The 72,089-nt window shown below is 37.1% G+C and overlaps 3 long non-coding RNA genes across 3 annotated transcripts; 1 reads left to right on the top strand and 2 right to left on the bottom strand.

The window, feature by feature from the left end:
* Nucleotides 1-5,068: 5,068 nt before the first annotated feature.
* LOC135299980 (uncharacterized) lies at nucleotides 5,069-10,731 on the bottom strand. Its single transcript, XR_010361830.1, has 3 exons — nucleotides 10,640-10,731; nucleotides 9,341-9,455; nucleotides 5,069-6,654 (listed from the first exon to the last, which is right to left on the bottom strand). It is a non-coding gene; the product is annotated as an uncharacterized LOC135299980 (long non-coding RNA).
* A 21,793-nt stretch (nucleotides 10,732-32,524) lies between these two features.
* On the top strand, nucleotides 32,525-35,777 carry LOC135299981 (uncharacterized). Its single transcript, XR_010361831.1, has 4 exons — nucleotides 32,525-32,671; nucleotides 33,306-33,392; nucleotides 33,492-33,547; nucleotides 35,586-35,777. It is a non-coding gene; the product is annotated as an uncharacterized LOC135299981 (long non-coding RNA).
* A 16,699-nt stretch (nucleotides 35,778-52,476) lies between these two features.
* LOC135299982 (uncharacterized) lies at nucleotides 52,477-58,374 on the bottom strand. The gene is made up of 3 exons (XR_010361832.1): nucleotides 58,131-58,374; nucleotides 54,305-54,366; nucleotides 52,477-52,790 (listed from the first exon to the last, which is right to left on the bottom strand). It is a non-coding gene; the product is annotated as an uncharacterized LOC135299982 (long non-coding RNA).
* Between the last annotated feature and the right edge of the window lie 13,715 nt (nucleotides 58,375-72,089).

Here is a 72,089-nt window from a genome sequence, read left to right on the forward strand (position 1 = left end):
ATATCAAATATGATTTTAAAGAGAAGAAGAAAAATAAGAGAGGAGATGAAAATAATAGTAATAAGATCACAAAGCTGCATAAACTAGCTATACATGCTGCTAATGTGTTCTGTTCTATTATTTTTATCTGTTCAGATTCCCAGGATGCCCATCTGCTTTTGTTGACTGGTTTCTGTTGCATTTCCTGGAAACTGTTTGTTCTGAGAAGCCTGAGTGTGAATGACAGTCTTATATATTAATTCAAGGAAATTGGGATAAGTGAGTACAATACAGGGTCTCAAGTGTGTTGGCTAAACGATGCCAAAGAGCAGATTAAAAATGTAGGGCAGTTTACAGTTCTCATGATGCACAGTAGCAAAGCACTCATTAGAATTCTAGCAATTTTCTGCTTATTTTCAAGAAATATGTAAGCTGTAAAATGAATGACAGATAAGCTTTGCATCTTGGGAAATGTGTGATTAAATTACAGCAATTTAAGATAAAACACATGAAGAGTTATCATTTTGACATGCTATTTGTTAAAAACATCCTCTCATATTTACCCTACAATGCTCTAGATGTTTAGTCTGAAATATATGCCGATGTCCCTTATCCAAAAACATGTGATTCCTGTTGGGAAACATGGTACCATTATTCCCTGCTTCACTTGTTTTTCAACATCTCCTTTGCAAAACTGCATCAATTGCCTTTTATAGTGACATAAGACTTAATCAGAGGGTTTGTTGTTCAGAAGGGTAGAGCTTCTGAAAGCATGAACATAATGACAAAAGCATAATGCCAACATTTTTAAGGTGGTTCCAAGAACAGTGGGCCTTTCCAGTGAGGATTCTCTACTGTCCAAAACCGCCCCTGACCTCATGCAACTGCCTCCCATTACTATGGTACAGACCTTCTTAGATTTGCTATCTATTTTCTCAAAGCTTGTAGGAATTACAAAAACCTCTAACTGTACCTAGCAAATTTAAGGTAACAAAGCAGATAAAAATTAAAAATTTGCTAATGGGGGAATACCATTGCTGAAGCATTGTTTTCTCAGGAAATCAGCTTAAAAAAAAAAGGAAAAAAATAACAATGATGTGGAATCACAGCTTACTTACAAAGAACACAATCCATGTTGAAACTTTGTGGATCTGTTATTTCAGAAAGAATTTCAGTGAATACGTGTCTTTGTACAAACTCCATGCAATTAAAATGATAGCTATACTGGTTAACCCCAATTTCACAGACAGAAGCTTGTTGAGCTGGTCTGCAGCATTCATTAATAGACAGTTGACTCAGTTTTCTTTCCACATTCTTGTGTGTGTCCTTTTATCTCTCCCTCTTAATTTCTTTTTCCCCAGTTGTTTTTTAAATATAAAATCCAGAGACTAGTGCTGCATTTATTTCTGGTCTGACTTTTAGCTGCTGGCTCTTTTACACCTCCTGCTTCCTTCCTGTCTGCACCTAGGAACATGAAAAAGTGATGGACAGAGAAGACATTTATTGTTTATGCTGCAAATAAACTCTCAGTGATCAAGAGGAAAATTATTTCCTAATACTTTAAGACCTATGAGTCTGACAGGAAGGTGAAAAGGCTCACCTCGTTCAGAAACTACCCAAATCTAAATGCCAGGCTTGCAGATGACTGAAACACATAAAGCATGATGAATGGTCATCTTCTGGTTTTAGACAAAACACAAACTTCCACCACAGCAGAGGATTTTATATAGCTCTCTGATGTAATCAGATTTAACTTCTGTGAACTTCTATAAGTCGTTCCATTTAGTAATTTCTTGGAATGTCTGTGATTTAGTCTGTCTCTACTGCTGGAATTCTCTTACTCACTGCTGAAACAATGAACCCTTTCTAAGTAACTTTTGGTATCATAATTGCTTCGTAATAGATCTGTCCAAAATGTTGAAGTTCTAGAACAAAAGAAAAAAATACATTATCTCAATAAAAGAAGATCTCATCCCTGCTTAAATATTTCCATACATTGCAGAAATAGAAAAATCTCCTGCTGGCACTGCAACTGGTATCTTGACTCTTGCATAAAGCCTAAGAAATCAGCACAGGCAGAGTTTTCTTCTCAAAATTAGTTCAGTGACGAGAGAAGTACGTAGACAATATATTTCAAGAAGTTGGTCAATACTGTAATTTTACATTTTGCTGATAGAATCAGACTTAAGAGATTTAAGAAAGATCAAAATGGGCTCTTGAACAGGCATTTCTGAAATTGTGGTGAAGATTCCTTTACTCTATATCCCAGAATGACACATCTCATGCCCCCAGGCCCCATTTCTGTTTTCTCTCAGTGACAATTACACAGTCTTAGAATGTGAATATGACATACTTTTGCTTTTTTATGTTCGTTTTAAAAAAAATTAGAAGGCCCAATTTAACTTTTCTTCAATAGCTGTATCCAAAACCAAACCAGGTTAGGTGAAAAAGTAAAATATGTCTCTTTCCTCACCCACACCCACCGTTCCCCTCCCCTGTTTTTCCCTGAAAAGGTATTTTTACATATTCCACTAGCAAAAGAGGGAAAAAAGAGAAAACTTCTGGACCTTTAATGCTCATGTTGTAACATCTGTTCAACTAGAGTTATTTTTTATACTTTTTTTTGCACTAAATAACCAGTTAAGTAATGTGTATTTTCAGTCCAAAACTAAATTGAGGATACTTTATAATAGATTATCCTTCCAGTGTGTCTAAAATCTGTTAGTGACAAAAAGGTAAAATGTTTTAATTAAGAGATTACCTCAACAGTGCAAGTAGTGAATGCCTCATAAAACATTTATGGAAAACCAATTTGGAGCTTCTGTGCTATCATAATTACAAATTTTCAAAAGTCCCTAAATGCTTATTTATGTAATAGAGCATAATGGCTCTCAAGTGGTCATTTATATCTACCTCATAAACAGCATCCATGTTTAGAAGCCTTTTTAACATGCTTTTATCTGGATGTGACATCTTTTCTTTTATGATGTCATTTATTATGTCATCAATTAATTTGATTGTTTATTTTGATGTTTACTTAATTTTCTCATTTCTAAACAGAAATACAGCAGTTAGTTTACTTTCTAGGTTTACATTTTGCACAGGCACTCCAGTCACTTGGTAGGACCTGTAAAACTTAGAAGATTGTGTGGATTATGTGAGAATAATATACACCTGACCTTATGTGGTATATCAGAAGCAGCTTCAGATTTTTTGTGAGACAGTTGTGAACAATATAAACCAAAAATTGTTGTAACTCTACTGAGTTGATTAAAAGATGCAAAACAAAATTAGGAGGAAGTACTTTTTAAACAAATCCTACTTAGTAAAATATAATTTCAGAGAGATCAAGATAGTGCTGAGAATTTTTGTGCAGATTTTCTTCTGAAATAAGGCAGCAAGGAGACATTTGTTTAGGAGCCTAACAAGGGGATGAAATAGGCTGGAATTTTGACTTATTTGAAGATAGGGGTCAAATTCAGCCTGCACTTGAGTAAGAAGTTCCATAGAGAAGACAGGACCTGAGATACTTAGCCTACCCACATACAACTTATGCTAAATATTTAATCATACATATGAGGAAAAAAATCCAAGTTCCTCTCAAAAAAACCCTTGGAAATACTGAAGACCACAACATTATTTGCTGCCAATCAGGACAGTTTTGTATAGCAGATAGTATTCATTTTTCATAAATCACTAATATTCTTATACGAGTATAAATGAAATTACTGTGTCATCATTGTATACCTCCAATTAGGATTTTCTTTGTTATCTACTTCAGATTCCCTATATTGATTATAAGATTATTTAGTGTTATAATCCCCCAGAGCCATGAAATTTTATTAAAATATATCTAAAGAATGTAACTACACAGGGAAATGACTGCAAAAGTTTTAAGTTGTTGGTGCCATCTTGAAAAGAATGTCAGCACGTGCTCAGAACTGTGCTTTGAGTCAGAAGCTCCATTCAGCAAGAGATGAACTGTACTTCTTTGACTAATAACTGCTTAAATAGCTGGCATTAGTATACAAGGACCTCATGGGCTACAGCTAGACTGAGCATTTGCAAAACACAGCAGTGCACTGAAAAGCTTTTTAATCTTGCCATGGTGTGAGTGACATTCTAAGAAACATCAGAGAGAGAGAGAGAGAGATAAAAGCTAGAAGCTGAACACGTAACCTTTCTGCAGGGAAATCATGTCCATGATGTCAGATAAACACTTAAAACAAAAATATCTATTTAAAAAAATATAAATGTGAGGTAATTTCTCATTTATAGTCATGTTATATGACAAATAGAAGGAGCCTCATTAGAATGATTTGTTGTGAGCTTCTGGCTTCAGAACTCAATTAATTCAATCACAGTTTAAAGTGTCATCTACAACAGTCTACACTGAACAAATTGGTAGAAATAATACAGTAATTACTTTGAAGGACTGAACAGCAATACCATGATTTATGACATTTTCAATGAGACTAGTCATTAGTAAGCCTATGAGTTGGTATCTAAAACAAATGCAATAAGCTTTTTTTGCATCCCAAATTTATTACTGATTACACCTTCTAAAGCTGTGCTCCTGGCACCTCTATAATGCAGAGGTTCTGTGTACCAAAGTGAGAGAGATCTAATTGCACATGGAATAATATTCTCTTCTGAGCATCAAACGAAAAATTATCTTAGCAAGCCTGACTGAACCAGAAGGATTACCAAGTGCTACCATACCCTGACTCAGAGCATTAAAAAGTTAGACTCACTAAGCCATGGATATGGATTCTTCTGTACTTCGACTCAATTGACTTCACAAAAATCACATCAGGAAATTTAGTTTTCTATTAGGTTTTCTTTGTCTGGGTCAGTAAACTATTATTAGCCAGCTGGACTAAGATTAAAAGTATTGGGAAAATGGAAAATACTGAAAGAAAGCATGCAGTACCCTTCAAAATACTGTATAATATCTTCAATACAATAAGGAAGTTTAGACAGATTAATAGGGAATACTGAAAGGTAAACAGTACTGGCAAAAACAGAGATCTGAAATAAGCAGCAAATTCTAGTGAAACTTTCTCAAAAGCTCACTTGTTTTAACACACATTGTTTTAAAACAAAACACTAAGGAGACCTGTAGCTCCTCAACATGATTAACTACTGTAAAAGTGTTTATATATTTAAATTTAATCAGTGTATGAGAAAGTTCATATACATGAAAGAAATATCCTACCATCCCTTTCAGAGACATATAATAATTGTCTCAAAACTCACAAGCACTTTTCCTGTGCTAGAAATATAATGCATATGAAAATAATTAAATTATCAATGAAAAATTCAAGGTATTAACAATCAAAAAATTTCAAGTTGATATAATATTTATCTTTGTTTTAAAATCAAGTTACTTTTTTAAAAAAATTCTGTTCCTACCCACTACACCAGAAATATCATATCTATAGTGCCAGCAAAATGATGCAATTTGTATCACAGATCACTTTTTTCTGGTTGCAGAAATGGATTTCAAAATGCTGTAAACTAAATGCTGTCAACAAATTGCCAGATAAAATAAAGCAGTTGACAGACATTGTATCAATAAATGGTCACAGATTTTGAAGACTTAAAAATTAACTGCAGCTCATAGACATAATTTAGTGTAAGATTTTAATTGCCATATGTTTCCACCAGCAGACTTCACTTTGAAAATAGATTTCTTCATCACATTGATTTCACAGTTACAATCAACAGTGTTGAACATATTAATATATTCAACTACTCATATTGAAAATATCAACAATCAATAAAACCTAATTTCATCTTTGTGAGCAATAAAATTCATACTCTCTTTTCCCAGTTCAGGAACTGATTTTGATGTCAGAGATCACATTCTGCATTTCCTTAGTAGTTTTTAATGCAATTTGATCCCAAATATGATAATCCTTTTAAATTCCCTTACAGCAATCTGTTCCTCTTACTCTGCACAGAAAGAACAAGCCAGCTGTTTAAATGCTTAACACTAAAGCTCTGTGGAAGATAAATATTCAGTTTTGTGGCAAGTTTTGAGGTTTTCCCTTTGCTTTTGATCCACATCAATGCAAAGAAATAACTTGAAATATAGTATCAAATGTGTGCTAAAATGTCTTTAAAGAAGTGAACTATCAAATTTGCCCTTATTTTTCCCCCTTTTTTCTTTTCTCTTTACTCTTTTTCCATTTTTTCCAACACATAAAGCTACCGGAAAGCTCAGGAATTAAAAAAATTCCTTTGTGTAAATTTTACCGATGTCATATTGCTGTGCAATATCACATTCAATAAACCCACTTTTCAATACAATTTCACTTAAACAGAAGGTTTCCAGTTATCTCTTCTTATTACTGTGCATGTCATCACACAGAAAAGCATTATGGCTTATTGCAGGGAGCATTATGGCAAAAACGTGGGGTGCACAAAAATTCCAAAGTAAAGAGCCCTCCATTAGCCCGTTTGCTCCAATGCCTTTCACGATGCTGTACACAGGACCACGTGCAGCTCTGCAGTGACAAAAACGTCTGAGTCATCATTCAGCTGCTATCTAGAAACTTTTGCAAAACAGCATCTGTGTTTACACAAGCAGACGTTCCCAATTCATCTGTAGATCCGGCACGTGGCAGTGATCTCTCTGCAGTCGGGTCCTCCTCTGTGCGAGCACTGCATCTGCCAGACCAAGTGCATATAAAAATAAGTCATATTGGGCTACAGATACTTTCCCAACTTTCAAAACACTGCTAACTCTCTAACATGATCTTCAGATGGAAAATGTTAACAAAACTCTTTTTTCAGACATGAAATTCCCGGCTCCAAACCAAGGATATTCATAGCTTTTTCCTGAGCCAACACAAATTCCCAAGTCTTATGCACAAAATGGAACCCATATTTTCAAAATTCTACATTATCTAACAGCATAATACAATGTAGGTCTCCTTCTTGAACCACACAACACAGATGCTTACATGCTTTACATTGTCACTTGCTCTGTTAAACATGATATTGAACAAAAATAAACGTCTTGGGACTAAAATAATTTATTCAGCTGCTGTTAACCTCTCATCATTTTGAGAACCAGACTTAAGCTTTTCTGAATCCATAGCTTGTCTTCTACCCTTTAATTTTGAAAGTGACTCTTAATTTGCAGATCTTTGTTCCATGTTCCAGATGGTCTTTTCTTCTGTCATCTTTCTTTCTTTAGCCTATGATCTTACCTCTAGACATGGTAGGTACAGATAACACTAAACTACTGCCCCTTGCTCTAATTATTGGCTGCTATCTGGTCTTCCTTTTGACTGTCATATGTACTTGTCTCCATTGGTTTTGATATTTGCTCATTTATACTGCAAAAACAGCTTCTGTCCTGACATGGAACCTCGTGCACACCTCATTTCTGAGCCTGATCATGGACCTCTCTCATTCCTAGTTTGGTCATAACACAAGTAAAAGAACAGAAATTGTTACCTTGCACTAAGATATTATTCTAAGTAATCTCTCTCCCCAAATACTGAGATTTTTTGGTGGTAAACAATGTTTCCATTTTCCTCTTTTCTTTAAATAGTATAATCTATTCTTTGAAGCTCTCAAAAAAAGCTATGACTACAAATTAGCTCAGAGATTTCAGTGCTAGCTATTTGATTTTTCTTAATACTCAGACTGCATTATGTTATTTCAATGCTTAAAACAAGGGATGTATATTACATTCATCTCTCTCCTTCTGCACTAAAAATCATGCTCTGTCTCATGGCTACCAGTTGAAATGTTAGACTGCAAAATTCTTTTTATTTTCCAGCTAAACATATATTTAAATATTGCATGAACGTGGCCCCTTTCCAGGACACATATTATTAAAGCCAGCTGTAAAGTAATTATTGAACATGCTAAAAATGGCTTTTGAAAGTAGAACAATGTGAGTTTTGTCCAATTCTGATTCACACACTGAGCTTTGACTAAATACTTCATTCCAAGAACTCACTCTCTTATGAAATGTAGTCTAAACATCTTCAGAAACATAATTTCTGAGAAATATGAGAATCTAGGTCAAGGACTGATCGTAGCAGAATTTGCTAACATGAAGGAGTATGTTTTTCCTAAATAAAAAACATGCTTTCACACACCAATGGAGACAAAATAATGAAGAAAGCACAGGCAAAATAATTTAAGAATAAAAATGTTTCATGTAAAATTCAAACTATATTGCATATATTATTTCTTTCTACAGAAATAAAGAGCTTTGTTTCATTGGAATTTGTAATCTAGTGACATTCTGACAGACATGTTTCATATTTCTGATGAATTTCCCAGCATTTATTTTTTTGGGCTCCTTTTGATGTATATTTTTATACCTTATGAACTTCTCACATGCATTTGTATGAATATGAAGCTTTTTTTAAAGCATAAATGATAAATAATTCTCTTCAGGAGGAGCATGGCCTAATTTTGAGTTCTTTATGATTACTCATATATTTTCTAAAAAATAAAATTCATACCTCTAGCAATAAGATTCTAATTGGTTCTGCATTTGCATACCAATAGATAAAAGTATTTAAAATCCTACAGATATCTACTGCTGGCTACATGCAACCCAGACACTGCCTGTTAAAAAGTGATTAGAAATTAATATAACTATTCCATGTATTCACAGCTTGACATCTGTAATACGTAAAGAGTGATCAGTCTTAAAGGGGCCATGGTTGTGAATGCTGTGCTTAATTAATGCCCTAGGGAAAGAGAAAAAAAGGAGGGGGAAAAGTACTGTAGCTGATTTTTTTCTGAATTTGTAGTGATGTTAAACATTGCATGCCAGTTTTAATTGCATGTATTCATCTAGCTAACACAGTGTCTTACAGAGAGCAAATGGTGTTGTCTGTCTTCAGGAGATGAGTATTTTGAAGTGAATTTGGGAGTGCACAGTAGATATCTATTTTATTCTTGCTATTATTATGTGCTAGGCCTGCTACCACAAGCACCCAAGCTGCTCCTTGTATGCAGGACAACTTCTCACACAGGATACCCAGAATTCTTTTTTATCTGTAGTGATGTCTTTAGGTTTGTGAGGAGAAGGATCCCATGCAGCAGCAATCTGTACAAGCCATACCAATAATTTATATTGAGACTATCTCTTCCTTTTTTTTTCCTAAATACTACTGATATGTGTGAGGGTACAAAATTATTTTTGGTATGAAGACATTACATGCAACAGATGCATTTAGAAAGAGCAAATACCTGAGCAAATTAGAGTCAAAGACAGAAATACCCCAAACAGAAAATCTTGTATTGTAGGAGGAGATCTGAGCATCACTACAGCAGTTAAAAAATAATAAAAAATTTTAAAAAAAAGAAAATGCTACTATACCTTGAAAATGTGCATCAGTACAGCAGAAAACACCTTCTTACACATGCCACAAGTGTGTGCATGTGTAAGAATGCAGCAGTCCTGGGTCCGGCTCTGCTTAGACTGAAAGTTGTAGCTGAAGGAACACAAGATCAGGACAAGAACAGGCTTACATTCTACCTACCCAGCTGTGGCTGCTGTTTGGTAACCAACAGAGAAGAAGCTCCAGCTAAAATTGACTTAGCTGTAAGCCAGTCCTCAAGCAGTGAGCACTTTAGGAGAAACAGTCTAGATGAATGTCAATAAAATAAACCCAAGAGATCAGGAAACACAGTGTTTCAGCTGTTTCTCTCCTTAGCACAAACGAAATGGCTATGAAGGCTGGACTTCATTGCTTGTTATTTTTTCAGTGCTCAACTACCAATTAAGACTTGAAGAGAACATGAATAACAAAGACCTTTTTGCCTGACTGAGATCTTATTTCATTGAAACAGAAATCTGGGAAGACATAAAATAACTATTTGTGTGTGCATCAGTGAAAATTTCCATGCTGTCAGTACAGTGATATTATCTCAATCTGCACATACAAGAAGAGTAGCATACACTAAAACTCAGACTGAAGTGTTACGTTATTTAATCTTTGCCATCTAACTGTGAACAATGTGAACACACAGATACCTGCAGATGGGAAAGAACCAGGGGCAAAAAAATGCAAGGGGATGAGCACAACCCAAAGAGATCCCACCTGACTTACATCAGGGCACAAAGATGCTGAGGCTTGTCCAGCTCTGCCCAGCACCTTGGCCATGGTGCCAAGGGCAGGGCTCTGCCATTCCCACCTAAATTTTTACTACAATTTTCCCATCTGCAAACCCAGACAGCAGCAAGTCCCTGGCCCCACACAGCCCCAGGCAGGGCCCTGTGCTGCCAGCTCTGGTTCTGGCAGAGCAGCCACCCAGGACAGTCCTGTCCTTCCCAGCAGGACAGCCTGGGGCAGGCAGAGCTCCAGGGGAGCAGCCAGGGGCCATGGAGGGCTGGGCAGCTAGGACAGGAGTTGCCCAAGGCCAAAATCAAGGGGGAAGGAGCCAATGCAGTCTTGGGGATGCCTAGTGCCTCAGCCCATGGCCATCAGCACCAGGACGCCACAGGGCTCCGGGCCTAGAGAGGAGGGACACATGGCGCATTACAAATGGCAGCACTGTGGACACTGAGGCGTGAGGTGGGAAGGCCTTGAAGGAGATGTCCTTCCTCAGCTGACATCCTCCACATGGATGTCTGGGCCAAAACACCCACTTAGGCACTCAGCAGGGCAGTGGGCACCTGTGGAGGACACACTTCGTGACAACAAGTAGATCTTCTGGTCAATCTGTGGGCAAGTCTAGCAGCTCAGCAGGGAGCAAGGCCCGGTGTCGTGAATGAAGAGTGTGACTTTTATGCAGATGCAGTGGCTGATTGTATTTAAAGGTTGCCTTCCACATCCATGTTTTTAGGCAGCACTTCATGGCATCCCATGCCTTTTGATGGCTTTCACTTGTGCAATGTTTTTTGATTTTTTTTTTCCAGGGTCCATGCCATGTCTCTCATATCTTCCCCTCAAAGTTCTGTCTTCCTCCTTGATTTTTTCCCCTGCTTTTTCAGCATCTATCAGATGAGGTTTGGCATGTTTTGGTCCTTTGCACTGCAGCTCATTTCCTCCCAGACCATTTTCTTGTAGTCACAAAATGTCCCAACTTTTTGGGTTTTTTTGGGGTTTTTTTCAATTGCATTTCATTTCATCATATCTCTTTTCCAGAGTGTTTGTAAGTCTTTCTTTTCTGTTTTGCAAGATTTGGTTTCCCTTCCCGAAAGGAAATGAAATTTCCTTTTGGGAAGGGAAACCAAATCTTGCTATTTCAGTCAGGATCCATGTCAAGTAGATTTGTCTTTTACCTCTAGTTTTAAAATGGTTGCATCTGAGCACCATTTAGTTTTATGAAATGCTGCAGTGTTGGTCTTGGTCCTCCTCTCTGTTTACATTGTCACTCATTACAGCAATTGTACGTAAGTTTGTTTTCCATCTTGAGATTTTATTTACACATCTGAAGGAAGTTCAATCTTTCTGACTCTTTTAAACTAGTTTCAGATTTCTGTTGCAGGAGTAACACAAGGATAGCATGAGGTAACACTCAGTTTCAGGCAAAATATCTGAGTCAGAGCAGCAGACAAAATACCTGCGTCCGTCTTCACCAAGGCTCCCTCCCACATGCTGCAGCCTGCATTGAGCTCCCTGGTACTGCAGATTCGCTCATTGTCTCCGTAAGCTGCACTTGTATCTCCGCTGCAGTACAAAAATATCTCTCAAGTCCCCTTTCAGAAACCATCTGCTTCCTGCAGTGGAGAAGTAATACTTGGGACCAGCTATTTTCACTCTGTGATGACTACTTCAGTTATCAGGCGGCTGTAGCCATCTTATCAAAAAAGGTAGACTTTTTGTCCAATTTCTCATTCACTAAGGCCTACCCATAGACCCTGACATCTGCAGAGAGTCATGTGATTCATTCAAACTCTAAAGCTGATAGTCACTCAAAATAATCAAAGAATGCTTTTTGTGGCAGGAGGAAAAGGATTCCAGACCATGTCACTTCAAGATATTTGAAGCCTGATAATCTTAGGGCTTATCAACTGACAATTAACTCTGATATAATGAATTTATATTGGCCACCTAGATCTGGCAGTTTCCCTCATATATCAATAACAAAACAATGTCTCTGTAGCATTCGAAGAAAGGGAGACTTATCAATGTAGGCAGGAAAAAATGTTTTGACAGCCAATTAGAAAATAGAGCAGATATTTGCATTTAATTTCTGAAAGTCTCAGCTGATGTCACCCTTCAAACTATTCTAACAGTAGCAATAATATATGTAAGTATAAAGTACAATTAATCCTTTTCCATAATCATATTAAATTCTTTCTGAATTAAATATTGTTCTGTGTTAGAAATTAATAACTTTTCAGCATCTTTTTTTTTTAGGTAGATTTCCTCCTTTACTCACCAGGAGACGTGCTACCTTGCATAGAGATACTTCATCAGGAAATGGCAAAGCCTCACCAAAGTCCTGCTTTTTCTTTTTCAGTGAGGCTTAATAGAAAAACAGCAAAAAGAAAAAGAACATAATAGAAACAGTATATATTTTCTCTGTGGGGCCTGCAAAATGGAATGTAATGCCTGAAATTCCATAGATTTTTTTAAAACTCTCTACGAAAAAGCATTATGACACCTGTGATATTGTACTTAGTCTAAGAAAATTATGAATACTTTTCTTAAGAGGCCATTTTATTTCTAAGAGTTTTTCTACAATTCCTAATGCAGCACTGGCTGACCATTCATAAGAAGAAGGAAACCATTCCAAATCTGCAGAATCTGTCTTTTCCCCTATGCAACCATTGTGTTCTCCAGGCTAAAAAAAATAGGAAAAGCAACTATACCACTGAGATTCAGAGTCAGGCTCTTTGACTCAAAATCCTTATTAGAAAACATAGGCTAATAGCACTTCCTAGAGACCTTGGGAGATGAGCTAGGATTTGTACAGCAGCTGTGTATCAGTAATGGACCCTATTCACCCTCTGTCATACCAACCAGTATCTCAAAAGAGCAATATAGTGATTGTGGGCTATACGTGTAGCCTTTTAAATGCTACAGTTATTGCTTTCCTGCATTCTTCTGAGGCATAAACTTCTCTTTCTTGATGCTTCATTGACTTTCAGGTCCAAAAATACAAGAATCTGGGATGGCATAACATAACTAAGTATGGTACAACAGATATCTATGCTGCAAAACTCTGGTTTTTTAGATAAAAACAGTTAAATAATTGATTTTTTAAATTTAAAGTTCTAAAGGAAAACAATCTTATTTTCAGTGCATAAAAATTTTCTTTAAATAAAAATAATTTTAAAAATCAGAAAAAGAAGTAATTTTTAAAGGATGAAATAGCATTTAGCTTTGAGCATCTAATAATAAAGTTCATTAAAAGGGCAGACAATGATTTAATGGATTGATTTAAGTTCTACTGCCATTTTTAAAGTCTTCTTCTTTATAAACAGAGAGGTTATAAATATGTATTATTGTCACTGGGAGGTTTTATGAATGTGCAACTACATTCTTGCCTGCTAATATCTTACTAGCCTGTTAAGGGAAAGCATATCTTGAAGAGATGAGAGGAATTTCTGAGAATTCTAGGATAAAAGATAGGATCCAGTGTTTGCACTCTTGTTAGAAAGAAGCAGTTTAAGTGACTCTCCTGAAACAAAATCACTCAGAAAGGAAACACACAGGGCAGAAATTATTTTTTATTAACTTCTATGTTTTTCCTTTCTTCACTGTTTCTGCTGGAAGAATGTTGATGTAGTTGATTTCTGGAAAAGGGGCTATTTGACTGATTAAACCAGGATGCTGCACTTTAAATATTCAGCTGGTTACCATGGCAACAGTTTTACTTTGACACACAGCTTATCTTGTTTTAAGGAGTGCAGCCTGTTGTTATGGCAATTTGGAACACCACTATTTTTTTCCCACACACAGAAAATAAAACAGTCGTTAAAATGGGTTTGATAATTAAAAATCTAAGCCTGATTTAGTATCATATAGAATGCTGTAGCTTATCAAATTCAACAAATGAAACTTGACTCAACAGAGAAAGAAAAAAGCAAAGCTCATGAAGATATAAAGATGAAAGATTCTAATTCTTAATCCTAAAAGGAAAAGTAGATTTTAGAGGCATTTTTAGTGATGAAAATTCACTGATTTCTGCTTTCATGAATGCATTATTTTGTCTTACTGATTTCTTCAGAGGCAAAATCTAAATAAATGGACACAGAAAAACCAGTAAAAATTACTCCCCAAAGCTCTTAGCATTGCAAACAGAATGAATATTTTCTTAATGAAATTTCATAAACAGTAATACTAAATGGTCAGAGTTTTGACCTAAAATAAACATTTTTCCAAAAAAATTAACATATTTTAGGAACCTAAACTTACACACTACTCCATACTGATACACATACTTTACATTACATACTAAGCAATCATGCACATGCCTGCATATTTTAAATAATAATGAAATCTATAAGCCTTTTGCTACAGGCATATGGAATCCCTTCACTTTAATCTTCAGAAAAACTCAGTTGATATTTAAACAAGAATTGGGATGATCCTGTGAGTAGAGGAGAGAGCTAAAGGGACATGCAGCAACCTAGAAAAAAAATAAAATCAGGAAGAAAGTTTGATCCACTTGTCCAGTCTCTAAAGAGGTAATAGAAAAGATCTTTGGATCTACCTGATGCACCTAAAGTTTGAAAGTGCAGTGAGGTTTGCTTTAGTGGTTTTTAACTTATAATACATATGGATGTTTCAATATTTACAAGATTTGTACTGGGGTAGTTGCTGGAGGTTCTCAACATCCCTATTACTATTTGATTTTTTTACTATGAAAAAAAAAGTGACTTAGTATATAAGATCAATCAAATTAATTTTGAAATTTCCTCTATCTTGTCTATAAATAAGAAAACAAACTTTCATAGGTGTGATGTCTTCAATGATTTTTACAAACAATATTCCACACAAAAAAAAAATTACGTACATGATGAATTCACTTCCTGAACATCCATTTTGGGAAAGAAGCATGAAAAGAGGGATTTTAGATAAAATCTGAATGTTGTGCCTCAGGTCTCTCTCTTTGTCTGTGCAATGGTATCAATGTAGATTTGAGTTTTCAATTGGTTTCTTTAAAACACTCTTACTGTCTTGCTGTATTGTCTTCTCTTCTTTCTTCTATGTCTTTTTTTCCCCTCTGATAATTATCAAGTTTAACAACTATTAGTCCCAGCCTTGTCCCCCTTCCTGGTGTCTATGATTTAATTTCCTTCTGAGCTTGTGTCTTTGTCCCTCCAGCATTTTCCCTCCTTATTCCTGTTTCTCAGTTTTTTTCAATCTTGCTCATGATACATGAGGACAGATGTGATTTCAGACGTTCTCTTCCTTTAAGAAAATCCTACTGCTGCTTTTTTTATGGAGATCGTTAATTTGAAAAGTCTTTTCCTGTCCTTCATATATCCATAGAAAGGATGGGGGAAAAAAAGCAATCTGAAGCTGTACAACATAAAACTGGGTGCAGCTTACAACAAAAAATACTTATGGCTGGTAATGAAAAAGATAGCAGAGGTAGCTAAATGTCTTTTGACTCTTATTTTATGGGTGACTGCATGAGGGGCAGATGTTTTCCATTTTGCCCAACACAACACAAATCTGTGAGCTGGCAGTGAATTCGCACACAAAAGAATAAAAGAGAGATCAGCTCACACAAGATATTAGCTCTAAGTATTTGGTGGCTTTTAGCAGTGTCCAGTGTTAGCTACTAGTCCCTTCTACAGTCCTGTGAAGGAGAGGATTGCTGTTTGCCACTCTGTTGAGGTAGACAGAAGAAGCCCAGACTCAGAGGTGAGGCAGCTCCAGAGATTCCTTGGAGTGGCTGCTCTGTGACTTGCCCAGGACCTTACAGAGGCTGGGACTGTCTGCCAGGAGCTGCCTGAGCTCTACCCAACAGCAGGCACCCAGGTGACAAGCTCCTCCAGAGGTGGTTTTCCTGTCCTTCCTGTTAGTGGAAATTCTATGTTAAAGAGCTGGTTTGAATTATAGACATGCAGCACTTTCCAATAATTATGTGAACAGATGGGAATGCAGTTTATATTGAACATCTGAGAAAATCATCTTACTGTTAAATGCATTAAACAACAGCTTCTCAGTTTCAGATTATTTCTTTAAGCTACTTGGATATCAGCCTCGTGCATTCCTAATTGGGAGATTTCAGCAATATGATTACTCTCTGAAATTAGATTTGCTTATTGCTTATGTTTCTTGATTGCTATCAGTGCCTTTCCACTTTTGTTTCCCAGATATTTAATACTGTTCTTTTCTCTTTTCATGCCCTGTCTTTTCTGTATTTATTTAGTTTTCATTTTTTCTAAAAAAAAAAAAAAAGGAATTTAATAGTCCACAGATAAGATTATTAAAATCCTATTTAGTAAAATAGTAATAGGAGATTAATGTGCGATAACAGACAAGAAATAAATCTTTCCCATTGGTTCAATAAACAGTCAATTTCTGCTAAATTTGAGAATAATCTCTACCCGGCCTATATATGATTTCTCTGTACATTCATTAATTGTATGATGAAATCAGTAGATTTAATTTATATCTTCAAAGTTTTTCTCACTTAGCTTTTACAAGGACATACAGTCAAACAGTAGATATTTGCTCAAACTAAGCAAAAAGAAAAAAAAAAAACAAACAGAAGCTTTCCAATAGAAAAAACAATTCTTTAGCTCTGAATCTTTCTTATACCCACATCTTCAGATTGCTGCAACTGACTACAGCTTTCCATTTATAGATTATTGTTACCATTATCACATTCTCTAACACTGTCACAAATGCTTAACTTGCTATTACATCTGGATGCCCCCAGCAATTTCACTGAATAAAATCCAATTGCAGAAGGAATGCTGGTGAACATGATAGAGAGATACAGCAAAATAAAATGGCATTTCACAATTTTGCTAGATCCTTTCTACTCAGGCCAGTCCAATTACTCAGCTTGTTCTTATTACCTCCTTTGATATAAGTATTTGATGGCTTTCTGCTGTGCACATTTTCACATATGGAGCTAGCAGCAGTTTGCAGTTGGTTTATGAAGAATCATTTCCAGAAGGAGGGACAAAAGCAACCCTGTGCAGACTTAAGTTGGACACCATAGCAGTTTGGTCCTACGTCTCACTTTTGTAGTTTACGATGTGGGCATGGAAAAGCAAATTTGACAAAATCACGGAACTGTCAAATTCCTTTTTCAAGGACATGAGGCCATCATTGCAGTTACTGACTCTGAGTCAGCAATAATTGCAGTGAGACTTGGGATCAATCTAGAAAAGTATTTCCAATAGTAGTTTCACTTGTTTATTGAGTAGACTATTTTTTGAAAATAGCAGACATTAGAGATTGTTCAGCTTGCAAACAGTGTGTGGGCTAGATATAGTGAAGTAAGCAGGAACAGTTTTTAACTACATTAGAAACCTGCAACATCAGCTGAACACGGTGCGGAAATCTTTGGAACAACTGTGCAATGTGCCTGCAGCTTCATCTATACCTATACTGTACAGCAGAGTGATTCTCTGGGGCCACTTGACTTCTGTGTCTCTGGTGCTAACATAATGTTTCTTCTTATTGATTTCTACTCCCTTCCTTCCTAGAATGCCTAAAGTCCTCCAAAGGATGCTAATATCTTTAATCAGTCATTCTCAGTTTCCTTCATGCTTCATAATCATCTGCAGGATGTGGTAGGAAAGGTTGAAGAGCTGCTAGCCTATAAGATTCTGTGTGAATGTTGACCCAAAGGGATGCCAAAGCATCAAGAAAAACATTAAAATAAGAGTCCTCTTTCCCCTGAAGAAATCAAGGTTGGGAAATTTTGCAGCCTGGAAGGAGTTACACAAGACTAGCTTGGTAAAGTTTGTAGATGTGGTTCAGAAAGAAGAAAATAAAAGATGAAAATAATTTTGAAATTGCCATTTCTCTTTATTGAATTTGATAAATTAGCATTCAGAATTTTATCAAAAACCAAACACTTGTTTATTAACAAATCCATTATTAGAGGAACTGGCTTCACAAGAAAGCCCTCCTTGAAAAAAACTAGTCAGCTGCCAGTGGGAATCTTGATGGCCTCTGTTTATCTGAACATGTACACTGGTTTGGGGTTTGGGGGTTGCCTGTGTTTTGACACTTTTTTTCCTCCCCATTAGAGACAAAATGGAAGAGATCTGATGAAAGCAGCTGATCTTCTGCAAAGTATCATGGATGTGCTGCAGTTAGATGCAATTTATATATTTAAAGGTTTAACAGAGTTAGGAAATGAGAATGCATAACCATCAAATATTTTGCTTACATAACCTTGGGTTTACATTTTTCTTTGTCAGCAAAGTTTGAGGTAGGAAAGAGACTGATAAAATTCAACTCAATCCTATGAGCAGGTGGAGAGAATTTACTCTGATCAAGGACAAGAAAGTTTTTGAAGCCACACAGACAAGATACCAGTGCCTGGCCTGTTAAACTAAAGTTGTAGCCTTTGGCCTTAAAGTTTGTCTGCCTTTGCCATCTGCATGTGTTTCAATGCACGAAACTGCATTTAAACTCAGTATTGTCCACCTCTGAAAAGAATTCTGGTTTGCATGGCCTGGTTTCTGGTAGCAGGGGGGCCACAGAGGTGGCTTCAGTGAGAAACTCCCAGAAGCTTCCCCCATGTCTGACAGAGCCAATCCCTGGTGGCTCCAGGACAGACCTGCCACTGTCCAAGGCTGGGCCAGTTAGAAATGGTAGTTACAGGTCTGTGATAACATATTTAAGAAGGCAAAAACCAGATGTAACTGCAGCCAGAGAAGAGCAGGGATATGGGAGAGGTGTCTGCAGACATTAAAGTCAGTGAAGAAAGAGGGAGAGGCAGTGCTCCAGGTTCCGGAGTTGAGAAGGAGGGAGGGGTGGGGGGAAGGTGTTTTCAAGATTTTGTTTTACTTCTCATTATCATTCTCTGATTTTGTTAGTAATAAATTCAATTAATATCTGCAATTTTATTTTTGCCATTGATAGTATTTGGTAAGTGATCTGTCCCCTGCCCAGCGAGGAGGGGAGTGATAGGTTTGCTTTGTTGGTTGTCTGGCATCCAGCCAGAAGGAGAAATTCTCTTGATGTATTAATGTCTGAAGTGCAAACTCTGGATTAACATTTACAGTCACTGACATTTATTCCCTTAGTATCTTCAGTCTTTTAAAGATGTTACCACCCTCCTTTCCCATCCTTCTTCTACCCTTGTCTCTGCCAGAGCTTAACTCCATGGGAGTGATGCAGAATACCTTTTAGCTCCTCACCAACACCTCTCAAATTCAATTGCTTTGCTTTACATTGCAGAAAGGGCAAACTCCAAGAGAGTTGCAAGACTCCAGATTTCAGGAGCCAAGAAACATCCGAGTGCTTAATTTTGCAAAGCACAAAAGAGTAATTTTGTTGCAGCAAAGAGTAATTTTGTTACTTTTCTGTGGAAAGAGTAACATTGAATAAAAAGTAAAATTGGGGCGGGTGTGTTTGAGAGCTTACACTGTTTTAGATTTATTAGAATATGTCTTCCAGTGCCCTATTTTCTCATTTTCCAGCTACACATGACTAATAACAGATCTTGTTCTATCCAGTCAAGTCTTTAGCAAAATTTTCACAAAACGTAGCAGAAGCAAAATTATGCCATTACTTCATTTAAGGAAAAGTTTGTATAAAAAGAATACTTCCTTTCATATTTGAGCTACTCTTTACCGCCTACATCTTTTAGTGAATTTATCCTTTAAGTAATACAATACAATTTAGTCATGTGTTGTAAGATAATTCCTCTGAAGTGTTCTTGACATTAGATTTGTGCATAACCACAAAGGAAACATTAAATGTTACTCTCCTGCTGCTCCATCTCTGCCACTCTTATTATGGGATATTGCACAGCAGTCTGAGCTCTGAAGGCTTTGGTTATGTCTGTTTCCATATTGGTATTGTCAAATTGCGGCTTGACACCCCCTTTATTATTTGCAAAAGTAATTATATATTTTCAGGGTGGATGCTTGTCTTATATATTGCAGGCTAAATTTTCTCATGGCACCATTTTGAGCAAGTACATTCAAATAGGAGATTCACAGACATTATTTCCGTATCATGTTTTCTTTCTCCAGCATTTTAAAGTGTCTGAACCTATTTTGTCTAAAACATGAACAAAAGAGCCATTCTATACCAGAAATTACACTGTGCTGAAGCTTTTTTCCATGTTCAATTTTGATAATTCAACATGGAACTTTTAGGTTGATCTCCCTCCTTCATAACTGTGCTTTACACAGTGTGGTGCTGCCTCAAGGCACATAAATTAATGCAGAATGAGCTAGCACAGACAGGAGAACTAATATATGATAAATTACACTGGGTTTCATTTTGAGGTAACAGCAATTATGCTTTGGATACTTAAGCCACCATGGCATGACATGGCATTGTGATATATGGATACCTGTTTAATATCTTCAGATTAGATTCCCAGGCTTAGAGAAATAAATAAATGTTGTTAAAAGGATTAAAAAATACTGCAAATAGTCTTTGTTTTCTCAATGCTGTCTCAATCGTGTTTTGAAACAAATGAAAGAAATGTAATAAAGTAGAGTTGATACAAGTTTAAGTAGGATATACCTGGAAGTTCTTAAATGGTTATTGGTTCCAAGCAATGTAGGTATCTCTTTTAGCAAATATAAAACTGAACATCATAATGAGTTAGTCAAAAGCTGGGCTAAGAACACACAATGGGGCTATCTCTAGGTTGTGTAGGATTTGTGTTCTCTTGCAATATTTATAATTGTTCCAGTGGGAGTAGAGCAAGGAAAATGCTCTGCTCATGAGAGTTTCACGTGGGCATACCCTTAGTCAGAATGCATGATGGAAATCTCATTGTGTTCCACATTTCAGCATTAGGATGTATAAACACAAATTAATTGAAATTGAATCATATTACTTTCAGAAAGAATGGAAGCACAGCTACAACATATACAGGCTTCTGTCTATTACCTAACTCAATGAGATAATTTAAATATATCAGCTCTCTAAAATTGTCATGACTGGATTAGATCTTTTGGAAGAAAAAAACAGAGTTAGAATGAAAAATACAGTTCTCTGATAACCATAACATTAGCATTAAAATTCAGAAACTCTGGTCACTGGATCAAATATGTAATTTATCCTAGCCATAATATAAACGAAACACATTAGAACAAATATTGTAACTGAAGTTGCTGTGCTATACTTAGTTCACACACTTGCATGCCTTATAAGTTTGGAGTAATAAAGGGTTTCTGAAAGAATAACATGGTAGTGATAATAATTTAAAAATTGCTTTTAACTCAAGATAATATATTCATTACTTTCTATTTGTTTAAAAAAGTGAGAGACCTTTTTCTGCTCTGGTTTTCAAACATATTTCAGAATTTTTCCCAAAGATTTTTTTGGCATTTTTTCACCAAATTTCAAATACATGTGTACACTAATGACATTTGTTTGCCATGAGAATAGATTTATTAAATTTGCATATGTAAAGAAACTGGAAGGTGTAAATATCCCAATCTGATGTGTTAATCTTTTATTGAAACTGGATTTCTTGAAAATATTCTTCAGGAAGTCAGCTAACACTGAGGTTTTTCTTCTAAATCACTAGCAAAGCATTCCAGCAAAGGAGAATTCAGATGTTCAAATAAAGGTAAATAAGAAAGAGACATGGCTGTCAAAATCTTTGGGGATAGTCTCAAATGTCTCAAATGGTAGCCCACATAGTGCCCTTTTGGTTGGACTTCTTCCAGCCATAGAAAACAGTATTTAAAGTAACTTTTCATTTAAAACCTACTTCCAATGGGTGGGTTTTAAATGCAATTTATCTTTTCATTAATCTTTATGAATGCAATGTATTAGTCACGTATTTTTATGTTTTGCTTTTAAAGCTGGGTTTAATTAATTCTCATCACCTTGAATAAAAAAAAAAAACAAACTGTACAGTGTATACTGAGGTTGCTACTTTAAATATCCTGGAGGGTATAAGCACGCCATTTTCTTCAGAGTGCCTGTCTAGTGTTAATCATAGTTAATTCACTTAACAGTAACATGAACAGTCAAGTGTGTTTTCATCTTCAAAAATTCTACCACAGTCCCATTATTAATTAATGCAGTATTATCTTGTAATAACTGTCACCTCCTTGACCATATATGATATCACCTACCCTGGATTAAAACAATACAGTAATTTGTAATGAGAGTCATATCTGACAGAAAGAAAATGTGATAGGCTTTTTTTTCATATTCAGACTATTTTGAAGAATCCTTTGCAAAAATATGATGTTTGAAAGAATTCAGAAGGTTTTTGTTCAGAGAGTCAGAGAGTCTTTTGTTGCACAACAAAATTTATCTGCTCCTTCTAATTCCTCTGGATTTATGTGGTTTCAGCTTCTCTTCCTTTTTGAACCTCAGGCAACTAGCATCACTTGCAGCATCCCCTTCAATCATGGGCACTTATCACCAGCTGCACTGTCAGAAGTTTAATAACCAAGCCAGAGAAAGTCTTACAATAAAGAGCTTCTAGGTAACCCAGCAGAGAACAACCACAGCTGTAATTACAGCTAGGGAGAGATCACAAAAGGGTAAGGTGGCCTCCTGCAGCCATTGACACATGTTAAATTATAAACAGATGCTCTGCTATTCCTTCAAATTTTTTTATGGTCACACTAATGTTCCATCCATCTTGCAAGCAATATTTTTCCCCCAGTGCAGAGGGGAGTCTCCTACAGAATTCAGTTTCTTCCAAAGTTAAAGCCACTCAAATTCAGACTGGACAGAGCAGTCAAAAATATACAGAGGCAGAACAATTGCTGGCAATATTATAAAGATAGTGTTGAATAAACTAAAGATAAAACAAGATACAAGATAAAGCCCAAATATCCCCACAAATTCAAAGCCTATGCTTGACCTCTATTTCCCCATCATAAGTCAACTAGCATCTCTTTTGAGATAAAAGGAACACTGGGAATGGGATAACAGAAACATTGGCAGAAGCCTGGTGTTGATCTGCAGACAGCAGCTGGAGGAAGAAACCTGCCTGACATCTTTTTCTCCTTCTCTGAATCCCCAGACAAACCTTCTGGGAGCCAGACTGTGGCCTGAGGCTGTGAGGAGCAGGAACAAGCTGTCCTCTCCCTGAGAGTGGAAAAGGTGAACTGCTCAGCTCGTTGTGGGGGAAACAGCAAAATCTTGCTCTTAACATTCACTTTGATGAATTCTTTTGTATAACAGCATTTGAATTTTAAAAAGAAATTTTCTAATTTGTACCTAAGCTCTGCACTGTGAATTACATGCAATGCCAGTTAGAGTGTCATGGGGTTCTTGACACTTTATGCAGCTGAGATGTCCTGCTGACCCTTTGAAGGGAGCTACATGAACCAACAGATTCGGCAAAGATAGAGGGCAAAGAGGCTCAGCAGATGTCATAAGGGCAGAGATGTATATGCTTACAAAATTAATTTCCACATAAATATGATCTAACAGATGCAAGAGCAGACTCCAACACACAGCTCCGCTCTCAAAGTAACCATCTCTGCCAAAGCACTAAAACTAGTCCTGCTGTGCACTGTGAATTATGTCAGTTCACATTGGTGAAAAGTTTTATGCTCTACAGCCTTGGCAAAACCAACACAATTAAGCGTGAATGAGCTGCTGCACCATTCCCTATTCTATATCAGGGGAGGTGTTTAATCTACTTAAGCATGTCAGTGCCAAATACACTAAGGTAATTGCATTGTGGCCCTAACAAAAGGGCATCATTTCACTTGCAGCACTTTTGTGACAAGTGATAATGTGCAACATGGAAAGAAGCCAAGAGGTTCTAATACCCAGGACTGAGTTTGCTGAGCTGAATTTAGTGGGGGGGGAATCTGCAGTTGTAAACATTATTATCTTGTGTGACAAAAGAAATGCATACTTTTAAATGTAGTTGGCTTTACTGAGATTTTCATTGTGTTGACAACAGGAGTAGGAAGTAAAGCTAGCAGAGGCAATAAGAGCCTCCTAAGGAGCACAATTTAAAAGTCAAGTACAATCTTCAGTTTGCCTCAAACGGGTTTGAACCAAGTCCCTCTGAGGGCCTGAAGACAAGCCTTGTACTGGTCACCAGGATTTATCAGTGACAGAGGAGGGCTCTACCCTGCTACATAATACAAGGCACTGCCTCACTGTTCCTGACTGAGGATGACATGCCAAGGAATGGGATGAGGGGCAACCCAAAGCCTTAACCACTCACTAGACCCCAGAAATCTGCTGCATTGGCAGATCACTGACTCCCTCAGCAAAGCAGGCAATGTCCCAATCTGAAATTGTGCTGTCTCTGCACCAAGTTCTGCTTTTAACTCCATGAAACTGGAGAATAAATATAGAATTGGCTTTTATCACAGAAATTCAACAACCAAGCAGCTGATACCATTATTTATTGGGAGCAAAACCCCAAAGACTTATCTCCTTATATTTCTGCCAGGGACCTTAATGCCACATGTGAAAAAACGTAATGTTTTAGCTTTGCTGGTTCTGGCCAGAGCTACTTTCCACTACAGAGAAATAGATCATTCTATAAGTTGTGTGAAACCTGACAAAGCTCAAAGTGAGATGCAGAATTAATGATCTGACCACTTCAAGGTCCAGCAGAGGCATTTCTGTATTCCAGAGAGCCTTTTAAATTGTCAGATTCAACACAAGGAAAATGAAATTCATTAAAAGTTGGTTGCTCTCCCCAACTTATCCCAAGTCTTTCACTGCCATATTAATATGAATATGAATATGAATCAGTGTTTCATATTTGTAACATATCAGGAAGGTTTGATTTGACAGGATGCAAGATAACATCTGCTATAATTACGTACTGCATTCAGCAGTAGTCAAATGGTTAGTTAGAATACACAATTACTAAATTGTTTTTTTAGTGTTCTAATGTGTTCTATTAACTTGCTATTGAGAACTTTTCCAAAGGTCTATTGAAAACGAGATTCTCTGTTCGTTCCTAGACACAGAACAATTTTTTAACATCTAGTAATACAAATAATTTTTAAACCTCTGTTTTCCATTTCTGGTGGAAATAAAGGATAAGCTACTCCTCAGAGTGCCTACTATGTCTGTCTTAGGGAGCTATGGAATTCAGAATCCTGAAAAGTTTTAGCTGAGCTCAATCTCTAGGGATAATCACTTATTGTGCACAAACCAGTAGCACGCTTTTTCCATATGTTCCCCTTCACTTATAATACTTACTTACTAACTGACTATTACATTTTTATTGTACTTACTAACTATGACTATTATATTTTTTTTGTATCCCCTTGCTGCTATGGTAATGTTATTGGGTGGATGCCCGAATCCCATTTTGATTACTTGTATTTTATTTGTTGAGAGCATCTGATGCTTTGGGAGGGTATTTTTTATGAAGGTATGATCACTTTATGTAAATGTATAGCTAGTTACACAATACATGATGTCAGGTAAAGGACAGCACCAAGAGAAAGAAACAGGAATACTTACTGTTATACAATACCTGTCTGCTCTAGTTGACATCTGGACAATTAAAAGGAACTATTTTCCTCGTAGGCAATAGCACTTTTGCCCTTGATAATGTAATCTCCAGAGGCTAGGGATAAAGTTAACCCAACTCTACATGTAACATCCAGGAGACCAGAAGTAACTTGGAAGAAGGCCCTAAGCTTAAATTTTAGGGACTTTTTTAACTTTCCTGAAAATGAGGTTGTACCCCAAAGGACACAAAATATGCTATAGGACACAATTAAAGAGGAAATGTGCTGAGAGTCACACACACATATTTCTAATGTGAAATTCTTGTGTTTGTGAACACAAAACTCAACCTTCTGGAAAGAGGAAAATTAAATTTATGACTTCATGCAAGAAATTTTTCTTCAGTTCTTTTCTGAAAAGATCCTTTAATTAGCTAGCCTGTTTATTATGCCTTTGTACTTGTACTACCTTGGTTAATGGAGCTTTAAGCTCACTTTTCTTCTGATCATTTAGCTTTTACTAAATTGTTTCAGTTTTTATTTGCTGACTGGGGAAGGAGGACAGGAGAAATGAAAAACAAAAGTACAAATGTAATGACAGAAATTTTCAAGAAGATCCTTGCATGATGCAGCACCACCATGGCTTTCTGCAGTCATCTGTACTACAGAGATAATTGTGTGGATCGGAAATCCTTTGAAGACCTGTATACCCATCAGATTTTGAAAGCTGATAATGGTGATGTTGCATGATCTTTAGAAAAAATAAAATGCTTTGTAGAACTCACAGAAAAACTTTTATTATTTTAGTGTTATTATATTGTGTTGTATCTGAACTAAACAAAAACCTATGAACAAAAGCCACACACCGACATACAAAATTTTGATTCCAAGATTGCCATCAAGACTAAATTCCATTAGGCAATAGCTGTCTACTCAAAACACAGCTTCTAGTCCTGGAAAATCTTCAAGATGAAAGCATTTCAAATAAAGTCAATTTATCTGTCTCGTATGCTGTACACAAGACTAATGTAAGTAACAGAATTTTTGTGTTCATTGGGTGTTTCAAAAAAAAATTGTAGACAAATAATACCAAATATTTTTATATATGGTGAAAGCTCATCTAAGTTTTATTCTATTAAAACATGGTGGGTTTTGAATCTTTCATGTTGAGTAAAAAAAAAAGAAAAAATATATATACCTATGGAAATAAAATTTCTATGAAGAAAGAGTTTTGGTGTTGATGACCAGGATTGCCTATTTATCAGCTTAAATACTTCTAAAGGGAGATGTACTTAAGATCCATGGAAACCCATCTACTACCACAGAAAAGCACTTATATAATCAGCCAGAATATGTAAACAAAAAGCTGATCTGGCAAACCCAGAGTTCCTTGTTTCTAACATAGTGTGTTGGAACCCCCAAAACTGTACTTTTCTGTCACTCACAAATTTTATGCAAATATCATAGAATGTTTAAATAAAAATTCAAAAGGTCCCTATAGTAGAAACACTTCTCTGAAAACTTATTCCACCATCCACTGTACAGGGGCAGTAAGAAGAAAAGAAAGATGAAACTGAAAAACTATCCATTTTTTACCCGTTGGAGGTAAGGGGTTAAAACAACATGAAGGAGCAAACAATTACAGTTCCCTGTTCCTACCCTGATATATCAGAACTCTGGTCAGGAGCAATATTTGGAATAAAGTCACAGAAGCCATTAGACAGCCTCACAAATCCTAGCTGGGATGCTAGGGCAGCTGGAAGAAATCTCTGTCAAGAATGATGTTGACTTTTTTTAACTTCTTGCAATATTTTTTTCTACTATGCAAACCTATGTTGTAAACACCATTTTATTTTAAATCTAATTTAATTCTTCTAGACTTGAAGCCACTGATCTAATTCAACAAAGCAATTTATGTTAGAAGTAGACTGAAAAAATATATTATTTGAATGGGATTCCAAAGAGTTACAAAGTCTCTGCTGAAACTGCACAAGATGATGTGAGAGCAGATAGTCAGAAGCTCAGGAAAATGTGGGCTCTCAATAGTCCAGAAAACCTCTGGCATCATGACAAGACAGAAAGTCCTTATGGATTTCATAACTAAGATGATAAGGCAAGCCTACAGCTGATGCAAATATTACTTTAATAAAATGAGCTAAGGTGCTCCGCCACTGAAGACTCTGTGCCAGCTTCTTCAAAATCTTAAATTCATACACTATTTTTCTTGGCATAAGCACAAAAATGGGGAGAGTAAGAAGAAAAATTGTTAAATAGTTAATTTTTTTTAATCTATTAGTACCCCTCAAATTAAAATCATAATTGGTCTGAAAAAAATATATGTAACTCCAGACATCCCCAAAGGACTCTTAATTTCTGAGAGATTCAAGATGAGACCCTGGCTCAAAACTGTAAACCAGTTGTAAAATTATTTTTGAATGGACATGTTCATTTATGCAGTTTCCTTTCTAATAAATACTCTCAGACTGACATCCAGAGTCACTTACACATAGTTAGGGATATGTATTCACCATTATTACAGGAGTTTTATGTAACTGGTTTTTTTCCTCTTGTCCATTCAAAGACCACCTACTTGAACAAACAGATATAAATACTCATGAATTGTTCATAGGTCTCATTTTTCTGAGATGGGCCCTCAGCTGCCAACAAGGTCATTCAGCTTTCTTGGCTATTATTGGTTAATTTGTTATCTTCAATAATTAACCTTATTAACCAATATTCTCTTATTAACCAATCTATTAATCTAACTGTCCTTTTCAGATCATGTAATACCTTCATACTCATTTCCCTTATCAAGTAAATTAATTTTGCTGCACTGAAACAACCACATAATGTAATGTGAGATAAGATATAAAAATGCAGCCATGAAAATTTAGGTGTGAACTCATTTTGGATAATGTGACACATGATTGTAAGGAAATCTGGAAGACATGTCTGCACCAGTGTGGTAGGTCTGCAGCACAAGGGAGCCGGTGCAGGCAATCTGACACCAACTCTGCAACTAGAACCCTGAACTTCATGCATGGTGGTGGTCAGAGTGCATCCTTTCAGTTTCTGTTCAACAGGAATTAATCTTTATCATATATTCCAAAATTATTCCACAGAGTGGAAAAAAAATAGTGGAGATTAGGAGATTCCCTTCTCTCTTCTTTTTGTACATTGGTGTAGATGCGTCCTGACTTGCTTGGAACATTGCAGAGTTCTCTCAATTGTTTACTTGAAATTACAAAATAGCCATTTCAGTGTTACCAGAAGAACAACAGTTCTGTTTGGCCTCACAGGTGGGAAAGAAATTGTCACTGGTGCTCTGGAGCAGTGGAATAATGGGGTGATTATATTGGCAGTGGAAGCAGAGATTTTGCAGAGGGTGCAAAGACAAGAGACCACACGAGTTCTGTAAATCTCTACGTACTTGCAAGTTAGCTGCCAAGAGATGAGAAAAAGAGAACTCTATATTTGAAAAACAAAGTATTCAGAAAGTGACACTGACATTTGTTGGCTGCAACACTAACACAGGAGCTACCTGCAAGCTAATCACCACATGGGATAATAGATCACTGTAAAGCTGAGCTGTTAATACTTTTAAATGACCTCACAAACTGAGATTCACTTTCTTGTAGTTACAACACATAGCACAAAGACTAGTAGACTAAAGCAGTTTTTCTGTCTCCTTGTGGAATCATGATTATTTGATAGACTGGTTTATTTGACATGAGTGTTTTCCAATTAAAAGAAACAATCACATTGACTGACATTAATTGCGCTTGTGTTCTTCAGCTAATAATCTTCATATCCCACAGCAGCATTTCTGATTACTTTGCTTGACCTTGATATCAGACTGAGCATCCTACAGCTCCTCAGGTCATCCTTTGCATTCTTAGCCACCATTGCATTTTTTCCAGCTTCTACTTAATAACAATTTTGTCTTATTACAAAGAATATCAAATGCTGACTTCAGCAGTTCAAAGGGCTCACCATCAAGCTGGTGTAAAATTTTTCACCAGTGACTTTCCCACAGGCAACCAGTGCTGAATATTCAGAATCAACAGCCTATATGAGGTCTGGAACCTGTAGTGGAAAAGCAAAAAGTGACCAGGTTAGTCCCCAAAAATTTAGGTTGAGGCAGACAAGAAAATAATATCTGCTTTTACAGATTTTCACTTTTCTTTCTAGAGCACACTGGAAAACTGAAATTAGCAAGGCTTTCAGATACTTTGACAAATACTTTGGAAAATCTGGTTTTGGAAGGTGCAATATGTATCCCCATTGTGATACACTATTACTATCTAAATTAATACAATAACGAAAAATCCTAAATCTCCATCTATCTAAATTGAAAGATTTTCTAATGGACTATGCGCAATGCAAATTTCCCTTCTGAAACTTTTAACATAAACTCTTTGGCTACTTTAGTGATATCTTTATAAAGACAAAGATTTCAAAGAGTTTAAAAAATTGCCTTCCACAAGAAATAAAAAATGTCACTATATGTGCCTTTATTTAAGAGAAAACAAAGGTTTCATAATGTTTTCTGGAGGTATTTCAATTTTCCAAATATGCAAAGGAGATACTCATGTGTAAATTGTTAGCAGTGTAAGACACATTGCTACAACAGCAGGGATACTTGATACTATGGAATTCACACGTCGCAGTTGCTCACAAGTGTAGGAAGAAAGTGGAGCTTTGAAATCCTGAGGGCTAAGGCCCTCTACTTGCCATTTTAAAAACCTTGTTTTTGAAAGAGGAACATCCCATAAATGCTGGTAAAGAGTGAGAAGGCTTCTATAACTGGACAGTATGCACAGTAAAGGTAAATCTCAACAATTATTTTAAAATGCATGTAACTTTTTGTCTGTTTTTTTCCTCTTACACTGACAGCCATCCACAGTGACTCAAGGCTGATTTTCCTCAAAGTAGAGATTCTGAAAATTTGTGAGGAAAACTCAATGAGAAGCCCCAATGACTGTTTCTCATAATCATCCACTGCATACTTTCAGATGTCTTTTTCTTTTGCAGAAGAATGAGCACCCTGAAGTTCCTTTTCCAAGCAGCTGATCAGAGCCAAGCACTCAGGTGGACCAGCAGGTGAGCAGAGGGTGAAGGATGTTAAACACACAGCTAGTTTGCCTGTCCTTTTGCTACTGCTCTGGGATCTAAAGAGCCATCGCTGCCACAAAAGCATCTGCACAGCACCTTTATGCAAGGATGAATTTTATTTGATCCTAAATAGACTTTAAAGGCAGTGAAATGCATGTCACTGATCTGCACCCTGGGAATCTGGCCAGTAAAAACAGGCTGCCTATTTATTAGGCCCTGATTATGTGTCACACACATAGTCACCCAACCTTCAATTATATTAAATAACCTAAAAACAGAGTCTAGTAGGGTACATCTGACTCAGCCAAGGAAGAAAAGGATACGAAAGCTTGAATCAGATATAGCCACTCCTTTTAGGAGAATGGAGTACATGATATAAGAATATTTGAGTATCATGCTCAAGGAGTTACTTGTCTAGCAAATACAGCTTCTGAAAGAGAAGGATTACTTTTCTCTATTGGCTGGTCAGAGTAATGATTTTATATTATGCCTTTTATTAATACAGACTTTCACACATTTTTACTACAAATTTTTAAAGGCTCTAAATGGACATCTAGGTGACAATTAATAATACTAATACTAATACTACTAATCATAATATTAATAATAATATTAATAATAATAGTAATAATAATAATAATAATTCCTCCCTCTTTAAAGAGTCTAAGAGTAAGTTTTTTCCCCATTGCCTCCTCACCCTCCCAAGGCAGCCAAGTGTTGTCCAGAGGCACAGAGCAGATTTCCCAAATTCTCTTTCATTTGAAAATTTCCTCAATTTTTCCCCCAAAAAAGTATGTTTCCAGCTCTCACCTAAAGATAAGGTTGATTCAGTGTCATGTCCTGCAATTGTCACTTCATTAAACTACTTTCAGTGCTGGAAAAACCAAATCTGCTTCCAGTGCAGATTGTGAAAATTTCTACTTGGGGCATGGCAGTTATACTTTTCAGAAAGGATTAGACATATTTATGGATTATAATTGTGTTTCCAATTAAATCATAGGGGTTTTTTATCTCTTACACTGGAATGGCCTTGTGCTATGCTAACTGGTATTAACAGCTAAACTGTGTCCACTTGTCCATATAAAAAGAAATAAAGTCTGAGCACTTGGCTGTTCTGTATCATTTGAGCAGCATTTGCTGCCTTGTCATTACAGACAAAAACATTACAATGACTTTTTTAATGTAGTAACAATAAAACCTTTTCCACTAACAGAATTAGTCAGAAGGCCCTGTTTCCAGCAGACACCAGTTCTTAGTAATGGCATGAAGTGACAGGATGACGTCCATGATCGGCATGCATGCACAAGTCTTCTGTCAATATTAATTGATGTCATGGGGCAAAATGCATAAAGAGCATAATTAAAATTTTCCCTTGAGTGTAGTTCAAATCATGCTTGAGAAGATTTGATATTGCAGCTACCTGAAACCAGGTAGCTTCAGTACTTTTTCTTTCAAGGTTGTTATGGGGTGCTCAGCACATATCAGAGGTAATTCATGCCTTTCCAGTTTGCACTCTTAATAGTCCATTTCTTTTTCCTTTGATAATTTTGCTCATACATGTAGTAAAACTGTAGGAACTGTGTCAGAATATTACTCCTACAAAATGTGTGGCATAGAAAAGATAATTTGGAATGGATCAGAATTCAGGTCCAGTAAATGGTGCTTTAATTTAATAGTACTTTAAACAACTGCAAACACCTTCTATTGAGGAACTCTCATAAGTCACTGCCCCAAAATGTGATTCAAATACAGAGTTCCAATGAGCAGTCTCTTGATTTTGGACCTATGCTAGACTCACTGGTCGTAAACATGCTTTGCTGTAAAGCAATTTTTGTTAATCCACTGCTTTTTCTTCAGTAACTTTCCAATTTTTGACTATCATTGCTTTATCTTAGGTATGGATTGTGTTTGAACACTTGCCAGCTGCTCTTCAACATCTGACCTATTGCAGCTGCTACAGAGGTTTCTACTGTTCATGCAGAGGACAGAAATCCTCCTCAAAGATATCTGAGACCTCACCTGTGCGATTCTTGCCATGTTATTTCTTCATGCCTCACTGTGCCTGTATGAAAATCCTTATCAATTAATCCTGTCCCTAAAAGTGGGGTGGGGTGAAGTAAAATAGCAGTAGAGAGTTTGAGGAAAGGGTAAGGTTGCTGAAGTGTTTTTCACAGAAAACAGCAATAGAATACGTTTTCTACCTTAGGCTTCTCACCAAACTTCCTATGATTTTTATCAGCTATGCTGTTTTCACAAACAAAAACACAGGCTAGGGCTGTATTGCTAAAAAGTATTATTGGACATTCATATTTTAACTGTTGTTTTTTCACTTCCCACTCCTGAAAATTGATTAAGACTCTGCAGGCATATGATGGCAAGAATGGAAAACCTGGAGGTTTGATATACAATATTTATTCAGACATATTAGTTTCTTACTTAGACTGTGTTAATTTTTTTCTTCTGGAATCACCTCATGGTATTGTGAAATGAGGTGATGAGAATGGGAAATCCATGGAAATGTTTGAATTCAGAGTCATACTGGCCATATAAGGACTCATATGGATACATCAGGTGATGTTCCTGACACAGACTGACTTTACTCAAATTGAAGCACAACATTTCCAAGACTGGCTTATAAAATAACAGTCACACGAGAATTAAAAGGCAGGTGTATTTATTAACTCAATACTTTCCACAGCTTCCTCTATCACCTGATCTTTGACCTGAGTAAATGTGTTTTCAACCAGATGTTACAAAAGTACTTCAGTTCTTTCAATGGGGTTAGGTAAGCCTCGAATGCGCTAGCAGATACTTTAATGATCTTTAGGAAAACAAAACCATTTAATTCAAAACACCCACTTGCCATATTTTACATTCTTTTCAGCCAAGACGTCACTGGGACTGTCTTTAAGTCAAACCAAGCTAACAAGAAGAGAGGAAGTAAGTAACAGAAGGCATTTAGCAATTATCACCCTTTTAACAGTAACTGGGAATCAAGACCATAAGTTCTGTACACTGCAAAAATATCACACTGTGTTGTGCAGTTCCTTCTTAAAAAATTCCCAAGCTGTATCAGAACCTTATTTTTCAAAAGGATAATTATATTTCTTAGAAAACATAGCAATACACTTCTCACATTAGCATCACAGATGGCCAGTGCTTCCCTTGATCAGCAGCTTCAGTGGAAGTTGCGCTGAGGAGGAGTGGGCTCCATGTCAGGAATATTTATGCAGAACATTTAAGAATTGCACAGCCCTTCTACTGCAAGCTTGTCTGGCAGTGTTCCAGCATTAATCAACAGTATTTATACCAGAATGGAAAATTCAAAAGTAAAATGCCCTATTAAATACAAATCATCAAGCGGAGGAAAAAAAAAAAAAAAAAAGGAAGACAAAAACACTACAAAGAAATTAAGATCTTCAGAAAGAAAAATGAGAGTGAAGGTTGTCATTTTCATTCCACTGAAATTATACTATAAATGATGGCAAAATTAGATTAGATGGACCTCAGTCCATCATTATGAGAAAAATCATATTCCACATAAAACACAATATATTTTGACTGTTCAGCATAGTATTTTTTAAAAAGAACAAATACACAGCTTATTGATGCTATTGCACATAGATATGTAAAATTATCTTCATATTATAAAAGCAATACCTACCCTAGAGAGATCTTCCTTCGTGTTTACTTAAAGAAAACCAAAACTGCACTCAAAATTATTTGTCTACAAAGTCCAAAACAATATATCATATTTGACTGCTGAGATGAGCAAACTTTTTTGATACAAACATAAAGAAAGAGCTGTCGTTTACCTTAGAGGCTGGTATTATTAATTAATTTTTATGGAATAAGCAAAAGGATAGCAGTGCTCTGAGCAGAATAAGGACTATTCTAGAACACATCATTGGTACTCCACTGCCCACCTTCATCCCCTGGAATTTGGTCCAGTGCATAAAGATGCAAAACTTCTCTGCATTCCAAGGAAAGCTGCTGTCATCATAACAGACATTATGGAACCAAATAATTTCAGTGTCCTGTATCTTGGCTACAGTTTGGGGAGGGTTTAGGGTACAGATCTCAAGTGGACAGAGACTCCTCCCTTACAGTTTGGCTTCTGACACCCAAGCTACAGGAATTGCACGTGATTGTCATGTTTCTATCCATTTCCTAGTGGTTAGCTCTCACTTCAGACACCAGGCCTGTGGTGGTGACTATGTGCATTGCAAGCTGGAGCTTGTTTAAAGGCAGGCTTGAATTGGGTTAAGCATGTGGCTTAATTAAGGCATGTTTTATACACCTCTGTCTGACAATACAAAAGGGATTGCATTGATCTGCTTGAAATACAGCTGCTACATTAAAAACTTTTTAACACTTTTTTAAACTTTCAAGTCCTACAACTAATAGGGTCACCATGAGACAAGCTCCTCAAAGATAATACTGTTGTTGCAACTGCTCACAAGTAGAAGCTTGCAGAAGTTTCCAGTTGCTAAAAGCTTTAAATAGATTGGGACTATCAACTGATTCCATGTGTTCCTCCCAGACACATCAGCATTTATAAAGACTTTTTCCCAACTGGAAGAATTCTGCTTTTGTAAGGGACTGATATGTTACTAGATTTTTCAGCTGCCTGAATTTCAGCTCCAGATTGGCTGCAATCATAAAGTATTTGGATTATTTCATTTCTAACTATTTCAGTGATGATATATTCTGTTCCAGCTGTAGTTGGCTTCTGCTGAATACAGTGAGGTTGGAAAATTGATCTAACCATTAAAAGCCATTCACACTTTGATATGACACATATAATGCTCGTCTGCTGGTGGAACTTCCAAACAGCTTAATGATTAACAAAAGTTAACAAAGTGAATTATTAAAAAAATTTATACAGGAAATGATAATGTGCTGGTTTGAAAGTAATAGGAAATTGCCTCCAGGGATATGTTCACTTTATATTTTCTCTTTTCTCATTCCAACACAGACCTAGAAAACTGAGGTTCTTGTGCAATTACAGTTTCAGGAGGTGAGGCTTTTGAGAAAACTCAAAATTTTGCAACACTAGTCATGCTGAGGTAAAGACCTACTTGATTCCAGTTAAGTATCATTGCTCCAGAGTACAAAGTAGAATATGAAACAGCAACTTTTCCAACCAAACTCTTAGCTTTCATTATTTAAAATGTTGCCTGCAAAATCATCCAGTGGAGTTTGCAGAAAGATTGAACATATTTTTTAAGGTGTGACTTATCACTTGCATTTCTGATAAAGAAATGCTAGTAATCTATGGTATCCTGAAGGGAACAGAAGACTTCACTTGTATAATTTTCTACTTGCATGAAAATGCTCAGCTTGTGTTAGTCTTCCAGAATCTCATATTAAAATTTCCTTTTTAGCCACAAGAAACTATATCCTTTTACACAGTCTGGTAAGATTCTTTAGTTTGAAAGCTGCTATGGAAATTTGCCCCATTCGAGGGTCAAAGAGAATGGAAAAATCCATTTAAGGGTCACAGCCCCTGGTTGCTAGCTCAGGTGGGTGAGAGGCTGCTACAAGACTGACCTGACTGTTCACTGTCACTCAAGTGCACTTTCTTTGACAGTGGCAAAGTTAGAGTTTAGAGTCACTGCACTGTGTTTGCTCACAAGCACATTTTGGTTTCACAACCAATCCCAAGTTAGCTTGGGATCCTCTCCACCCATCTCAAGAAACAAAATTCTTGTGAGCAGAGCCATCAAGTGAGATGCAAAGAATAAATACATCCTGAAAAATAAAATAAATCCTTTGCATGTTGCCAGCTTAGCCTTTGATAAGGTAACTTTTAAACAGTCATCTAAAGCTTAGATACCATGTCAGTCTTTTGCCATGAGATAAGTATCAAATAATTTTAAATGGAAAAAATATTTTAAAGTTCTTCTCACTAAGTGTCAGCCTAGAAGATCTGTATAGTGAATTTTTAATGGAAGCTAGATTTGGGTTAACTGGTTTTAGTTAGTGAGTATGAAGGTTGCCACATGGGGAAAGAGCTCCAAAAATTATCATGATGTTCACAGCAATGTCAAACTGCTTATGCTATTTGCCTTATAGTTTCACAACATTTGAGGCCAGGAAAAAAAGAAATTAGTCCATCTTATTCAACATGTACTTCATAGGTCATGGTATTTCACTGAAACCAATTTTGCTAATTTTCTTTAAACTACCACTTTTCAATCCTCCAAAGATTTTAAATCACAGATGAAATGGAATAAAACTCAGTGTTTCGTGAACATAGCTTGACTCAGGAGAAAACCAGGCCAGCTCAAAACACAACTTATTGACCACTGACAACTCACTACTACTTTTGATTAAGCCTTACTCTTTGAGAGAAAGGTAAAGAGCATTTAGGTAATTACATGACCCAGGCAGGCAACTCACTGCAGCACAAGACTTCCATGCCATCACAGGCACCAGCAATTTGTGCAAGTGTCTTTTGATAGAGCTTCTAAAGCTTTAGTGAGGTAATGTCAGTTAAAGACAAAATACAGAAAAGCAAGTTGGGGATAGGATCCTAGAAGCCATGTAAATTCCTGATCAAAAATATGACCTTAAAGGATACAAAATAAAATAATAGGTATCTTTGGACATACCCTGACATCACATCTATTTTTGCACACTTTGCTCAACTGAGAAAGAAATAAACTCCATACTTTTTCATATTGGTCAAACTTCACAATTGCAACCAGGTCGTGCTGCAGAGAAATAAACCTGATCTTCTCCTGGCAGCTAGTGACAATTTCCTTCTGTGCTATGGACTGGAGAAGTTTGAGTGTTGCTGAGCATCAGATGGTGGCTGCATTCCTTCAGGGCTGTTTCTAAGCTAAGAGGACAGCTCTCCCTTGCTTACCATTATGCCAGAGTTAATGTGGGAGAAGGTTTCTGGTTTTCAGAATTCAAAGTGAAAGGATGGCTGTAAAGAGAGAGAAGCAAAGATCAGTATCAGCAAGAAAGGCTTCTTGTAGCTGTCACTGTGCTCTGCAGAAAGAAACCACATTGTCATTTTCCTGCTGGTTTGTTGCATATTCTAAATTTATTCTATACTGTTTTCATTGTTATAAAAAGAATTTTGATTTGTTTTCAGTGTATTTTTCTCCATTTTTCTCTGAATATACATAATGTAGTTGAAAATATAGCAGCAGTCTTTAAGTTTTCCTTTTGTCAGAAAAAACTTACTAATTAACAACTTTTGCTTCCTTATAATTTTCTAAAAATTAAAAAAAGACCTGATATCATGGAGGAGAACGCCACTAATACTAATTGGTTTTAAATTACTAGTCTGTTTTAAAGGTTATGCAATTATTAGAATGCTGCTTCATTCTGTTGAACTAGATTGTGGAATATTTTTTAACCACAGATAAAATTCTGGTAAATTCAGCCCAGTAAGTTGCTGCTATATGATTCAATAATTTATGAAACATAAGGAATGCAAAGAAGTGTTGCCAGGCTGCCCAAATTCTTTCAGTCTGCATTCTGTGTTATGCTATTGCAGTCTATCCAATTTCTGATTAGGATAATTTCCTATTATTCCTTATGCCCATGTATAGGGTGTGTTTAGAATGAATAATTAGTGGTTAACTTACATATATCACTTTCTGCATCAGAGTGAGCTTCATCAGTTTAAGGACTTTTTTTTTTCCCCTGGAATAGGCTGAGACAAAAATCCATTTCCTCAGATAAGCAATTTCCCTGTTCACAGTTACAGAGCATAGTCATGCCATTGTGATGACTTTAATGTGGCCATTACAGGGCATTTCAGTAGCAGGGCACAAAAACTTATTTTTGTACAAGTGTCAACTGTGCTGAAAAATATATCAGTCTTTCCTTTTAAGTAAGCATGAGATGTCACAAACCTTTGCAAGATCTTGCCTGAATCACAGATTTTCATAAGTCATTCTATCATCAGAGGAGTGGTTAAGCAACCCTGGCAACACAATACTTGTTTACTTGCATAAGAAAACAGCTAAACAAAATCTCAATGAAATGTAATCTCTTCTAAAAATGCAGTTTAGCTGCCTTAATAGCTGTCAAAAATTCTACTTGAAAAACATGAGCCATTTGAACTGCCTTTTGAAGCCTATCAGGCCTGCAGCTCTATTATTGGTGGTGCATGCACAAGATAGATTGTATGCCACATTAGCAGCAATTTTACATCTCAGATTTACATCTCATACCAATCTTGCCAAATCAGCTGCAGCTTCCTCTTCCTAAGAGGAACAGTGTATGCTATATCCCAAACAGTTCTTAGTAGTGTTTTCATGGCTGAGCAAATATCAAACAAGATAATGTTTCTTGAAAAATTAAACAGATAAAGCTATTTAATATATCTTCTCAAAAAATTATATGTTTTTCTCCCCTAATCTTTAATATATTTTGCCATGCATCAAGTACAGTCCTAGGCCCCCCACCTCAGGAAGGATGTTGAGGTGCTGGAGCTTGTCCAGAGAGGGGCAGTGGAGCTGGTGAATCCTGTAGACAGTAAATCTTTTGAGAAGCAGCAGAAGCCTGGAGAAAAGGAGGCTTAGGGGGGACCTTATCAATCTCTATGATGCCTGAAATGAGGTCACAGCCAGGTGGGGCTCATCTTCTTCTCTCAGGCAACAAGCGATAGGATAAGAGGACAGCCTCAAGCTCCACCAGAGGAGCTTTAGGTTGGACACCAGGAAGAATTTCTTCACTAAAGGGATGGTTAGGTGTTGGAATGGGCTCTACAGGCAGATGGTGGAGTCATCATCCGTGGAAGCATTCAGGAAACATTCTGACATGGCACTTAGTGCTCTGATTTAGGTGAAATTATGGTGTTGAGTCAAAAGTTGGATTTAATGACCTTGGAGGTCTTTTCCAACCTTAACGATTCTGTGTTTCTATGAAATGTTTCAATTAACCCTTGCACCTCAAAAGAAAGTGTCATATTCTAGTGACCCCCACATGTTTTGGCAATCCTCATGTAAAGCTGCTGTAGGAGCATGGTTAAATATGACATTTCAGCCCACATCACAGAGTAGAGTCTGTTTTATGCCTAGCACAAGAGAGAGTTCACTTTAGCTCTGCTGACAGTACACTGTGGAAACACACAAGGTTGCACTACCTAAACCCCTTAACATACCAAATCATACAGGTTGTGGTTAGCCAGAGAAATGTTTAACTTGTTTTTAAAAACAATTCTGATAAGGTAATTTTTGTGTACTGCCTTCCTACAGAAAACAGTTCTGCTTCATGTCCACCAGAGAAAGTTTACAATGACAGAACATGCAATGGTACAAAACTTGTCCTTTGGGCAAGGCTCCCAAATTACTGAAACACATCTCAGGACCCAGAAATATCCAAACAGAACACTTTTTCTTGAGTTTTAAGCCCTGAGGTAGTACATACTTCTAGTAGATCCATTTTCATTTGGCTGCATCTGAAACCTGACATGTTTAAATGCTCCTTTCTTTAGCAAAGTAGAGGGCTCCTGAGGACAAGATTGCAAAACAGAAAAATAAGACAATCTAATGAAATTCTAGATAATACTTATAAGAATTAATTAACCTTTTTGATATTCAATGCTTCCCAGTCATCTGCTACTTCAGTGGCTGACAAATCTGCCACCTCCTTTTTTTCCTTTGTCTCCATGTCCCTTCAGTACTTTCTCCCCATAATTTGCATAGAAGTTCTCTTTTTCATATTGTGGCATTTTCAAGGCTGCTACAATATTTTGCAAGTCATACATCAAAAGAAGCACATTTCTAAAATGTTTGTACACTTTATAAATGCTGCAGCCTATTAGCACACTTTTAGTTCCCATCCAGGAGGCCACATGTGACAGCTGAAGTGCACAGATGGAGATATGTCATAGCCCTTTGTTTAAATCACCTCTCCTCCTTTCGACCCGGTTGTGTCTCATGCTTTCCCACTAAAAACTGTGGCTTTTTGACAGCAAAGATGTTGTGAATCACTAGCACAAGGTAGTGGAAAAATATAGGACAAGCTACAGCCCAGAGCTCTACTCTGTCATAGCCTAGAGCAACAACAACAGCACACCGAAAACAGGAGGGTTTCTCTCTTACAGAATGGGTTGATATCTCTAGTGAGACATCAGACTGAACAGAAGAACTGTCTAGGGAGCACAGGCAAGATACCTAACCTGACTGCATCCAGAAACTAAAGTCCAAACATCCTCTGGAGTTAAAAATTCAACTAACTTCTTGCTGTCCTCACCCTTGTGTAGCTATATAACCCTGCATCTGATCTGTGCACTTGCTGTTACTGAACAGAGGCAGACTGGAACTGACACCAGTCTGCTTTTAAAGACAGTCTGCTTTTAAAAGACACTTCTGTTGTTGCAATGCCAGAGTCTATTGCAATATTTGCAAGTGCATTGCAAAGCTAAGTTCAGAAAAACAGTGGGGGAAAAAAAAGAAGAAAAGAAAAGAAAAGGAAAGAAAAGAAAAGAAAAGAAAAGAAAAGAAAAGAAAAGAAAAGAAAAGAAAAGAAAAGAAAAGAAAAGAAAAGAAAAGAAAAGAAAAGAAAAGAAAAGAAAAGAAAAGAAAAGAAAAGAAAAGAAAAGAAAAGAAAAGAAAGACTTGAGCTTCACAATTGTTTATTTTAAAATCAGGCAAGGTACAAAAGAATTAATGTTACCCTTTTTATTTGAAGTTGTGTTTAAATTTAGCCATGTATTGTGTTGTTACATAATACCAACAGCTGTAAAACTTAAAAATAAAAATAAAAAAATAGGACCTTTACTTTTGTCCAAGTTTGTGCTGAGATTCAGACTTTGTCCTACTTATAAAGCCACTTCAGATAAGGGTAGCCTACTTGCATCTTATTATTTTTCCAAAATAGCACAAAGCAAAAAAAAATCTTAAAACAAAACAAACTGACTGGGAAAATGAATCTCTTTCCTAGAAAATTATTCCAGATGCAGACAGCAAAAAAATTACACAAACTAGGAATAAAAGCTTTCACTAAAATAACTATGGAATCTTATCTGGATTCTAAGGTCTCTGCAGGTCCTCTATTTCTTTTCTCAGTCCAATTGTTTATCTGTGCTAGGCCTAGGGAAACAAAACAAAACAAAACAATCTGGTAAAACATTGTTAAAAACTGAAACTTCAGAAACTGTAAGCACACGTGGGAACTACCTGAAAGCTGACAGTCTCAAATTATTTCAAACTGCATTGAACAACTGCTACAGATAGGGTTTGTTTTCTCTTGCTTCAAGAAGGCCATAGGAATAACCAAAGTTGTCTTCTTCCACTTCTTCAACACTTTTTACTGAAAGGATACCTAGGAAATATATGTTGAGTTTAGTGCACTAAATCTCATTTTCTTTTCACAGTGATCTCTTGATATATTCAGTCCAAAGATAGGGTGTGTTATAGAATGACCAGTGCAAGCAACAAGAATGTGGATTGTAGAGAACAGAGGGTCTGAGACGATAAGGGAGATAAGTGACTAAATGTTTCACAGTGTCAAAAAATTCCCAGCTCACATTCACTCACACCTGAAGGCATTTTCCTTCTTTATCCAGGCTAAATGCTTCCTTCCATGTGTATTAGGCCTATTAATTGTTTTGTGTTTGATGAAAACCTGATTAAATTGATTATTTTACTCTTCTTAATCAAGAAAAGAGCCCCTCTCTCAAAAGTTCAACTACAAACAAAAGAAACTTAAATTTCAGTAGCAGGAGAGGAGGTTTTAGATTTTTTCCTATTTTGTAACTTAAGAAAATGAGATTTATCTTAAAGCAAGTAAGAAGTTATTGTTTAAAAGAAATTGTAAACTAAGGTTAAATAAAGTAATTTATTATGTAAAATTTCTACATTTTCTATAATAAGTGGCTTAGGAAATAATAAATTTCCAATAATGCAATTGTGCTGAGAACAACAGATAATTTACAACTCAATTCTTCTAAATAAACTTTAAAATCCTCCGATTTGGTAAAGTTTCTATCGCAGCTAAAACATTCAGTTATATGTTAGAGTGCAAAAAAAGATTAAAATATTATCAAGAACTCACTCATCATGGAAGCTGAGATTCTTTAGGGGCATTCAACCATACTTAACAGCTGATACATTAATTTCCTTCCCAAATATTTCATCACAGACCATATTTTAATGCCATAATAAATGTAATGCAGCAGAGATCCTACGCAGTTCCCAAAGATTCCATGTAGGTTTCCCCCAGGAGATTTCCCCCCACTATCAGGCATCAGACCTGCAGAAGGGGGAATGAGTGAGGAGAATGTGTATCTATGGAAACATCCATCTTCATTGCCAGGAGGTGCTGTTAGTCACTACAGTAAAAACAACCAGAGGAATTAAGGCCTGTGTTAAGACAGATAAGATGAAAATCATCTCCAAAAATCACTAATCCAAACTCTTCAAGCACCAAAGATGCTTGAAGGGATTAGTGGCACCTTTAAAAAAAAAAAAATAAAAATCTTTAAGAATCTTTAGTCTGGGTGAGTCTGGAAGGTCCCAGTACCTCCCAGTGCTCCTCAGCTTGCATTTGCATCTTCCCACACCACCTGTGGCACTGAGTGGGCACCAGCTTTCCACTGCTGTGCACAGAAGGAATGAGATAGAATAGATAGGATAACTCACAGTGTAGAGCAAACTGACCCTCTCTGGAGCCACCTAAGCTACACTGACAGAGTTTAAGCAGAGCAGGGTGAGGAGCCTGTGGAGGAGGAGCAGCCCCAGCTGGCTAAGATGGTGTCTGTGCATCTCCTTGCAGAAGGTGACCTGAGACAGCAGCTGTCCCCACTGTAGCTGGAGGGCAGCATAGGGAGATACACCAGCAGACACTGCTGGACCCCTCCCCTGGCAGAGAAGGTGGATGCCAGCAATTATCTGGGTACTATGGGCTGAGAGAAGCTCAATATTTCCAGAGCCAGAAGCCAAGGGTCAGGCTGCTGAGCTCAGAACTGGGTAATGGGCCATGACCAGCCACAATTCAGAGATGCTGGGTGTTTATGGGAGCCTCTCAAGGATGCACAGCCTCGCTGCTCCTTCCTTGTGAGCTGGAAGGCATTAACAGGTTCCCTGCATTTGATATTACCTACATATTTTGCCTCTTTTCCTGAATTAGATGCGTAAAGCTGTGTCCTCTGTTATAGCAGGATAAAATAAAGGAACTCCCGAGAAGACGAGAAGTTACTCCAGGTGGTATTTGAGGGTTAATGGAGTAAAATTTGCTTCTGTGCCTGCAGCTACTGCCATTCCTCTGCTTGAGTAATAGAGCCTTAAACATTTAAGTGATGGATGTTAGTGCATGCCAGCTGCAAACCAACAGAGCAGGCTGTAAACACATTTCACCCGTTTCTCTCTTTAATGTGCTCTTTTTCTCAGCAGCACTGCTCTTGCCTCTCCAGCTCTGATTCACCCTGACATGAGCGAGCCCAGCCAGGGTAGGGGAGGTACAGCCTCATATGACTCATGGTGCTCAGCAAGTTTTGGTCATCAGGCTTACAGGGTGCTTATGGTTAGCACCCCAGCTGCAGTGTTTCACCATTGTAAATTTTCTTCCCTCTTCCTTCAGCTGGAAGAAGCCATTCTTGTATATCTGTAGGATTTTTTCACTAAGGTGGCTGATGTGCAAATATATGTACCTTTACATACCTCCCAGAAGCAATTTCAAGAGGATCATGTTTCTACATCCATTAGATCTGAGACAGAAGTCACATTTGTGTGATATCTTGTGGAGATGCAGATACTTGTTTTTCACAGGACAGGACTTGACCTATTTTATGAAAAATCTATTTTCTGCCTCATATTTGATGGGGCCATATTCCATAAATGAGACTGTTTTCTGTTCCCTAAGCCATGGGGCCCCAGTGCTTGGCTCCAACTCTGCCTCCTGTCTGCAGGCATGTGCTGCTGGGAGCTTGTGGACCTGTCTCTGGTCCTTCTTCTGCAGCTCCCAGCTGGAGCCTGGGCATGCCCCACTCCTTCTGCTGCCCTGAGGCTGTCAGTGACTGTGCTGCAACCCATGGTTCTGCTGCCACATCCAGCCCTGTGGGACAGTGCTGTGGGTGAGGGAGCTCACTGGGTCACTGTTCCTAAGGAGGCAGAGGCATAGCTGGTGAAGGACTCTGGGGACATGAGTTAAAGTGCTGTAAGGTGCTGATAAGGCAGGTTTAATTTGTATTTGTAGCACTGCCATCACTTGTCAAGCCTCCAAAATGAGCTGTGTGAGGATTGTTGGAGGCAAGGCTTCTTTTTTTGGGTAGCCACATTGCTAAACAAGGGGTGCCCTTAGATCTGGGTCTAGCTGAAACAGTGAAAACAAAGTGCAAATAAAACCCAGTTTCATTAGGTTAAACGAGCTAGGCATGTATTACTAGTGAATTTTTAACCTAGTCTATAAGTGCATCTTCCTGTTCTTATATACATTCTTGGTGGCTTACTTTTCAACTGCTGGCTTCCAAAACCAAAAACCTATCTTAAATTTGACAACTACCTTAACTACTGTGCAGTGCCAGTGGTTTCTTTGCCTCTTGCTCTCCCTGCTTGCAGCGTGATGGGTTAGTTTAGTGCTGAGGTGTTTGCTCCTTGCATGTTCCCTCACTGTGCCCCCACAGTAAAACACACATTAAAATGAATTCTAATGCATCATCAGTGCCATTTATTATTTCCTCTTCTTACATCTGCTCTTGAAGCTTTTCAGCTCTCTCTGCCCTGGAAGGTTCTGACTATCTGTAAATAAGGCTGGTAGCCTAGCAACATTGAGTGAATGCACTTCCCTTGCTGAATAACACTGGGCATAATCAAATCAGCTTCTTATGCTATCTGCAGCATTAACACTATGAGTTGAAAACAATTACAAATATTTCATATATTTCCTGTATATTTGCATTATTTTGGAAACGTTTTTCAGATCCTTGAAAAGAAGTCTGTATCGACAAAGTGAAAAAGAAATCTTCAGCTTAGTAGCAAGAAACAAGTACAATAATTAGACTGAAAAGATTGATTAACCTGACTGCCAAAGGAGACTAAAGAGAAGGCAAACACCCTATCTGAGCATTTGTACTCACCTGCACAGACAACCAAACAATTTGGAGCTACCTTGGGTTTCTGACAGAGGGAGAACTGCCTTGTGGTACTGACATGACATTCTCCCAGGCAGGAAATGAGCCCATGTCATAAAAATTGAGCAGCTACCTACAGAAAAATAGTCCGTGGCACCATCTATAATCCTTAGGTCTATCTTGCTCTAAAGGGGAAACTTGCACTGTCAAATTGCATTTACCACAGCCTATTTCAGGGGTGGAAGCAAGGCACAGCCTTCTCCCTCTCCTGTCATGCTTACATGCATGTGAGGAGCAGCACCATCATGAAGGACAGGTCTCCTGCTTTTTCCATCCCTTGTAGCATTAGGTTATTCACCCTAGTATGAAGAAGGGTGGCATAGGTCTTTTTTAACACAACTGTTAAAACAAGTTTTAGCATGAAAAAGTGCTTAATTTTATATCAAAATTATGTCAGAATAAATTCTTCAGTTTCTAGTACAATGTACAGACTTGCCATCTTCTAAGTTGTATTTTGTGTGAGCAGAACTTTCTATTTTCCAGCTGCTACATCTTTTCACTTCAGAATAAGGAAATCTTTATTCTGCACTTTTAATTGACCTTTTTAATCTAAACAAGTTTGACTGGGCAATAAGTGAATGAATGGTTCCAGCATAATGTTATCACAAGGCAGAACTGGTGATGCCAAGCACAAAAACAGCTCTGGTTTTTCTCCTGTTTCTCTTCTCTCACCACTGATTAGCACAGACATTAGTAGACAGCAAGAAATCTGTTTTAACTTTGTTTTATAAGATTGGGTGCATTTTTTTATTACTATTGGCTGGAAAGATGCCTAATTCTATCATAAAAGCAAGCAACTGTATGAAACAGAGATAGTAAACCCTGTTAGGATGAGGTTCAAATAGAGAATTCCTGCTGATATTTTTGAAAGTTTTATTTATACTGATAAATAACTTTATGCAGCTTAAAATACAAAATTTTAATTCACATTGCTATAAATGTAACTGAATCAAAATAGCCATTTCTCTTTCTTTTCATGTTCAGTTCTGCTTAACCAGCTTATATTGCTGAAACCTGGCACAGAAGGGGATTTATAGCCAGAAAAAGAGCTTGGTTTGGTCTTTGTCACCAGCTTAAAGCACACCTAATTCTGCTTTCTTAACTTGGTACACAGCCCAGCATGGATGGGAGTAAAGATCACAGGCTTGTAGGACAACTGCATTTATTTCCTGGTATCTTATTCCAGGCTCTGGAATCTAACAGTCTGCTCTAAGTAATTGTATTTGCCATCCTTTTATCCTCACAATGTGGCAATGCATTCTGCTCAGTAAAATCACTGCTTGCCACCCTGAGACAGAGAGCCAGGAATTGGTGATGTGCATGACCTGAGGTTGTTGCAGCCTGGGAGGTAAAAACTGAACTTGCTACTTTGGATGAAATTGGAGTTTGGAAGCAAATTCACAGAAACCCTGGGAGATCTATCTGCCTGTTTTGCACCACAGGCTAACTCTTCTCACAATGATTACTTCTCTTGCTGTCAACCTTCCCTTCCTTGTGAACAGATGAGAGAGCTCAGCTGAGTTATTAAGGAAGGGACTGCAGCCAGACATCTCCCAAACCATGAGGAAGAAGATTCTGACCTTGAGGAAACCTATAGAAAAGAGGAAAGCATTTGTAAGAGAGAGGAGGTGATCAAAGATTAAACCAAACAAAGTGGCTTGAGATGTGCCTGAAGGATTAGGAATAGAAGGTAAAACACAGAGACTGGCAAGCAAAAAGATCATGAAGTCTTCCAACAAAATGGAGGATGAAAGCACAGAACTGTAGTGTGAGAAAATTAAGATGCTACCTAGACTTACAGACCAAGTTGCAGAATGTCAATATATCAAAATGATGGAATGGAAGATAATTGTCAACTGGACTTGAGAAGGAGCGTAATGCTGAGAGTGGGAGGAAGAGCACAACAGCAAGGAACTGCATTTTGATACATGCTCTGACTGAATTCACCACACCTGTGCATTGTGCATCTAATTTGAGCTTTTGAGATTCAGGGGAACACTTTCTCTTAAAAAATCAGAAATATGTCCTTAAGCAACCCTTTTCCTACTACAGAGAATATTTTTTGTTTTCTGTTTCTTTGTTGGCTTTCTTAAATAGGAGAGAATCATCACCTCCTAAGGAGATTCTGTCCTTCCCCTAAATGCAGGGAGACAGAGCTGCTCATAAAGAACTAAAAGACTTTTCTGGAGAAGTAATAAAAATGTAGTGTGACACCTGATCCTGGATTTTAGGAAAACATTTCTGAGCTAATCAAATAATGAACTAATTGTGTTTTATATTGTGGACAGATTCATTAACACACTGAAACTGCAAAACTGAGAACCCTGTTCTTGTCTGCCTGGTTCTATATTTTGGGTGGGCAGAGTTAACTGTGTATTTTGTTCACTAACATCTCAAATGTTCTGCAATACATTTTAAAAATCAATTCAAGTACTGAGGGAAAATGAGCATACTTAAAAAGGGAACATTAGGCACATAGCTGAGTCTACAGAGCCTGCCGATGTAGAGGTCTGCCCAGCCCTTTGCAGCAGGGCTCTATAAAGTTGTAACACTTTCAGCTGAAAGGAAACTGAGCGTGCCAAATCGGTAATGAATGATTGGTGCTCTGCTGCCTTCAGATCCCCCCAGCCCCTCCTCATTTCTGCAAACAGTCATTATTTTCTGGAACGTCCTTTTGAAGCACATTTCTTGCTCAGTGCTGCAGTGCCCTCCAGTGCTCAGAGAAAAAAATTTTGGCTTCCATTATCAGGAATCCAAAATACAGACACCATTTTATATCTAATTGTAAGGCTGAACGCTTCACAGTATTTCAGATGACTTTTGTTTGGTTTCCAAATTGTAAAGGCAGTAGCTATACCCAGCTGCCTCTTCCCAGTGCCCTCTGTCACTCTGTTCCAGCCAGAAGAACTACTGTCAGAAAGCTGCCTCCTGGCTCGAAACCTGCACCAGAAGATGGGTCTGGGGATTCACAGCCACAAAAGCAGGCTGGGAGTGTCTCTGGAACCTGGACATACGGCTGCTGCAGGCTGTGACCCCCAGCGTGTCACAGATTTTCTTCTCCAGGGTACTTCTTGCTGCTTGAAACACTTTTCACAATAAACAAGATGCTTGAGGTAGTCGTATTCTTAAATGGGTTAAAGTGCTCCTCTCAACAAAAGCACTGGCAGGTGCTTACTGGCTGTTGTTCAATAATTATCTTTGAGGCAGTAGAATTTTCCCAAACACTGAATGTTGCAGGCTATTTTAATGAAATTGCCTGGTTTAATGCATAGAGTGACTCTAAGTTGTTTTGTTGGGTTTTTTTTCTGTGTGAATTACATTTTTGCCATTTTATATCTCTAGTGCAGAGGTTTAAGAAACTACTCCAAGTGCTTTCCTAATTATAAATGAGAGAATCTGCACATCCAGAACAGCACAAAATAAACACCCGGTTAGATTCAAAAAGTTTAGGGTGGTATTTTCAACAGACTAAAGTAATCTGATTTCAGGCTTCCAACAAATCAGAGTAAGAACTGATAACAAAAAAAAAAATTATATATATTCTGATAAATTGCATTTAATGGGGAGATCCATTATCCATCATCCCAGCATTCTCTCATCTATGCATTTTTCAGTCAAGAAGGCGTCTTTTTAGAGAAGTTGCCAGGGGAACTAAGAGTTGTATAAATAGTACAGAGAGAGAAATGTCCCTCCCACATTTCTTTCACTCTATTCCAGATGGGAAGTACCTGACTGGCCACTGCAAAGCTGACAAACCTCTGGTTAATTCAAACACTTGTGGGTCAAATATGCAGCAATCTGGTAAATGAGATCAGTCAAATAAGGAAAAGGGGTTGGGGGTGGGTTATGCGCAGAGAAAGAGGTATACACAAAACAGAAGAAGGATGTCAGAGATGAAAATAAGTACTTGTTCTCATGGGAAATATAGAAACTATAAAGGAGCCCCTCAAGTGCCTTGCACTTGCACATCATTATCTTCAATCTCCCTCTACTTTTTGAATTGGCAATTTTGTAGTATTATGACCAACTAATGTAACAGCATAGCATTTCAAAGATTAAAATTACTTTTTTCCCTGCAATGATCTACCACAGAAACTGAAAGCAAAAATATGAAATTGGGTATTTATAACAAATAGTGGTTTGGTTTTGGAATTGTGAGTCTTTTTTTCCCAGCCTTTAATTGTGAATCTTATCCTAGGAAGAAGTACTTGTGTTTTCACAGACCTTTTTTGAGACTTTCTAAACACACTAGCAGAGATCCTAACAAAAAGGGGCATGTTGGTCTTTATAACTGATTGGGAGCAGATGCTTGAGAATCAGAATGTACAATATTTAGATAGTAATTACACTAGAAAGGCACCCAATGCTTGTGGTTCCTCTTTTTCTTGTTTACACATCAAGAAATGCTGTAGAATCTGACCTTTAACAGGACCGTCTGGATCTGCTTACTTTCCCCAAAATATTACCCTCTCCCTAAAGGTGTGTCCTCACCATGATGATTCTGTGTGCAGCGATGCCTAATCTTGACAGACTTGACAGAAGGTCCCAGGATCTGCTCTGGCTATGGTTTTGAAGTTCTGTTATCATTCACATGCCTTTATCTGCACATACTGTGTGAAGCAGCAAGGCTCCTGACCAGCTTAAAGCAAAGCCTGCTCTAATCCAAATCTGCAAGGATAAGTTTAGACATATATAGCACTCCAGGCCCTCATTCAAAACTGTTGCTGATGCACAAATAGAAGTTGTATAGATCTAAGTAGTAAAGGTTGACCCAAAAATGTAATCTTATTCCATATGTTTTAAATGAGCTTGAATAAGAGTACAAATAAAGGGTATACTCATTCTGTCAGTGGCATATTGTGTTAAGACAAAATCAATGGTCTATCAGGGATGGCCCAGTGCAAGGCTATACTCTCAAAATTTTGAGGTTAAATTGCACAGTTAAACATTTCCCAAAGCCATGGGTAATAAAGCTTCAGAAGCATACATGAAGCACGTACAAGTTTTAGAAATGCTTGTTGAAGGGAAATTAGGCTACAACTACATTTGTGAATATTGCTCTCAATAGTTAATGACCTTAACCAAACCATAAAATTTGTGCATAAATTATTATCTGATCAGTTAGCTGATCAGTGGAAGTACACAGAAAAGGAAAACCAGTTAAAAAACCCTTATCATTGGCAAATGAATGCCAATTAATGTGATTTGTATTTCTGCATGTGTCATTACTCTAGAACAGCTTTGACTTACAAAAATAGAAATCCATAATATGACCAATTAATCTCTAATTGTAAATCCAGATTAACATGCACTAAGTAATAACAGACACTAATTGCATTAATAATGCAATGTAACAGCGATCATTTTATTTAGGACAAATGACTGCTATTCAGAAAGATTGCTTTTATTACTCGGTTTACCCTAGCAATATGAGTCTAATATGGCCAACAGAATTGTTTTTGTGGCTCTTCAGTATAAAATACTGTGACTGCACACCTTATGAACCCATCAAAGAAAAGTTGTTTCATGACTGGTTTTATGATCCCATCAAAGGAAAGTTATTTCATTACTGGTCTCAGTGGAAGAGCTATGGTCATGTAGTAGCACCCATTAACCATAGCCCTCCAGGGTTCATGCACACCCTCCTGTGCCACAAATAGACACCTGGGGCAGTTATTTTCCTCATGCAAACATTCTTCTTCAATACCATCCTTTTCAAGTACTTTATGTCCTCGACTGATCCTTGAAGTCTCGATTTCTTTTGTTTATTGTAATTATATACATACTTGGGCATCATGTTAGACACAGATTCTTGTGCTCACTTCATAAACAGCCAATATAAGCAGAGATTATTTCAGTTATTCTTCAGAAAGCCTTCCTGCCTTGAATTATCAAGCATTTTATTGGATACTAAAAATACTTATGGAAAGATTCCTAGCCCAAGTATTTTACAGCTTTGCACTGTTGATAGTGATAACATGTATTACTAAATTTACAAGTGTCTGAAGCGTTTTCAGATTAAAGAGTTGCCATAGCAAGACTTTTAAATAAAAAAAACCTCAAGATTTTGAAAGGATTTAGAAATTCTAATTTATTTTTAGAAAAACAGACTGTTGAATTATAATTTATGGCCATAGATTCTGATCTTATGGTGTAACAGGAGAGCTGTTACTGAATTTTTATTGTTGCAGTAACTGTAAAATAATATTCACTGGACTCATATATGTAAAGACAGCCTAATATTCCTAAAAATGAGGCCATATATATTTCTTTCACCTAACAAAAACAGTGGTTTTATGTCATTTCTCTAAATGTCTCAACTGCATCCTCTGAAGTAGGGACCCAAGACAAATATATGTTCAGAGTTGGAAAGTGTTCTCTTCCACATACTTGAGTGTTTTCACCCTCCAGAAATGTGATTTGACACATGTTTAGAAAATACTTGGTAGCTGCCAAATAGTGAACCAGGGGAACACAGGGAAAACTGTTTATGACCAAAATAACAATAATAGGGAATAACATTGAAACAATATTTTGTGGCAATACACCCTCATTTCAATTCAGCGGATAGGTTTAAAGTGTTTGTTTATAGGAGTTTTTTCCCCCATAACCATATTAAAAATTGAAATTGAACCATAAGTTCTAATACCCCTTTCCAGTGTACATAAAATTATATTTCTTGTTACTGTGCTGAAATAAACCAAGACTCATTAGCAGGGCTTACTGTTACCATTTCAAATGACCTTCCATCCTGGTTCTACACCAAGCAAGCCCTGAATTATGGAAATCATCATTTAGTTTGTGTTTCTCTGCAGTGACAGCTAAAGAATAGTGTACTGATATCCACTTTATCCTCTAAAGTTTTTTGTGAACAATGACGGCCATTTTTTCAAGGGTTGGAAACAGAAATAAAGGCACTAGATGGCAGCAAACATCTTAAAACCACGTTCTTTCTGAAGCCTGGCTGGAATCGAACAGCTACAGGTAGCCTTCCAGAAGTGAAATGCCTTTTGGAACTTCTTCCCTAGGTCAGATATCAGAAAAGACTGTCTTGCCAAAAAGTCGGGCGTTTTCCTCAAGCTTCTGAAATACAATTTAAAATCAGAGTTTTGCGGGTGTTGCTTTCTGGATGAAAATCAGAAAATGCCCTTTTTTCAGCATCCCACCCCTTCTCCCCCACACACACCTGAACTTAATTTTGTATTAATTGTATATAATTACATATAGCTGAGTTTGGATGTCATCTTTGCAAAGGCTTAGCTGTAAACAGAGGAGGTAACTTGGGCTGTATGTTATGTTGGAGTGTAGCTGTATTGTACTCAGTGCCAGCTCCCCCTGCTCAGTGTCATCACACTTTTTTAACACTTTATTTTCCCATCTGCAGCAGCTTTAGGCCCATTGAGTAAACATGTCCATTTTTCTTGAGTGTCTTATCTGCCAATGCAATTTCCCTGAGCAGGATGATGTCTACTGCTTTATTAAAATACTGCTATTCAAGCTAACAAATACCTCTTATGCTGCTGTGGAGGGAGTTACCCATAGACTTCCTACAGATTCTGGGAAGCCAGATGTTTCCTAAAGATTTGTTTTTCCTTTATTAGGAAAAAACGGATAATAAAGGTTTTGTATGCCCCTTTGTGAGGTGTTCTTTCACTGAACAAATTCCTTAGGCAAACTTTTCAAGGGCTATTTTTACATCATGTGGCTAAGGACGTGTAACGTATAGGACTGAGCATTTGAAGACCTTGAGATGTTTGAGAATTCAGTGAATTCTGTGAATTTCTATTTGTTTGCTTGACAAGGATGGATTCTGTGTGGTAGCGCACCACAGATGTCAAAGGAGCACTGAAAGATCATGCAAACTCCTAATTTCCACAGAAATCTTTCAAATCTATACAGAGTGGCTTTAGATGTAGAACACAAACACTCTGCAGCCTACAGCAGCACTACATTGCCCAAGATGTATCAAGGAGAGGACTCAGGCCAGATTTGACAATGATGACAAGTAAATCTAAGGAAGCACCAGCTTTTTACAGGCTTCTGAGTCTGGCTGATTCATATTTCATGTCAGTCATGTTTAATGTCTCCTCTTCAAGCAAAAAATGGAGACCATTTAGCTGACTTACAAAGTCTGAAGATATTGCATGCCTGCACAGGAGGAAAGACTGTACAGCAAGAGTAACACCTGAGGCAGGAGGTGAGATGTGAGCCCAATGGTTTATTTTCTTACTTCACAGGAATACCATAATCCATGTCTCTGACAGCTGAGACCTTACCTTTAATTAATGGTCAGAACCCTTTCTCCTAAATTTATTTTTCGGTCTTCCAATCACAATTTTTTATTTGCTTTCAGTTTGCTTCTTAGCACTGTTACCTTGGGTTAATCTCCCTCTGCTTCTGTTTCTTTGACCTGCTGTTGCTCTTAAAACATTTACCATTTTCCATCATTTTTCTTTCCTCTTCACTGGAATTTTATCCACCTCTAAAATCTTCCCTTTGCCATAAAAAGAGGAGTTATGAAAAGGAGGAAGCTGTTTTAAAAGAAGTCTAGCTAAATTTTTTTTGCTCAAGTAACATTACTGAAAATCCTTACCTACCAACAAAGTAGATGATGATTCAAGTGATGTTCTGGCTTTCTCCTAGGCCTTGGGCATTGCTCCTGCAAGGAGTATAATGTCAAGCATTTAACAAATGCTTGAACAGTTACTTCGGATCTAAATTCAGAGGCAGTATCAATCAACATAGTATAAAATTGTTCAACTCTTTCCTACAAGGCCATTTCTGGAATTGCTGGAAGCAACACTCGTCAGCTGCAGTGCATTTAATAAATATTTTGTCAGACGATGCAATTAAGCCTGGTGTTTATTATCCTGTAAACATTTATAGAGCAGCACCCAGCAGCAGACTGTGTGCTTTCTCTTATCATTGAAACCCTGCTTTACACTGTACTAATGCAGCTTCAGGAAGCATTTTATTAGGAGGCCTTGAAATAATTGTTAGGTTTAAATATGTAACTATTTATATAAATTAAGAAATAACTCTTGACATGGCTTGTTTATTAACTATTAAGCATGAACTTTTTCAGATTTGTGAAAGGAAGAATCTCCTTGGTGTTCAGTATTACCAGACACAGAAATACGTTTACTTCTCCTTCCTTAATCCTCTGACATAAAAAGAAAAAAAAAGTAATTAAAAAAAATTAAGACAACCCTGATTTTATCTGAAATTGCAGTGAATGGTTGGAAACTGCCAAGTTAGAGCTTTTTCCCTTACAAGGAAATGCAGTTTTGGGAACAAATAGCATTCCAGTCTTTTCCCCAGTGGGCATTATGCCATTGTACTTGCAGACATTGTGTCATGGAAATGTGCAAGAAGGCCTCAAACAGCTAAGAAATGCATTGCCTAGTTATATATTTATTTTCTACTATTTTAAAGCTACTGTCTACTCTTATTGGATAATAGAGAATGACACAAGCTGAGGCTTGTTGACTACAAACTTTTCTGCTCTACAGACTTAATGAAAAGCCAAACTTTACATGAATTTGAAATAGTTAATAAAATGTATTCCTTTAAAAATATTTTTATATTGGTAACAGCATTTTTAAGCAAGCATTTCTGTAGGTGATTCCCACGCTGGCCAGAGCCAAACTTTTCAGTGGGAAGGAGGAACACATTCAAAATTCAAAACAAAGTATTTTTCCTTTTTATTTAAATGAAAATATTATAAAAATTATTAAATGAAAATATTATTCTTTAGAAATAATTTTGAAGAGATTTCTCCTTTAGCACTGTCTGCTTTCACAAGCTTTTAAAATATACATGAGAATTTATATCAGATGGCCATCTTTCTGATTTTCAAGGTAACTCTTATTAGTGGGGTACTTTTATAATAGAAGGGGGCTTAAATTATTAATATTCTTAAATTAATCTTTCTTGGGAAGTTACATTTATTATCAAAAGTGTGCTTTCTGCTTGGAGACCTTTTTATTCTTTGATACTATCCAGTAAAAGCATGGTTTAAATCTACATGAGCATTTTGACAATCTATTGTTTTCTTGGGCAGCACAGTTTTTAGTAAAACACAAGCTCCTTTATAGTTCTCCAACTTTCATCATTCAGCATAAAACATCAGTTCAGCTTCAGATGTTAAAAATCCTTTTTTGTGACCTAATTCAGATTAATTCCCAGCAATGCAGTTGTGCTTTCTCCAGCCTATTGGTGTTTGCTTAGTGGGAACCATACACACAACAGATTTCCATCTAAGTGAGATATTCCTAATCTCAGTATCCTTCTGCTCTCTTGCTGACAACAAAGGGTATCTGAGATAAGGCCAAAGGATGCATGAAAACCTGAACTGGCTCACAGATAACTTCCATAACACTCAGTTCCTCGTGTCTCTTCAGTATTATCCTTTTTTTCCAAGACCTGAGAGCCTACATCAGAAAGAAACTGCTCTTTCAAAAGCGCCCTTGAAATTTCAGGTTCATTCAGTGGTACCAATAATTCTTAGCACAGTAATATTTGGAGAATAAAGAGAATAGTTTGGTGAACTATAGTCTACAGTTTGCTCCCAGGGCAGCTGTAACACCACATCCAGTGAAGGAGCTCCCAACAATATGTTTGAGAACACTCTGGGGCTGTTTGTAGTTTTGCTGCCCCAAGAAAGGATGATCTAAGAAGTGCTTTTGACCATTAAATTCCTGTGGATCACATCACATATTCCTTTAAAGCTTAACTTCCTTATCTCTGGATTCTGTACAGGGAATAGATACTGCAATGCATGACAGAAATATGCATGTACAAAGCTTCAGCAAGTGTTTAACCCTTTTCAAACAGGACTTCATACGGCTATTGGAAAAGATTAAATCACCAGCAGGAAGTCCCTGTACCTTTGCCACTCCAAAATAAGCAAAAACAAGGGTATTTTACTGATAAGATGCACTTTAATTAATTCCAAATTGTGCTATCAACATCACTGCACATTTTTCCTATTTACCCACACATAAATGCAGATATAAGTTAACCTTTCTTTAAAGCTTTGCCAAGAGCAGAACAAGAATAGATGAAAGCTCACAAAATCCCATGGTTGTAGTTTACGTTTTCAGTGCCCTGCTTTATGTGGCATTCAGATCCTTTGTATGCTTAAGGGAAAAAGTGACACTGGTGTCCACTTCCATTGTTGGTACTATTTTGGGCTTGACTCTAGTGTGAACTGCAATTATAGCAGAGCTTCCTTAGGAGGAATATGAATGATGAATATGGTTTCCTTGTCCTTAAGCTGAGTATTCTCTTCAGTGTCGTGGTATTTTTGTATATGTTAAGGACATGATATTTTTAGCTATTAGAGAAGTTCAACATTTTTCTCTTTAGCCCACACCACAGACTTAATTCCATGGAAATAAATGGATCTCGAAGTGTCACCACAGGTGACAGAAGTCTTTGCTTTCTGAATAATTACTATTTGTTGAATAAGTGGATTTGCCCACAATTGATATTTTTATATGACAAGCTGATTTCTATTCCTGCTTACTACTTTGGCAAGTAAAAATTTAAATTCTATTCATGCTGCTCTAATTCCATACAACCATTTCAAGATTAAATCCTCAGTGATAAGAAATAAAGCAGCTAAAATAATAAATGCTAAAATACTTAGCACAAGTTATCCAAGTAACAACTACTAAAGATATCCTGAAACACACATATGAAAAACTATTTTTCATCCTTTTTTGCAACATTCATGTCTGTCCTGAAGCCTGGCTTCTAATAGCCAAATTCATCTGATAAATACAGATAACAAAATCAAATAAAATATCAAATATCTTAATCCATTTTTCAGTGAAAAAATATTTGATAATTTCTTAGTCTCAGCCTCTGTTCACAGTAAAAAATCCTAGGTAATAGAGCTCATGGAACAGTCTTGCTTACGAAGAGACAGGTCTCTTATTCTGGTAATTTACACTCACTAGAAACCAAAATTTTCTAGATGCAAAATTTTTATCCTAAATGGTTTATTTTGAAAAAAAAAGAAAACCAAACCACCTGAAGTTCTTTTATGTGCTAGTAAGAAGAAAATTGAAAAAAATGAAACTGATTGAAAATTCCCTTGCCCTCAGAGGAAATTAATGCATATTGATGGATTGCCACCAGAAATACAAATTAAACTAATTTAGATGGAATGACAACCCTATTACAAATCCAAAACATCTCTTCAGATGGCTGATTAGTGACTATTAACAATTTCTGTACATACACACACAGTATGAACAGTAAAGGACAGAAGCATTTATCAAAACACTACACCAAGCTAAGAATTGCCACAATTAGTTTGTAAATTGCCTTCCATATGTGATAGTTTGTGTCTTGTCATTCTGGCCACCACTGAGTACAATGAAAGATTTAATTGCCTCCACCACACCACAATACCTTTTTCAGAAGCTGATTCTGTGTTTCCACAAGCAAATTTTTTTTCCAAATTTGTCTTTTCAATCATTGCTCACAGTCAATGATTAAGTTGTGTGACAACAACCATGAATCAGTAACTAAACATAGATAGTCTTGGGATCTTACAAAACTAAATCTTCTCTCCCTTTTGCATGCCCAAAGGGGCTACATCAGCCCACAGAGCCGATACATTAAATCCGTGCTCTGTATTAAGGCTGTGCCACACCCTGGGAACTGGCTGACAGAAATACAGCAAACTGTTGGCAGCTGTATAAATTTATGTGTCTCTGGGAAACAGGGTCATGGATTCAGCTCAACAGGGCACACATGCTGAATTTAAAATAAAAAAGACAAAAAAAGCTTTCCTGATCCATTCATTTTTAGCATTTCATTCTTGGTATAGTTTTTCCCAGAGCAGGACTCTATCAAAATAGTTTTTCCCTTTTTGCAAAGTCATTGCTTTTGTGAGTTCCTTGGACAAGAAGGTTATCCATCAAAATGCAAACACTGCAAAATCCAGGATCCTCCAGCCTCATGATTTCCCATTGCTTCAAGAAAGCAGAGCAGTCAGCAATTAGCTCCCACAACACCTAATTTCTCTGGGCAAATGCTCAGTTTGCCCCTGCAAATACCTGGAATTGATCCATAAAATCAATCACACATCATCACAGTATCCCCATTCCTCTCTCAAGGGTGCTTTAGCAGGCTTTGAGGAGACCTCTAAAGGCATTTATAATATAATTAGTAAATATCAATAATATTCCACATTTACTAACAACTTGTATGCAAGTTCAATATATGTAAATGCCAAATTCCCCATTTTCAGGGAAAATCAGTTTGTTTGTCAGGCAGTATTCTGACCCAACAAGACACTATTATGAAATCTTCCTAAGCACACTGATGGAACAAGACACTGTTTTCAAATGCAGGTAAGTTTTAAATATAAAATTCATAAGGTGGGGTTATTTTTACTTATGAATTTTCATTACTTCTATGTCAAAATTGGTTCATATTATAGACGCTCAATTCAGTATCTAATAGTTTCTGTTCTTTTGCTTTTTCTTCTCTGGTCAATCCATCATTAGTGCTTTCTATTAGTCAAAAGATAAATTACATCAAATAATAAAAATGGTTGCTCAGCAACTCAGACTCCCACTGAGCCTGACAATGGTAAATGAAGGAAATTTCTTGAAGCTCTTATGTGCTGGCTGGAGGGAAAAGAACATTTATATTCTTTTAAATACTCCTGTCATGAGTGGCTATAAATAACAATGAGACAAAAGTACACCTTTTAGGTTTTTGTGTATTTTTTCCTAAAGAAAGCTCACCTTTATTAAAATTCTTCTTCCCAAAACAGGTAAAATCTTAAGCAGTTCTGTTATGTGGATGACAGTGAAGGGGACAGTGAAGTGAATGTTCAATTCCAAATTTCTATACTGTCTTTCACAGATGTCTATTTCTATAGTCTGAACTGCTCTTGTTGTGTTTTTCCAGTTTCTCTTAAATGACCAGCAATCATGGAACAGTAGTAATGAAATAGAAAAGCCAGAGTGCCTGTGCATGTGTGGCTCTCATTTTTGTGTGGATGTTCATACATCCTGCTCACTTTCCAAGCAGATCTACTGGTCTAGATCTGACAGAGTTCTGTTCTGCAGTAACAGCACTTTGATCAAAGTCCTGATGAACATCAGAGCTGACATTGACCACGTGCCTGATTTCTGCCAGTTCCCAGACACTGCTGAGGAATGTAACCTCACCAAATTCCTATGAAGAGATATGATAAAGCTCCCTTCTTATCTATTTTGCAAACACCGCAGAACATAAATTTAAGATTAATGGCTCTTTCATTCAAATAATGGAAACCACATGACTTGTATTTTATTAAAGTTAATAGTCATCTCTGTACAAGAGATGTACAAGATCTAGAAACTCTTTTTTCTATCATGATCAAAATGTCAAAAATCAGTTGGCTCTTTCTAAGTACAATTTTCACAAGAATGATTCTTAATGTAAAAATCTGTAATGGGAAGAAGTCTACAAAATACTCAGTATCTGAGTTCAAATTTAATACAATCACAGTGCCATCATTCTGCATCTCTTTGAGGTGGAAAAATTTGTTTCGTAATTCCTTAATATCTTATTGTTGTATTACTCAACATGGGAAATTAAAAATGCAGCTCATTATTAGTAGGGGGCAGGAAGTCATTTTAATTTTCCATTCATTTGTAAACTAATTGCTGCTCAAGAGCTCTCACTTGAAAATTCAAGCAATGCGGTGTAGTTCTCTTCCCAAATTTGTCAAATGCTGCTACTGTACCTTCACTGCTGTCTTCAGAATAATGAATGTTTCTATTCTCTGCTGTGAACTCAGGAAGCTGAAAAACATTTTGATGCATCTTTGATTAGAGGCATTTGTGGCTACAGAGCAAAACACCTTTAGCTGCCAATTTTTGTTTCTTCAACTGAGATAAACTAGCACATTATTGGCATTACATAAATCTCAGTCTCAAACAAGAGGTATCAAGTAATTTAAGGAATTTTGGGAAACAAAAATATGTACTTTTAAATTACTTTCAAATTACCTGTAGGCAACACTGTTATGCTTTGATTACTTCTTTAGAGGCCACCTTGCAATTTTCTGTATTTTCACATTTCTCTAAAGAGAGTGCACAAAAAAGTTTTATTTTGAAGCTGTTGTAAAATACTTCCCAATGTTTACATCTTTTGAATGGTGTTTAGTGTTGACAGTTTACTGTCAGCAGCTAGAGAACTTCCACTGTCACCAGGCTCTGAGGCTTTCTTTCTACTGATCTCTTGACAGCACTGATTGCACCAATAAGACTTTTAGGTCTCATGAGGCTGGAGTCCTGCACAGCATATGAACAGCTGAGCCTGGATAAATGCATCCAGGTAATACCTCTGCCTTGATGTTTCAATGCCTAAAAAACCATGATTGCTAGCAACTTTTGAAGACTAATCTGTGGGGTGTATGCACAGAATTGTTATAATAAAACATACCAATATATCTTAGGCCAGTATTTGATGTAATGAACTGTTCAAATATTTCCTTCTTTGCCCGTTGTTTCTTTAATAGAGCTACACACAAAAATAGAAAGATCAGTTCATTTTTAGAAGCCAGTTTCAAGCAAGGAATCCCATCCAGGACTTTTATTTCAGTAATATCTTACTAAATCCATATATTTCAGGATAAACAGACTCTTACGAGGTAGAGTTATAGTTTTTTTAATTCTACAGCATGTTATAATTTAACCAAAAATGTCATGGCTTTATTCTTCTGCTCAGTTATGGGATGAGCGAATAAAATGCAGTTCTTTTAGAAAGAGATGGATGATTTCTCTAACACTTATTGAATGAATTAATGAAAAAGCAGGAAGACAAAATTCCCATTTTTACATGAGCTTGTTTTCACTGAATGGACACACAACTTGTGAAGCCCCGGAGGTGCTGTCAGCAGCCTGAATGGATATACTGCCCAATGCTCTGCAGAAAAGCCAGACCTTTCTCACAGGCCAGGCCTCATTCTGCAGAATTGCTCAAAGCAAAAGCAAGAAAAGGAAATTTTGTGTATCCTCTGTGGCCCTCACCACTTGTCCAACTCTTTCCATTGACAGGCTTTTTGTTGGCAATTTTTTTTCCACTTCTTAAAAATAAAAGGTATAAGAAAATGATAGCCAGAAACAGTCCCCTCTGTCATGTGTCAATTCCGTAGTGTTTTGTCTCATTATTATCCCTCCCTCTTGTTCAAATTTTTCTATCAAATGTCAAGAGTTACACAGAGATTTGACAGCCACAAACACCAGACACCACTGTACAGGTTTGATTTATCAATGCAGCAATAAAGACACAGAATTTTGAAAATTTACATCATTAACTGAATGCAAAGAGACCAAATGCATTTTCTGAGGCAACTGAGAATGATCAGGGTTTTTTTCCCATCTTCAATGATTTATGAAACCCCTTATTCATAACAGATGTGTCCAGCCACACAGAGGAGAAGTTTGACTTGTGAAACACATTTATATTTTGAACTTTACTTAATGCTCCATACATTTACACACAGAATGTGACCTGTGCATGAAGAGTTGTTCATATTTTTCCTTTTAAATGCAGTTTTGACTGGAGTTGTCAACACCACAAGCCATTATACATTTTAGTAGAGCAAAAAACACCAAAGTAATTCCTGGATTTGATGCAGATATTTAAAAGGGAAAAACGTCTGTCTGGGGAGGGTACTCAGGGGTCACAAGTCACACGTTACAAGTTTTACATTATTTTCTGTTCTGCCCTGTTGGCTCTCTGCCCTGCTGACTAGGTTGCTGCTTTCCCCCTTTGACATTTATCAAATGGTTGCTAAACTAGCTAAATATCTCAGAGGCTCCCAATTGGGCATCTTCATACAGAGATCCACTTGGGAAACATCACTCAAAGCTGAACTTATTTCGCCAACTGGAACTTAAATGTGTCAGATCAGAAAACTAATAAAACTTTTCTGTCTTATGATGAAGAGCCTTGCATTTATGTGCTTGATTCAACCCTGAATGAAGGAATTAAGTTTGTACCTGTAAGTTTTTACCTGCAGAAGTCTTACAAATAATCCATGACAGTGTAGAAAATGGAAAGTTCTGTTAATATACACATCAGAAAAGATCAAGATGGAATCAGCCTAAGGCAGCCCTCTAGCAAGATTATTCAGCATGACTGTAATGAATTTTCAGTCCCAAAACTTTATCTGCAATAACAGTGTTAGGGTCGGAGAAGTGAAGACATTTTATATGATATTTTTTATCACCTTTTCAGAATTATTCAATATACTGAGTACTTACCCCAGTCTGACCCTGGCATGATTAGCGGCACACATAGCAGTTATTTTCAAGTGCTGTAGATTTCTATGTTTTTCCTAAAATCAGCTATTTGAAGGTAGAAATATAGAGGGCAAAAAATGGCAACTAAATCTTAACAAACGTTGAAAAATAAGTAAAGCTGAAAGCTGAAGTCACAAAAGCCTTATTCTTGTGGTGAGGATGGCGACACACAGCAGTGACAAGACCAGAGTCCTACACTGCATGAGACCTGAATCCCAGGGAGTTGAATAGAGGAGGAATCCTCCCAGCTCTCATAGGGTGTCTGCAGCTGTACCTGGATCCAGAGACCATCACAAAAGAGTCTCCTGTGCTCAGCAGCTTTCCTGGATGAGAAGAACAGGAGCATTATGGAGCATGGAGAAGTCACTGGTGGGGAAGGTGAATACCTAAGAAATGACAGAAGCAGCAAGAAGGGTGGTACAGGAGCAAAAGGGATTCTACTCAAAACTCTTCATGGCTGTGACTGAACCACACAGTTTGAATAGCAAGACACACTGTGGACCATAATGGTACAGTTAAGATAGTAGATAAGGGATTTATTTCAGCCCACAATGATACAGTTTCATACTTCCAATAGTGAATATGAATACTGGCCACCATTTTTTATTTTACATGGCGTTATACTACTCAATACCACTTATTCTTTAGACACAGGGTCCCAGATATTCAAATGGAGGGAACAGAAATAAAGCAGAAACATGTTTTCATATCTTCATGTTTTCATCTTTTCTTGACAGGAGTTCTGAATCTTTCTTGTGAGTCCAATAAAAATAGATCAGAGAATTTAGCACCTATTCAGGCAAATATTTAATTAATAAAAAATCTAAACCAAGGAGACAATCTGATGGGCTCATTCACCAAAAAAAATGGCAATGAAAGGAGAACAGAGTTGACTAATAATATTTGTCTCTGATCTGTATTTTTGAGGTGAACCGTTGATAGATGTTTGAAAAATTTCATTTTCATGCAACACAGATCTGAAAATGACATTAATATTGAGTTGCACAAATTATTTCTGGTGTTTATTTTTTCCTATGTAGGATTGGTCTTTTCTATCCTTCTATTTTGGCACATTCTTATGTGACTATCAGGGAAAAAGGCCCACTCCTTACCTTTAACCCCATCAAAGACAGAGGAATTTTAAGCCTTCATGAGGGGATATAGCTGCTGACAAATTCTATTCCAAATTTTCCACTTCTACAGAATCTGAGATCTTGTGAAAATGTCATAACTACAACTAATTCAACAAAATTATTTCTAATTTTATATCAGAGATAACAATTCAATGCCTTGACTTTTCTGTTATTTTCCTGACTTGGTCTATCTTTAATTATGTAAATTTAAGTAAAATTAAATTCATCCAACCTTAGTATGTGTTCTGGTTGTCAGGGAAGTCTAGATACTCCTTGTTTAGGTGGAAGTGATCTTCAAAATCTTTATGGCAATTTAAGCAATGTAGCACATGTAGCAAATGAAATGCACAAAGAAAGGAATAAAAACAAAAAAGTACTTTATTTAGCCAGTTATCTGCAGCTGGGTACTGTGCTTTGCAAGACGGAGAGAGAGAAGGATGAGAAATGGTCATTTCATTCACTTCCAGGCTTACTTGCACAGATGTCAAACTGCCTTACCCAATTAAATTTGGATTTAACTTACTAGGCAAATTCCTACTCCTCCCTCCATCTTCATTTTCTCATAGATATAATTGATACTCTGAAGTATGCTTTGTGCACTGATCATTCCTTTCACATGCTGCAACCAGTGCAGTGCTTATATAGCTTGATAAAAGCCAATGAAGGATGACATTCAGTTGCACTCTGACAGCATTCTACATTTTTATCTCATACACTGAATTCTTTGTTAGGGTCAAAACCTAGGAAACAAAAGATTTTTTTTCAACTTGAAATTGCTACTCTTAAGTCATTCCTCAAAAATGCCATTATTTTGCTGTTCCTCCTGGAGATTACCTAGAGGTTACATCAGGGGGATAGCAGAAAGTCTAAGTGGGCTTTAGGAAGCAAGTATGAAAAATAGGAAGCATATTGCAAGAAGTGGATCTGGATAAGAAACCACTAATAAATGTTTATAAAATCACTGGATCCTCACTTGACCTGCTCTAAAAATATTTACTAATATTATATGCTATTTCCACTTTTGTTAGCTCAGGCTAACAAAAATAACATGCTATTCATAGGAGCAGAGCAGGGGAAGTAGCTACTTCGTTCAGTTATATGAAGAACTGGATGGGGACAAAAAGTCATCTCATAACAAAGGCAAGGGCTACTAAATACCCTAATGCTTTGGAAAACCCTGTTAAAATGAGGAAATGAGGGGAAACAGAGCTTTCTCCATAGGTTATAGGTAGTTTTAAGGTTACAGGTGTAACTTTGCCCTAGGACTTCTCTGCCTAGGGCTGTTCCCACTGTACCCACAGCTGTCTGGCAGACAAAACCCCATCTCCAGCATCTACCACCCAGTCCCACAGCAGATCCTTCAACTGATCTCACTTTATAATTTTTAATCAAATGCAAGATTTTAATAGAGTTCAATACAGTTACATTTCAAAATGTCTTCTCTAGAGCATAGCACTTGGTTCACTTGAAAAGACTAGCTTTGTTTACAGCAGCAAAATTAAAAATAAGTATTTAGAAAGTGGAATTCTTATTTATAATTAGGTGAGGAATTCAGCAAGTACTAGCATTTTCCATGGAATCATCTAGAATTGAAAGGGAAGTTGACATACTGACATAACAGTCTCATTTCTGTGTATGCAGAAGACTGCAGCAAGATTTTAGTTAACAGCTTTAAAAAGCACTGCTAAACACAAACGCTTCAATTGTAATACTTCAGCTATTTTAATTACAGCAACTAACAAGGTTTTATGTTTTCTGTGCAGCCACCCCGTCCATAGTTTGAGCAGAGGACATTTCAATTCTGGAAAAGTTCACTCGATACCATGACTTTTGAAAAGGTTCGGAATTTATGAAGATTCCACATGACTTCTGCACATTTCCAACATTTATTAGGAAATCCTGTGTATTCATAGTTGTAAAGGGTTAAGAGTACATGAACACTTGATATCAAAAAATTATAAATTCCTCTCAATAGAGTTTCAAATTCCCTGTAATAATTAGTATATAATGTTTTCTTCTGGGTGTGGATATGAAGTTGAGCCAGCCTTCCTCTTTTGTTAGTATTTAGTGTCCACTTATGACTGAACTCATAACCCTATATTTAGTATTCTAATTTAAGAAATCATGTTTTTGAAACATTGAAAGATAGAGAAACTTTTAAATTCCAGGGAAAATATAAAAGAGGCTCAGTGGGAGCTGTAGAATCCTTTGGTAAAAGGAGACGGAAGCCATGGAGCTAGGTGCCTGAAAACCATTTAGGATGCTAATATAGGCCTCCCTATTTAGTGAAGTTTATTTTAGGCTCCTCCTTTTTTAAAAAACTTTGTATCCACTGCTATGAAAAAAATTAATCATGCAAAATATTTCTCAAACATCCAGTCTTACACCACTAATATAATTCATTAAGTAATTTCTATTTTGATATTATCTTTTGAATCTTCATTCAATGTCAATAAGTAATAATCATTGCTTTTTTTGAGCTTGTCATTTTTGCTTGAATAACTTTTTATTATACATTTCCATCAGTCATTTCACTTCTAAGACAATGGACTAAACTATGTAAAGAACCATTGCAGGAGGTTATGAAAACCTACCTAGTAAGAAAACTGAACTAGACTGAGGTCTTGTGCATGTAGTAAAATAAATCATGAGCAAATAGATTCCAGCTCTTTTTTTTGTGACAATTTTTCTCTTAATGCTTGGGAGTTATTTCAGGTATGTGGTATTCAGAACACAGGGACTTATAAATCCAAGTATTTTAAAAACTGCAGTGACAGGAAAAGCATTGAGATCTTTTCTCTACAGAGAGTAAACAAACCCCACATTTCTAACTCTGCAGCTTCCTATTATTCCAAGAGACCTTTTCTTCATTAGCACTGACATTAATTTTCCAGCAGCTGTGGAAGGATAGGTAAAATGTACATTTATCTTCCAAACCTCATTGCTGCTGTTCTCCTGAAGCATTCTCTGACAGCCACTTGTTTGAACTCTAGTAAATGATTGGTCATGACAAATAGGTCTTTAATCAAAGCAAATTATAACAGTGACCAAACTTGGCTCTTGTGTGTCACTTCTGCCTCTTCCACCTCAACCTGCAGCTACTAGTGTTCCTGTAGTTTTCTCTGGCATGTGCAACAGACACTTCATTATTTTCTGTTCTTTTGTCCTCAGCAGACTCTGGGAAAGGCTCTCATTTGCATTGCACGTGTACAAAACACATGATGAGCAGGCAGGTATCACCAGCAACCACCTACATCTATGGGCTGAGATTTGTAGATCTGTATGAATTATACAATTGTCCTTACAGACAAGAGAAGGTTTTTATTCCAATTTCTCAGAGCACTTTGCAAGGAATCACAAAAAATTGCTTTCATCAGATAAATGTGAAGTTGCTACAATGCAACATATCACATTTACTACAAAGCCCATTTATTCAATCTAAGGGAGATAATTCATATCAGAGAATGTGAAAACATAAACAACACATGCAAAATGTGAAACAGATTTCTGAGCTTAGATTATATGTAAATATAGTATATGTTTGCCAAACTCAGTCCTATCACGATAATTCTCTATAAACTTCTTAAGAAGATAGTTATGTTTTTCAACCAAGCATCCTAAGAAATTAGAGGTAGTTGGTACCATTTCAGAACTTCTTTTAAACCTGTTCCCTTTAAAACTGCCTTAAAATATGTCCACCTAATAAGTTCACTTCCTGTACTTGATACTTAGGGGAAAAGATAGAAGCCAGATGTATCTAAAATTATTTTGTATACCCTTCTGTTTTCCCAACACCAGTGATTTACAGGCTTCTTGAATCAGAGGCCACATCCACACCCCAGTTTCCCAAGGAGCCCACCCTATACAAGTGTACCAAACCCTTCAGCCACTTGCCTGGACTAGCTGGGCACAGAAAGGAGGCAGAGGACACTGGAGGGGGGGAAGGGGAATGCACTAAAGGGCTGTTTCACAGCGAGACACAGCTGAACCTGGCAGGAGCTGCTGGAGCACTTCTCTGATGTGAGAATTGGGAGCTACACAAAGTCTCATTAGCCTTTAGTCCCTGCCAGCTTGACTTCACAGCTGGTGTGTATCTCCTGCACATGTGTGGTGTGTGGCAGCCAGAGGGGAGCTATCAAAGGCTCTGAATCAAGGGTTATGCTGCTATAAACACAAAACCAGCAGGATTTAGAGCTCCCTGCTGAGCTGCATTCAGGCCAGATGGAAGCATGCAGGAAAAAAAATTGTAAAGGAATAGGATGCGGGTGCTAGTTGATCATCAAATCCTCACATTACATTTTATCACCAGATTCTGACCCATCACTTGTCATTTTCAGGGCTGTGGCATCTTCTAAGACAGTCTCATTTTCAGCCTCATAAACCTATAAAAATTCAGACCTTTCCAGTGTCACAAGTAAGCCCAGTCAGTGAATAATAGCACTGTTGTATCTGAGTCAACTGAACTAATTATTTCTCATGGCTTAGAAGGGATTTCAGACATTCACAGCTGCTTACACAAAGCATCACCTTTTCAGTATGAGAAAACATGGTACTAAAATTTCACATGATTATTTCAGCTCAGGCTGAAATGTTGCTGGTTTAAGATTGGTCACATATTTGCAATTCACTTAACTCGTGTGTCCCTGTCTTCCTCATCCTAACTACTGCTTCTATAATTTATGTTGGTGCTCTCCCTAAGGCTCAAAACACATCCAGCTCCATGCTCAGTACATCTCTTGGATGTCTCTGATAACAACCAGCTTTTCTTTTACTACCAAACTTGAGCTAATCCTTGAACATTAAATAATGACAAATATTGATATGTAAAACCCTGAATGTTGATATTATACAATCACAGCAGTTAGAGGTTAAATATATACATAGCTCATCATCTCTGTAACAGATTCAGGTCTGGTTTATGAAAATTTAGGGTTTACCTTTTGCTTACACGATCTACAGCTGTTGCCAGAAATTGTGTCCACAGCTGCAGGAGCATCTAAGCCCCTTCTGACTCTGTGCCTAACCATGACATTGTGCAGGAAGGAAAATGGCGTCCATTTTCCCCTGCTCTGCTGTAAAATCTAGAGATAGGATTTGAAATTTGAAATTTGTAATAAACATTCACTGATTAGAGTCAGAGCTCCATGTCCTTCTCCAGCAAAATTCTTGCTCTGATCACAAGTTTCGTGCCCAAGGACCCTGTGCTGGAAGAAGGCAGGGGGTTGGCATTGGGCATGTGGGCCATGGGAGCTGCCTGCTGCCAGCTGGACATGCGCTCATGGGACCCAAAAGCCAGGTCTGATGGAGCCTGGAAATCCTGTGAATTAGCTGCCAGCCATAGCTTTGGTGCTTGGAAGAGGCCAGTGCTGGCTCCTGCTTCAGCTTCAGTTAGGTGGTGGCAGAAACTGGGACCAGGGTCTAGTTTCTGTCACATACCAAGCTAATGTGGTAAGTGTGCCATGAACCAAGAAGCTCTGACTTTCAGTGTCAGGGGCTTTTTTTATTATTTGCTCCACAACCACCATTGGTGCCATCCTGTTCATCCCAGTTACATTCTTAGGTGTATATAGGTTCACTGTCTCCCAGACATCACAGGCTGAGACCACATATTTTGTTCTCATTATAACTAAGGAATGCTGCTCTGGGCTTGTTTTACTTATCTTTTCTTTCTCTTACTCCACACCCTAGCTCTCCACTCAGTTTCTCTGCTTTTCTTCTGAAGCCTTTCCAGCTTATCAATGCCTCCCCTATAACATAGTGCACTGAACTCAGTGTGATTCCTTAAGTTGGGTGGAATTAAATCAACATGAAGGAACACAGGCCCCATCTTGTTTTATCAGCTGGAATTCTGATAAAACACCTCAGAAATGATTTGCAACTATATTTTGTAGCAGCCAGAGTGTTCTTCAAACTCAGCTCAGTTTTGATGTTCTCTCTCAGATTTAGGTTTTTTCCCGCACTTAACCTAATTATTTTCTTCTTATTTATACAGACAAAATCCTTACAGAACTCCCTTTTCCTCCAGAGATTTGATTTTAAAAATTCAAACTTTTAGAAATACATCTGCCTAATTCTTTGCCACATGATATCATTGTTTTCTGTTGATGCTTTTTAGTCTTAGATTCTCTGTGCATCTTCATGGCTGTTTTCATTGCTTCCAATACTCATTTACATTTTAATTAATTAGTTTTATTTTATATCTTAATTTAGATCCCTCATTAAAAATCCATTACATTTGAGAATTAACATTAAATTAATAGAATGGAATAATAACATCTGGGAATAATATAAAGCACATATAAATTATCTTCTAATTTGCCTGTCAGTTTTCAAAAGGGAAAAACTGATGGAGAAATTCTTAGAACAAGGACTTTGATGAACAGGATTACTCTTCACTCTAAATGTATTATCTCTGAATTTGTTCTTGATGTATTTAGGATCTGTGAAAAAAATCCTAAAGTTTAAACAAAGAATTGTCACTCTTTTCCTATGCCCCCAGTAGCAACTGATGAGCTGTATTTTGTAGTAACAACACTTACTCTAAACATATTGCAGGAAAGGGAAGTGAATGTTCCAGATGAGCAGCTAGAAGGAGAATGAGATTCAGAAAGAGACTTTTTTTATCTTGGGAGAAGCACTGCTTCATATAGGTATGGGTAAGAGGAAATAAGGAGTTGAGTAGAATAAAAATGGTGGAGATTCATACATATATATGTATACATGTATGAATATATATATGTATTCCCTGACTCAAAAATCTTACATTCGGAGATTGGGAACTGATTCTGGGATATCAGCACCCCACCATTTGCATTAGAAAAATTAAGTTTTCTGAAGTGAACATATTGTGAACAACTGTAGGTCACTGAAGGTCACTGTTAGCATTTATAACTGCTAACACATTTATTTTATTTGGAAAACTAATAGGCTGCTTCTTCAAGCAGAATCTATAGATGTGGAAAAGTTACAATAAAAGATTTAGTCTTGAACTACGTGGGAAAGTCTTTTCAGTATATGACTTTATGTTAAAAAATTAAGGCAGGAAAACCGTGTGGCTTGTGGCTTCAACTGCTGCATTTTGCTTTGGCTTAGCCTATGTCACTCCAAGAGGAGTTTTAGTATGCACAGCTGTGCACCTTGGCTCCAGGGGTAATTCTGCTGGTAAAACTGACAAAGTCTGCCTTACAGGCAAACCCCTGGTTTTCCAAGGTCTGGTGCATGGGGAACAGTTATGCCTTCAGGCACATCCTCAAACATTCACCCCAACAGATCCTGCCCGAGCAGCAGTTTAAAATATCTGCTGGGACACATTGAACTACCATTTGAATTACATACTGTGATCATCCCAATCAAACCCAACTGAAGTAATTAAGTGAATAGCATTGGTCTGACAGCCTTCCAATTTTGCATTCTCACCCTTCTTACAGGCACCAAAAAGATTGTGCCTGCTTGGATGAGCAGTGATAGAGAAAATGTTTCTCTCCATTTTCTCTGGCAAATAAATGCCTCTATGTACTCGTCCTTTGCTTGTGATATACATCCTTCAGCTTATCCAGGCTTTCCAATGTATCACACATATTTCACTATAACAGCCCCTGCTCTGCTGCTGCTAAAATTTCAGAATAAAGAAAACATTAATCATCAGTCTTAACTTTCCTGTATTTTTTTCTTCCCTGTGAGCAAGTCATTACAGTATGTCTGATTATTAGGAACAAGGAATAAACATTTCCCCTCTGTGAAGAACAGGAAACAATGTTTGGAGAACAATCAAGTCTATTCTCCATGGAGAAAAAAATGTAGCAATGGGGGAGAGAGGCTTGACCTTTTTCCAAATTAAAAAAAAAAAAAAAAGAAATCCATTTTCATCTGAAGAAAAAGAAATTAGCTTATGTATTCACCCAGTCTGACCTCTTTTCTAAACATGT

Source organism: Passer domesticus, chromosome 4 (genome assembly GCF_036417665.1).
Source record: "Passer domesticus isolate bPasDom1 chromosome 4, bPasDom1.hap1, whole genome shotgun sequence".
Classification (NCBI taxonomy): Eukaryota; Metazoa; Chordata; class Aves; order Passeriformes; family Passeridae; genus Passer; species Passer domesticus.